The sequence below is a fragment of the Hippoglossus hippoglossus genome, chromosome 17 (assembly GCF_009819705.1).
Source record: "Hippoglossus hippoglossus isolate fHipHip1 chromosome 17, fHipHip1.pri, whole genome shotgun sequence".
Lineage (NCBI taxonomy): Eukaryota > Metazoa > Chordata > Actinopteri > Pleuronectiformes > Pleuronectidae > Hippoglossus > Hippoglossus hippoglossus.
In genome coordinates, this window is record NC_047167.1 from 7533192 (window position 1) to 7605280 (window position 72089).

Genomic DNA, 72089 nt, shown 5'->3' on the forward strand with positions numbered 1-72089 from the left:
CTCTCTCTCTCTCTCTCTCTCTCTCTCTCTCTCATGGAAAGGTCATAAACATTCCCTTTTCAAAGACGTCTCCTTGATCTACTATGGTTTGGATTGTACCTCTTTTGTCCGTGGCTTTGAATAAAAGCATTTGTTAAAGGAATAAATTTAGGTCCAGCTGACAGCAGTTTCTCTGCTATTGGCCTCCACTACTGCCTGTTTTCCCTCATATTGTCTCACCTCTCTGAATTTCTCTCTGTGCCCCCTTATCACCTTGTCCTCCTCTTCAATTTACTAATTTTAGAGGAAAATAAGGTATCTTTTCATCACCCTCTTTTAAAAACACCCTGTCTCCGTGTACCCCTCCTCCTCCACCACCTGTCATCACTCCCTGTAATTTCTTGATTATGGCATACTTTTAATTGGTGTGCAGCTGTTTCCTTGACATGACAAAAATGGCAGTTCCATCACTACATTTTTGTCTCATTTGCAATTAGGTTTCTTTTTAAAAAGGCTGTTTGAACATCCACAAATGGGTTTTGGATGCCGCAGAGGAGACTGTCACCACACTACCACTGTCACTAAAAACTAAGTGAAAGAGCCTCTCTGGCTATTTGTCTGTCAAAAATGAGTAGTGAGAAGTGTAATCATACAGCATAATGGAGTCCTGCACTTTACACGTACACATGTTCTGTACAACATGTCCAGGTAGCGGTAGTCCATCGTGGCAGTTCCCAGAAATCCAATTACATCCCTGAGTGGATGTCGGCAGGGGGACGATGCACACAATGTACCAATATAAGTCGTTCACATGCATGTCTCATTATGTAGAATAATGGAACATGCTCGACATATATGATTACATCTTGTACATTTTAAGGTCTTTTTAGGAGATTCAATTCAGTATAAGGTTAATATCATGTGTTTCAAGGAGTAGGTTTGGACAGCATGTATTGAAATAAGGTAATTAATAGTTAGATAATAGTAGTAAAGGTTAGATAATGCTATAATAACCTACAGGCACACAGAGACATTGGACAAAGGGCTATCATTAACCCTGAGCACAATGATTAATTGGTTGGAGGTCCATTATTTTGTCCTCACTCTCAATGGCAAAACACGCCACCTCCCTGTCTGGCTCCGCTACCCAAGTGGGCTTATGTAAGTCGCCAATAGCATGTCCTTTCCTTACACATCATTAATCAGTCGATCTGAGGACTGCACACATGCACTGTATTGTTGAAGAACCAGAGAGAAGAACAAGGGAAGCGTGAAGAGGAACAATGGAACTTTATGTTATCAATGTCTGCGGTACTTTGTTCTTAAAGTAATGCATGTTTTTATATAAGCAATGGTTTAAATGACCCGGTAATGTCAAAGTGTTCAATTCAAATTCACATTTCCCACGACAAAGACGCTCCTCACAAAACTGCAATGAGGGGAAATAAAAAATCTGTTCATAATAATAATTAAAAAACAGTGTTCATAGTGCTGCTTCAATTGTGACATGCAGCTTAGTACTAAAAAAGTCAGATTACTTTTGTGGCTTTTGGGGTCTTTCAGTAAAAGGAGGCGGTGGGGGGGTTGCAATAACGATCAGCCCATGGACCCAGTTCAATCTTGTTCTTCGTCCTCAGATAAACAACAGCACAGAGTAACTGGCAGCCTGCGGCCAATAATGTCTGTCCCGCCAGATCATCTTGATTATCAGATCTTCTTTTAAAACCATATCTGACAGATATCCAGCAGTGCAGCAGGTGCTGATCACGGAAACAATATTCATAGAATCGCTTCCTCTTTAGCAATCTGTGTTCAAAGTAAAAGCACACCATTCATTTTATTGCTGTAATGCTTTACATTGAGCATAACAGAGAAGAAAATAATTCAAATTTATAAGTAAACCACATACGTGAACAGCATTAAAACAAATTAAGTTTAATTTTAGCAAAAACATTGACTGTAAAATCTTGCCTGCAAAAAAAACTTTTAGAATCGTTTGAGGAGGACTCACCTATGATAAGGAATAATTCTGCAGTAGCTCTGGAGCTTTAACGCTTCAGATCATTCCAAACAGGCAGATTTAGAGTGGGCACTACACCAGTAATTTCATTTCAAATTACCTATCGAATAAAAAGAGCGAGGCAAAAGACAAAGAATCTTTTCAAGATGTAGAGACAAAGAATAAAAGAGATCCATGTGTTGTAACACACAGCCATTCCCTTTTCACCCATCTGTCTCTTTTTAGATTCCTTTCTTCTTTCTCCTCTCCGACCTCTGAAAAGTCTCTCCGGTGTATCTTCCTCTCCCCAATCATCCTGTCATCATCCGTCTCTCTCTGCTCCGCAGCTAGCCGAACATCTGCACCTGCTCTGTAGCTCTGAGCTTAAGTTTATTTTCAAAACAAAAAAGGAGATGGCGAGTAAGGAAAAGAAACAGTCCTGGAGAAAAATAAACAAATCATCCTTTACAAAAAAAAGTAAGAAAAACAAAATAGGGATATTGAGATTGTATTCTATAAAGCAAACTGTAGACACAGAAAACAATTAAATAAATATATATATATATATATATATATATATATATATATATATATATATATATATATAGGGTGATTTCTTTCCCAGAAAGCAGGAGGTTCAGTCTTATCTGGTCTTCTGCACTTTCTTGGCAGCTCTCCTGCTCTTGCTTTGTCTCTTTTTCTTCTTTATTTACCCTCTTCTCTTTGGCGAAAACTACAATAATTTCTCCAGGGACTCCTGCGATCCCACTTCTCTAGCATCCTATAGTACAACAACAGGCATTGATAATTTGCCCAGGGACTGAGTAATGATACCCTACGTGCACACATGAACACACCACTAAGATGAATGGAAGGCCTACTGGGTCCCTCACTAGTAAGCAGAAGTTCTTCCAAGTCAAGGAAGACAAGAAAGATGGTGATTGGTGAGGGAGGGAAGGGAGGATTTAAGAATAATGTTGTTTTTTACGACAGAAGGTTCAGCTGCACCCTTCTGCGTTGTTCACTCTTATTCCATAATACAGTTTTATGTTTCATTGACCCGCAGCCTTTTTTTTCTTCAGTAGGATTCCTGCCCTTTCATCAATAATCAAATGGATCTGTGATACGCTCATTTAGCACATTTTTAACACAACAGAAACTATTCATGAACTCTGAACCATAAAGTGTTGCCGCAGGTGATATGACCATACAATATGAAGGTCAATTGATATCTGTGTTGTGAGGATCAATATACAGTCGACACATGCAAGGTCTGGGTTTTATTTTCTCTCCGGGATCAAGGCTTCGCATCGTCGGAACATCGATGATCACAAGTACAAACACAGCCTCATTGATTGGGATCGATCTGTTACATCACACTGAGGCCACGAGGTCCGGTGGAGCCAGAGCCCGACGGCTTCTTACAAATAAAGTTGTTCATGGAGTAACAGTCCACAGAACAGACTGTTGTATGTACACATTTAGGGGAACAATGATCAATGGTTTTCATTACAGTTTAATCCGATTATTCTTTGTTTGAATGACTCATCGTCTAGAGTATGAAACATCTAAAAAAAGACACCAATGGGATATTGACACATTCAAATTCCATGTTGTGTCTGAACTTCAGTTCAAATCCTCAAAATATTGATTTCAGATTGATCAACATTAACATAGAAAAACAGCAAATCCCTTATGGAGAGGCTGAAATGAATAAATGTGTTAGCCTTATTATATCTCAAGAGACAGCTAATTTACATTGGTCATTCAGTCCATTGCTTTGTTTCTCATTCAAATATCTTCTCAAAAAACATTGGATCAAGGATCCTGATTGGCTTCAGCGGATCCTGCTATTCAGCGCCACCAGCTGCTGAAACTGTTCATTTACAAATTGAATTGTCTTGACCTCTATGATGGAGTTGCACCAATTTCGTTTTGGACATTGACGGTTCCCGGACGACAAATCCTATTGAAGTTACTGTTATGGCTGCATGAGTTCCTGTTCTGTGTCCCTGTTTTTCTCATGTCTCTCTGCTAGCTCCACCCTGATTAAACCGATCATTCGTCAATGAGGTGCACTTGGCCAGTGAATGAAGGTTGTTTCAAAAACTCAGGATAAGAAGGGAGGCTTCCAGTTTGGGGACTGCTGGTTCTGCTGGGCCTCAGCCTGGGATTTTAACATTCTGTGTATTGTGTCGTTTGATGTTCATAAATCCCATGGTTTGGGCTGTTTCCATAGTTTCTGTTGTTGATTGGTGTCAGTGGTGATTAGTGATCTTAGATGTTGTATTCGCCCCACAGGGCCACATAATCGTGGGGTGTAACATTATTGATCCATCGACTTTGTTCAGAGTCAAATGTTTTTAAGACAAACTGCCATGAAATTCTATTAAACGTCTCACAAAAAGGATTAATTTCACTTTTCATCTTGCACCATCAGGTCAAATATCTACAAACCGAATGATTCCCATTAGCCTGAGCTGTACTTCGTGTTTAGGGCTAATTGTCAAACGTTAGCATGCTGAGACACAAGAAAATCCACAAGCAGAGCAAGTCCCCAGTCAAATCAATCAACAAACTAATCTCCTGCTAAAATGTTTGTTGATTAATTTCCCAGTGATTGACGACTATATTAATTGACCAGTGATATCAGCACTTTCAACACTATGCATCCGAGTATAACTCATAAAAGCAGCATTATATAAACTGAGTTTTTTGTAATAGGGCCTCGCTGTAGTTTATAACATTCAATGTTAAAGGGACAGAAACACCTTTAAGGTTAATTAATGCAGTCTATGTGCAGTGCATTATATAGCTCATATTTAGCTCATATGCAGTAATTAGCTCTTTTGCATCGGAGCATTGTTTGGAACATGTTTCATTTAATAAAATCTGAATCCAGAATATCTTTTAAAAGCAGCACTAACAAGCTTTTTTCAGACATGAACTCCAGAAAAGGGGGTTCGGACATTTTCAGAGTTTTCCTTTCACAGACGAGTTCACAAAAACAGGAAAATGTGTGGAACATTAAGGTGAGGGGTGACGCCAGGGGACAGCATGAAGGAGGCACGACGTGATCTGCTGTTGAAGTTGCATGATTTTGTTTACAGCACATCAACACTGACGTAATCCCTTATCACCAAAAGCTCTTTCAGAGTTCTTCGTCTTTATCAGCGTCTTCTACGTGTATGGAAACTTTTTTTCATCCCGAGATGTTTATATATTTTTTCAGGTTTGCGTCTGTCATCAACAAACCCACTCACTAGCTGGGAAAGTTCGTGACATTTTCGTGCTCGGACATTTTACTCTGGCAGGAAAAATTCGGGAAAATGTCAGCGGCAACTGACTCAGACAAGTCTTTCACGCAACTACAGAGATTATTAGTGGAACAGACAAAAAAGATTGGTCAACAGAGGAGAAGAGGTAAAAAATAATTAACTCTTTAATAAAAAATACATTTATAAATTCTGCAGCATTTACTTCTCTCAAACTTTTCCATCGACCCAGGAGGAGAGACACAATGAAAACCAGCTGTACAGTAGGCATTTAAAATAAATCACATCCTGGGAAGCAAAACACGAGAGAAATGGCAAAAGAACAGCAAAAACAATACAAGGGACTTTAAAGTAGCAGTTTCTAATGAACATGTTTTTCTTGCAAACAAAGAGCTGAACAGAGTTTTTTTTTTTTTTTTCAAACATCAGGGTCAACACCACAACAGGACAATGTTTCTTTGGGTTGATCCTAACACCACAAGGTTCAGTCCTTCTAATACAACTACAGCAGCTTGGCATAAAGACAAACAACACGTGGACAGAGCGGAGGCAGCCCTCGCTTCCAGTTGTCCTCATGCACTGATTTACAGTCAGCTCTAACGCAAACACAAGCCAGAAGGGAAATGGCTGAACTGAGTGTGGATCAGTGGCGGAATTACCCAGGGAGGAAAACTGAGTCACCAAACACTTGATACTGAAAAACGGTGTGCGTTCAATCGCTAGGATTCATCACGAAAGAGAAGACAGCTCCATGATATTTTCCGGACTGGGTGGCATTGATGGATGGACAGACTGGGAGGTCACAGGTTCTACAGCAGCCTTATTGCACACAGGAGAAAGCTCTGACTGTATAAATCAGTCCTGTACATCCTTTATAAATACCTCCTTTAGCTTTTTTTTGTTTTATTTTGTTTTGTTTTTTGAGCCTCTTAGTTCACTCATGCAGAAAAACGGGCTGGTTGTGGCTCCACAGAAGCTTTTTTCAGCGGCTGCCCGAACGTTTCTGCCCAAACAGATTGTGCTCAGACGTGTCACATACTGTTTATGTTTTTTGAGGCCATACAGAGGGGTTAGTGGGTTTGGAGCGAAGCCAGGGCCATAGACATGTATATGGTAATTACATGGATGGGCACCAGTTGGCAAAGATGGTTCTTTGTTGCGAAAGAGAGAAGCACCATAGGGATCATGTGTGATGACCAAACATTGTCTCAGTATTGCCGATATAAAAGTGAATTTTAGAGGTTAAAGCTTATTAAATGCCTTTTATTGCCTTTTCTTTCACCAGTCTTCAAATAAAAAGTTTATATGATATAAACAGCAGCACAGGCCCAAAGGTATCTATATTGAGTTTTAAAGTGTTCATTGCTCGACTGTGACAATACACAGGCAGAATGTATCACGTCCGGCAGTGAGTTCAGCCAGAGCTGAGGTGTCCTGGAAGTTTTGAATAATTGCCCCTGAAGCTCCTGACCAAAATATCACAGTTGTGGTTTTAAGTGATGATTATGGAACAGGATCTGTGCCTTGGGCTAAATTTCTCTACGTTGATGTTATTGGCTGCCAACGTAGTCTGGAAACATGCAGAAAATGCAGAACTGGCAGGAGTATTCAGCTGAGGAATAAGGAAAGACTGTATCTGGGGTCTGTGACTATGTTGCAATGGTCATAGATCAGACACCGGTTGCACAAAGATATTCTAGACTAGTTTAACTGTAAGACTAGTCCTAAAGAGGAATTTCTGGATTTTTTTTAACCTGGGCCCTATGTTTGTTAATGTAGATGGGTAAATGAATGGTACTTAAAACATTTGGAATCAGTCCAGTAGATTGTCAAGGCGGCAGTGACGACAATATAATCTTATGGGGCAACTGTGACAGTCCATGAAATGTCTCTAAAAGTGATTTCTCACCAAAAATACTTTTTTAAGGGGTTGATCTACTGGACTGATTCAAAAAGTTTTTGTAAGTAGGATTCATTTATACACCCATAGGTCCCAGAATACAAAATACTGGAATTGCCCTTTAATTTAGCATTTAGATTTATGTATTTTTATTGGTAAAAAAAACAAAACAGCTATTAAACCCTCAAGCTTACTTAAAACTAAGAGCCATGTTTCCATGGTAACAGTCAGTGACAACTGCTGACCAGTAGCACTGACACACAAAGAAAAAAATGGCTCATAATTGTTTATTTTAAACAACAATGGTTTGGAGCTGCTCATGAAGAGGAAATAATTTTTGCAGACCACAATTACCATGATGGAAATATAAAGCAGAGATGTCCTCAGTTGTTGTCACTGACCCAAGGCATCTTCCTCAAATCTGGCAGACAGGTTACTAGAGGCACTGGCATCAAGAAATCCCCAAACCACAGCAGCTCAGCTACAAGTCTGCACAGTGACCAGCTTTTATTCTATTGAAGTTTTTTTTGTGTTGTTACATTCTTCGCTGTATTACTGGGAAAATGTCCTTGAAACATTTATGGCAGAGTGAATGGAGTCAGGCGATTTGACTGATTTGCTCTTGTGATTGAGTTTTTTAAAAAGCCTTAATTTGCCCTGAATTCTCAGACTATGACTCACATGTTAGATATTCAGGACCTAGGCAGCTTTGTGCAGAAGATGAATTTAGTTGAAGTCTGACAAGTGCTTTAATTTGTGCAAAATTTTTTCTTTCTGATGACACACTTCTTTATAACAGGCAAAATTATTTCCTGCCAGTCAAATATTGATTTGTTGGGCACAGAGTTTGTGGAAGTCTATGATTTATTTGTCACTGCTCTTGAAACCCTTGCCTCAGATGGTGATGCAGATTCCTCAGCTGCAAAGCAGGCTGTTCATTCTTATAGACCCGACTGTACATTCACTGCACAAGCTTTAGTTGAGACAGTGATCGGTAAATATGATCCCAGTTTTCAGTCGAACTCTCCAAGCTCTTGACAATTAGAAAGTGCTTATGTGTATATTGTGCTCTTCATCTCATGGTGGCCTCTACAGCTTCACTCCCAACCTGACTCTCTGCACTTGGCCATCAGTGTACGAGCCGCAGTGATGATTGACAGTTGGGTAGCACACAGAAGTGTTTGAGTGACACATTTCAGGCCAATTCTGTTTTGCCTTTAAAAACCTTTAAAAAACGCTGGGTGCCGTTAGACAACTTCTTAAGTGCAACAATGACGGATTTTTCAGAACAAGGTTTAAAATATGTCCCAAATTCTTCTTTGCTGCCCCACGAGTTACTTTCCTGTCTCCATGGTCAGTCTGAATGAACCATAATGAATTTGTGATAGTTCGGTGATAAGTCAAATAACAGTCGTCTGATTGGAGGTGTCAAACAGAAAGAAGTCGAATCACCTCCTCTGATGATGTTTTACTGAGGATGAAATTCCAATCAGAGCTCAGCAGCTTGAGATTTCTGTCACCGTCTGCAAATAGAAATAAGATTTAGATTAGATTGAGAACATAGTGAGATGAAACGCTGAATCCTCCTCAATTAACTTGAAAGATATTTACATTTATTTGCCAGACCGACGTCTTGAGGGAACTTTGAGGCTTTTAAGCTGAGCTACACATTAGAAGTATTTAAATAATTTCAGTAATATATACTTTTCTGTAGAACAAGACAGAAAACTTTCTCTAACAGCCAACTACTGTATGAGCCTCAGCCTCATTGACTGCATTAACGTGCACTCGTATCCCGGTTATATGACCTCTGAAAAAAGCCAACATGCAATGTATGAAAACACCACCTAAGTCAATAGGTCAAACTTACATACAAACCACATACGTGAACAGTAATAACGCAAATTAGTTTTTTGAAAACCATTGGCAAAAAAATCTGTGAAAAAAAAATAAAGAATCTAGTTGATCAAGAACATACAACAGCCTCATTGCAGATAAACAAGGTAGGATGAACACAACGTTTTCTAACTTTACTCTGAACCATAGACTGTTTATTAAAACCTCTTTTAAGCATGCCCTGATTTCAGTATCCTGGATGAACCCTTATCCCGCTTTTGACAAAACCTATTTATTAGCTGGAGCACTCTGTAAGTAACCAGGATACTGGTGCATGTATACATCTTATCCTGGTTTCTGACTTGTGCCGACGGATGCTCATAATGTTTTTTCCTACGGTCTTATGAACAGTTAAACTGTGACACACAGCCTGTAAAAGAATTCCCTACGTGTACGGAAATTGTCTCTCCATTCTGTGTCACTGAACTCCTGAAAACCAAATCCCACCAGTAATGGCTGCATACATCCACTGAGCTCTGGTTCTGTGCCGTCGCAGTGACAGCATGCCACCAACCAAAGTGGGCGACATGTTGAAAATTGACGGTAGGATGTGTTGTCACTTCCTCTTTTGAGATTTGTTTTCATAAAGCACAACCTTTGTTTTGTTTCTGCAATCCTATATATCAAGCTGAATTACAGAGCTTTTAGTTTTTAAAGATGTGAACTGGGGTCTGAAGATTGTGCCGATAGCGTAACAGACCTCTGAAATAGCCAACATGTAGTGAATGAAACAATAACCAATTTCTCATTGAAGATTAACCAAGCAGGACGAGCACAACATTTAGAAAAACAATACAAAGTGACAGTATAAACTGTTTGAGGAGGACTCACTAATGACAAGGATTAACAGGAAGCAGCTCCAGAGCATCAACACAAGCCAAACAAACAGCCTGTTCCAAACAGGCAGGTTTAGAACCGGCACTGCCCTTGTGATCAAAACCAGGATAAGCCTCATAACCGGAACACTAGTGCACATGTACACAAAGTCATTGTCACACTGCTGCTGTTTGCTGTTAACTTCTTAATAAACCAGTTAGTAATAATATAGTTTGTAGGAGGAAAAATATCCAACAGTTAACTCACCAAGCATTTCCTCTCACAACGACAGACAAAAAGCCACAGATGCAAGATTAAATATCTGGATCAAGTTTGAAATGTAGATTAGAGGCTCTGGTTGTTGTATTATGTGATAACGCATAATTAATAATAAAGGGGACAGATGGATAGTTACTGCTTGGCACTAATGGGAGAGTGTGGCCCATTAAAAGTTATAGATTCTATGTGGGAAGCTGTGACCCGTAAAACTTCAATAAGACAGTGCAGTACCTCTGCCTTGTGGATCCATAGTTATCTAACATCTGCGTGCTGGCCACTTCCAGGTTCCAGTCCCACGTCTCCAGCAGCTTCAGACACTCGGACCTGCTCCCCAGACCTAAACAGAACAGCTGCTCCACCTGTAGAGACACACAAACATACATCAGTCGTACAAAGAAGGCTGGAGTGAGGGAGGGAGCAAGACGGAGAAGGGTCACAGCATAGGTTACTGCATGGGCTGGAACAACAGACGTCATCTCTTTTACTCCCTCATATGAGTGTTATTGCTGCAGTAAGCACATTGTGAACTTGTTTCAGTCTTTATAGACGTTAAATGTCTTTGTTCAAACTTCCGTTGCATAGATTGAGACCTCTGCAAAGCATTCCCTCGTGCTCACTCCGCGACTTCCCTCCCCCACCGTGGCCCCAGCGGCAGCCGGTTAAGACGGTGCTGGGGTCTGCTGTCGACACATCAGTGAGTCCATATGCGTTTTATTTATAGCCGGCTCATTGCAGCAGTAATGACCTGATTGTCCCTTAAGGATCGACAAAGGTTGCTGCTATTATACCCTGATGTGAAGTAAATATTGCATTAGGCAACTGTGAATGACCACTTGTTTGCACTTATATCATGCGCAAAAAAAAAAGTTATTATAGAAAAGGACTTGAGGCCGGACCGGAGAAGCAGGGAAATTGACCTCTGAGGTCTCTTCTGCAGCACAGCAGCGTTACCATTGGGACTCTGGTTCTCTTTTAATAACCACACAGCTGCAATATCACCATCCACTTCACGGGATCTTTATTTTGAAGGACCAGTTACTTTTGAAGGATCTGTGCACAACTGTAGCATGGAGAATTGGCAAACGTTTCACACCAAATGGTGGATTGTTGATAAATCATTATTTATTCTTTATTAATTATTCTTGAAATCGTCCTAGCTGTACCTTTAGCGGCTGAACGTTTTGCATTGTACCAATATGCAGGAAACATGGTTTTCTTAGGGCTTGGCAATAAATCAAAATCAATAATTATTGCAATATCATTTTACTAGCAATATAGTAGTAGCAGTATATATTGATAGCATGCTAATAGATTGTGTAAGCAACGTGAGGAGGTATAATACGTAACTAATCTACCTTAGACCTGTAAAATGTTTTGCTGTTTATCAAGTGCAAAAATCTATTATCGACTGAAATGAACATTTTTATCTTGATATCATTTTTTTGTTATAGCAGTGACTGAAATAACAAGATTGTGAATACAAGAGGCTGAAATTCGTGGCTGGGCTCAGATAGGCTGAGGAGTTCAGACTGATCTGCAGGGAGCTCAGAATAGAACCTCGGAGGTTTGCCAGGCACATCCAACCGGGACGAGAACCCGGGGTGGACCTAAAACTCCTGGAGGGATTGATCCCATCTGGCCTGGGAATGCCTCAGCACCCCCCAAGAAGAGCTGGAAAGTGTGGCTGGGGAGAGGGATGTCTAGGATACGCTACTTGGTCAGCTCCATGACAGGAGCCCGAACAGGCCGGAAGACACCGAGTGCATGGATGTCATTTTTGGTTCAGTAAATGGCTGCAGTAGTACATGCACTTTTTTAAAGTCCTCACCTTTAGGTAATGCACAGCTTTCTGGACGTTCCAGTTGTGGTTCTGCAGGGCGGCTTGGCACTCCTCTATCGTGACACCATGAACTGCCTCCTGCACCTAAATCACACAACAGTGCTGTAAGTCTGAGCATCATCCAACAACACCTAACTGAACATTCCCCTGCCTCCTCTTCCTCACTCCTGTTGATAGTACACCACTGTGTCCTTTTCTCATGATGAAATCCCCAGTATCAACTTGACTTTTAATAGTTCACAGACACAAATAATAATTTTTGGCTGTATTCAGAGCTCCTGTTTACTTTTAGCTTCACCTGAAAAAGCTGATGATAAAAATTCAAGTGCTGAGATTCAAGCATCATTCACAAGGCTTTTTTCACTAAATGAATTAGAATTGTCTGGGCTCTTCTGATTACGTTTATATAAATCCACCTTAAACTGTTTCTGATTTCCACAATGTCACCAACCGTGAGCATGATGGGAATTTCACAAATTCTGTAGACAAATGTTTATTCTTTTTATTTGATCAGTATTTTTTTGTTACTGTGTGACATCAGCTCCTGTTTCTTCTTTTATTGTTTGAACTAACAGCCACTGAATTTCAACTGCACATCTATATCTTGCATTGAACTCCTCTGAAGTACAATTTATATATAATCCCACATTCCCACTGCAGCCACAGATCTCAGTATCCACTACGGCTGATCAATGTGGAGCCTTCGGTGGTTCGCAGTGATTCTGACTCCAGTTCAATCTGGTTCAATCGCTGTCAGAATCAATTGGTCGGCAAAAAGAACCTAACTGGTCCCTCGTCCTTCGAATACAATTCTCAGCTAAATGAATTCATCTCCAGAGAACAATGACATATTATAAATCATGTAAACGAGTTATGAGAAGTTAAGACATTTTTATACTTTGACCTTGTGACGGGAATGGATAAACGTGTTTGTATGCAACCAAGTTTTGAACTCAACAGATATTCAAATAAAACTTTTAACCACTTTAATTTAATTCAAACTCATTGGCTTTTGTAAGTTCAGCTTCAAATTGAAAGTTGGCTCTAATAATGATGTGAAGTTGAATAGGGAAGTAATATGATCAATAAGAAGAGATATGAGTAATTAAACACTATTAATGTGTGGGCCGGCAATTTCCACAACTTCTCTCAGTTAAGAGACACCCACACACACCCACACACACCCACACCCCCACACCCACCCACACACCCACCCACACACACACCCCCACCCACACACACACACACACAATGGACGACCAAGCAAGATTATCTTCTGTTGCCCCCTTGTGTTCAGTGTATGAACAAATGCAATATGTTGTGCACCATTACATACATGTATACAGTACATGTTTTTTGTTTTGTTTTTGTCAAGATAAATTTAAATACCAAACCCTAAATCAAATACACACTGACTGAGATACATTACATCTTAAATTTAAAGGTTTATTACTTCACACACCAATTCTACTGAGTAACATCACTGGTATTTCATCTTATAGCTGTGTGATAATGACCTTATTACAAATTTACTCATAACTAATGACCCTGTCTTTTAGCCATCGGGGTCACTGCAGTGGACGTTTATTCAAGACACGTTTTCTTGTATGTGCCCGGGCTTTGATTTTGCAGTTGCACTTTAGCCATAACTATACTTATGTGAGTAACATGAGTCTTTATAGGTATTAGAGCTCCAGACATGTTGAGCTGATGTACAAGGCTGTAAAACTTATGAGACTCTACTGCTGAATTACATATGAAAAAGTGAGTAAGAGGAGCCGTGGATAATATTTTTCTAAAATTTTTCGGAGAAAATGTTACTTGAAGAAATATACAGTTAAACAGGGGGAGATAAGGAGCTGCTGAGGAACTAAGAGTGAGTGGGGGGGGGGGGGGGGGGGGGGGGGTCAGGAGGGAGGAGCAGAGGAGAGAGGCTGAGGGTCGAGGCTCAAAGTTTCTGACTTGCATCGCACAGTTTTAGTATTATTAGTAAATTAAAATCTATGGACACAGTTTAAAAGCATAAAAAATACATATTGCATAGTTTTGATGTAATATATTTATGTTTTGATTGTTTTTTCGCACATGATTTAAAGCATAAAATTATAGATGTGCTTCATGAGGTTGCAAAAGAAAATCCAAACCACTGTCACCTTACCATTTTGACCCTGTCAGCTGAGTTCGCTCCTCCATCTGTCCTGGTACAGGAAGCAGTGATGGCTGGTGCTGTCAACCCTTCCGAGCAGACGCGAGGGAGACTAAGTGATGTCCTCATCCCTGACCGTGGTCCACCCAGACTGCTGTTATTGTTGGAGGAGAAATTAGCCTTCAGCTCACCCAGCTGGACAAGGCCCTGTCCCTGGGCATGTCCCTGGACAGTCTGGTTGCTGACCACCATGGGTCTGACGGTGGCAGTGTTGGCTTGCCGTAAATGCCTTTCCTCCATCCCACTAGCAGGAAGGCTCTCTGCCTCCCTGAAGAAGCGATCGTAACGGTCGAGGTATGGCGGCCTCTCTGGCAGAAGGTAATAGTGGGTGTTACTCACTTTACATCCATCACGTAAAATGGGGAGGATGCAGGGGCCCTTACTGGCAGAGTCCTTCCCCTGCGCCTGGATCACTTTGGGTGCAGCATATTTAGGATCTGAGGCGAAGCTGTGTGTGGTAGGCATGAGTTTACCTGGAGAGGTGGAGAGGTAGGAGCCATAGGCATGTGTGGGGGGGCAGGATGTAAGGGGAACCTGCATGGTGGTGGGGCTGACGGAGTAGATTCTCTGCTGGGGGGAGCCCACTAACAGGCCCATGGGGCTGGGAGTCCTGGAGCCCGGCAGAGACAAAGGGTCCCTTGGAGGGATCTGAGGTGGTCGGTTCTGATCCGGGCCTGAAACGTCCTCTGTGGCATCTGCGAGAGTTGGGGAAAGAGAAAGATCTCTTGACCAGCGAGCAGATGTGTAGTCACCCCTTTTTATGGGGCGAGGTGGGATGGGGACACGAGGGGGGATTTGGGGTTTGTCTTCACCGGAGGGAAAGACACTCTGCTCTTTTCCCTCCTGGGTCAGAGAAGTGTGGGGAAACAACGCTGATGTCTGGGATGGCGAGCTCGACCGGGCAGCGCTTCCTTTCGGTACGTTGAGCCTCCTCATGCACTCCTGCTGGAGTTCTTGGAAGATGTCTGCCGACTGGGAGAAAGATGTGGACAGGCCCTGGCTCTGCTTGCTGGGGAGGAAGAGGTTGTCCTCCAGGCCCGGTCTGTCTGGACCCCAGGAGACGGGAGCATCAACCTGCCACTTCTGTCCAGAGGAGGGAGCCACGTCAGCCTCATCTGGGTTGAGAACATCGCTCTGCTCTTCTTCAAGCTGCTGCTCTGAGCTGTTGATGGAGCTCACCTGAGTGAGGAAAGAAATGTCTCACTATTACTTTGGCTGCTTTCAGACATGCACTGAACTAGATGATCCCCTAAAATTATCAGGAGGGGCTGTATGTAAGAACACTTAAGTCAGAGTCAGTTGCTTCAGACATTGTCCGGAGTTTCTCCCGCCCCCTAGTAAAAACTCTAGATAATGTCCGAATGAGCCCATGTGAGAATACAGCAGGATTCACCACAGTATTTAACGTGAGCGAGAGGGCGTGTTGATGATGTTTCTAACAGGTGAAGGACACAAAACTGAAAGAAAACAAAAAAGAATACGAATATCTCAGGATAAAAATGGCGCCATACACATACAAGACGGCGACCACGAGCTTCAAGAGTGTTTGGTAATACGGGCCGATGCCAGGGTTGACGTGGTGTAAACAGAACCATGTGATCTCTACAGAATTTATACGCTACGTCCTGCCTCTGCAGGCTGCAGCACCTCTAACCTGAACACTCTAAAGATTTGTGTTGTTGTGATCGCGTCTGACCAGAGGATCTCGTGATGCGTTCTTCAGGTGTGAAAGACAAACTACGGAGAATGTCCGAACCCCATTGTGCAGAAATTATCTGGAGTTCATGTCTGAAAACAGCTTATGTAAACATCGGCTTCAGTACAGTCCACTGTAGAAATAAATTGATAACAAAAGGAGATAAACATTTCCATTGAATTTTGGCATAGTGTCAAAGATGCTGTATCACCTCCTACCGTACCTCCATATCATCTTCATCTTGGGTTACATCGTCATAGGCTGGGGGTGGAGGTAAAGGTCGTGCATCCCAGTCCACTACTGGTGTAGGGTGAAGGGGGCGGGGTAACGATCTGGACGGACTCTGAGGAGGAGTGCGGTCCATGATGTTCTCAGCTTCCAAAGCCAGCTCCGCCAGAGAGGGGATCTGAACTTCTACCACAGGGGAGGGGGAGGGAGAGGACGGGGGGAACTCCTCCCCAAAGTCAATGAGGGACACTTCACCGTTGGGGTTGTAGCCTGAGCCCGGACTACGGCTAATCCCCTGTTTGGAAGCAGAGACCCACGCAGCAGGTTTAATTTTTAAGCTTTTGACGGAACCAGTCTTCCGAAGTGATAATCTTTTTAGTCCTGCAGAGGTCAAATCCTCGTCCTCATTTACGAGATCGTAGCAAGGCTCTGCAGACACAAAACAAACAACACTTTTATTAATTTATGGAAAAGTTTTAGAAAGACACTGACGTTCTCCAAGTTCACTTCACTCCACAAAACACACTCCAACAAAGACTGGGACACTGCAAGGACAGCAAGACACTGCACAGCTGTTAGAGGGACACCAAGGGTGGATGGATGAAGAAAGATGTGAGGAAATAAATAAAAAAAGAAGAAAATCACTGCAAACTCAGGCCGAAGATAGACAACATCTATGGGATGTACCTTTGAGTAGTGGAGCTAGGAGGGAACAGAGAGGGCAGGAGCAATGGGTGAGGAGCTGCTGAGAGAGACCAGACTTACTCTTGATTAACACGGCTGGTTGAGGAGGCCGGGGAGGAGGCTCCTCTGTAGAAATACAAACAGAAACCGCCGCCGCAAAAAGCAGAGACAGAGAAGAAGAAAATATGACAGGAGCGAATATTAAAAGATTAGAAGAAAAAGCAGGAAGCAAATGTCAGATACGAAAAGCTTTTCAAGCAAACGTTAGACACAAGCTGCTTTAGTGTCGTTCTTCTGAAGCAAGATCTACACTACTCCAACTTTTATTTGTATTAGTTATAATATTTAATATATTTTTTATTATTCAATATATAAATTGTATCATTATCCATCACATTATCCTTAGTTTTTAATGCTATCCTTTAGAAGTGGACTAACAATAAGCAACATTAAAGATATGTTTATATTCATTAATATTTATTTAGATCAGTAACATCTAGTTAAAACAGGTCTATATTTAAAATTTTAATGTTTTTTCTAGTAGAATGAGAAAATATACCAAATGACTAAATAGACCTTGAAATTAAGGTCAGTGCAACAGCACATATTCAGGTCTTACTTAACTTTATTGTAATAACATCAGTATAAAGAGCTGTCACTTTTTCATTGAAATTCGAACATTCATTTGAATGTGGGGGGGAAACTTCATATTCGACCTGTAATGACCCTGATGACAGTCTAAAAGCACATCAGACCGTCTGAAGAAGTTTATCTCTTGATCCAGCAGAGGGCGGTAACAGTCAGCTTGACCAACTGCAGGCCCTGTTGACCTATAAGCCAGTAATGTTACCATGTCTTGCTACGAAAAATGGAGAACTCCAGCAAGCAAAGCCGTCCTTGGTGGACAATCATGACACCAAAGCCTCTGAGAAGCGGTCGTGGAAGTATGTTCTACAGTGTAGACATCAGAGGAACGAACATACGTGAACTGTGAGTTCAATTGTTACCTTTCCCGCCCAAGTGAGGCAGCGGAGGAGGCAACATGGACGAGCGGCGCCACATCTAGTGTTCATCCTGATCCGACTTGAGTATTTGAATATATTCGAACAAATTGCGTGTCATGGCAAATTCGTGTAAGCTTGATTTATAGGAAAAGTGACAGCCCTGAGGAACTCCAAAGTCCAAACTTAACAATTTGATCCTATGTTAGTGGATACTCGAAGCTCTTAAAGAATACATATTCTACAGGGTTTGTCACTAATTATGATCGGGATTGTGGCGTAGTTTTTATTAACAGCCCTTCTACTCACTTTTAGCTCGTCCTGGAAGCTGTGTGGGCTGAGTCCCACTGAGATCTAAACTCAGGACGTCAGGAGGATCCAGGGGGTTCCCGAGGTACAAACTGCAGGGAGGAGAGCAACACACTTCATTACTGTTAATCACAATATAGAGAAGCTGTCTAACCTGGGCGTCATTATGCTGCAATAAGCTGGTAAAATAATATCTCACTTCCATCTAGTGGTTAGAGTTTATTACTGCTACAAACCAGCAAAAACTAAAGACCATCATGTTCCAATGAGGGGTTATAATTATAACATTACACATACTTATGTACTAATTAGGTAATGATGACACAACAGAACCACCTCTCCGGGTGGCTTTTACAAAACACTAAAAATGCATAATAAACAAGAAGATTGTTCTCACTCATCGATCCTGTCAGGGAAGCCCCAGCAGCGGCTAGGGTTGCTGTCTCCGTGTCCAGTGTGGATGAAGCTGTTCTTGAGTGGCCTGCTGATATCATGAGCCGACAAACCCGCCACTGATGTCACCACATTTCTGGGGAACGGCCCCAGCTGAAGTGTGCGCTTGTTTTGACCTCGCCACCAGTAGTTCTCCGCCCTGAAGGACAGTGGGGATGAGACAGGACGGACCACACGTTATGACACAGAGTCAAGCGTCTCTGGGTCAATGTCTGCATCGCGTTATCCTACTCAATCTAATAAGCAGCGTGAAAATTACACAACATGGCCTTTAGATTTACGGGAATTCAAAAACGTATTAATGAGGTATGTAAGTGCAAATATCTTTAAGGTTTAGTGAAGACTGACTTTATGTGAAAACAGTTCTTTATTCAAAACTGTATGTATTAGTAGTAAGGCTGGGAATTAACTTATACGGCTAAACTTTATTTATCCTCACCTTCCCTCTATGATGGTGATGACATCATTGAGCTGGATCTGTAGTTTGTCAGGTTCTTCAAAGTCCTGAAGAGAACACATGTCTGTGGGCATGCTCTGAAACACACACACAGAGGAAACATTTACAAGTTGGGCCTATGGTAAAGTGCCTCTCAGTTATTTTCAACTTTTTTCATTTTCTACTGAAACAGTCCACTAGCTGGCGCTAAAAGCCCACAAAAGCAATAGATTGCTGATGGGGGGCCCAGGCTAATGCCAATCTGGTGTCCTTTGTTTAGTTGGTTTGGATGAAAATTAGGAATCCTTAACAGTAAAAAACAATAAGAGTAACAAGTTAAAGAAATACCTCAAGCAGGAACTCTCTCAGGGCGACAAACGTTGGTCTGTCATCTGGTTTCTGTGCCCAGCACTGCAGCATGACGTTATAGATATCCTGCGGACAGTCCTCTGGCTTTGGGAGGCGTTCACATTCTTTATCAATTTTGTGCAGAATCTAAAATTTAAAAAAATATCACCACAAAAGAGAAAAAAAAGACAACGAAAAAGGGACAATTTAAGTGAAAAAATTGGACTAGTTTTGTGCGTCTGTCTTATAATTCATCTGGTTTGTGTTTATGAATTTGCTGTATATATGACGTCTACCTGGCTCCCATTGAGACCCAGCCAAGGCTCCTGGCCGTGTGTGAACATCTCCCAGAGGCTGACACCGAACATCCACGTATCTGTAGCATGGGAGAACGTTCTGGTCTTCAGACTCTCGGGGGCGCACCTGGAAAACAAGAATCAAATGACATGAACCAGTTATCTACAGTACAAGTGGGATATAAGGGATAAAAAAAGGGATTTAAAAGGATGTATTGTTTTGAAACGTAACAAATATTACATATCTATAAAAATGAAATCAATAGGCACATTTCTAGATTTCATGAAAGACTTGTCGTCTGACTGCCAGAGACAAATTATAAGCTGAGCGAGCTTTGTTTTATGAGACAGCAGCGGGAGGGGAATGCAGCTTTGACTCGATTCTCTGTGAAAATGTGAGTTATTTATACACCCTGTCCTGTAAAACACTCATATTCAAATCTGGATAATTTCAAAGTACATCTTTTGTTATTGTGTGTTGACTTCAGTCCACCCACCATGCAAAGGGGACCTTGCGATGATCCTGCATGACATAGTGCTCATGGTTGCTAGGCAGCGCCCTCATCAGGCCAAAGTCACCGATCTTCACTTTGTGAGCCGAGGCCAACAGAATATTCCTGGAGAAACACGTTCAAATATTTAACATATAAAACTTTTAACAAAGACAGTGAGTGTTGGTGGGGAATTAAGCTGAAACGATTTTTGATCAATCAAATGTTAAGTTTTGGTTAAAGCTCAATAGCACAAGTCTTAACAGTTGTCTCAGCTCTCCATACAAAATAACAACAACCAAGAATGATTGAAAGCTTAAACTGCCTGTTGAGAAAAGAGAAAAACAATTCAGATTTGATTCAACTTGACCAAAAAGAGGTCAAAGCACAACATCGTTCCAGAAATTGACCAAGAAACATGTGGTCAATGTGTAGTTACATTTAAAATATGATCCCACCATATAAAGCCCATTTGTTGTCCCAATCTGAACAAGGCCACACTCAGGAGCTACTGTGGATTTTCACTGTAGGCCACATATAAATATTGAATCTGTGAGGAAAATAACTCTCAGGGTATAAAACTAGCGGGACTTTAATGGTCAGGAATTTTCTCACGGGTTGAAAAATTAGTGTTTGGTATTCTTTAACAACTATGTGAAATCATTACTATTTTCTCACAGCTTTAACTGGGAAAATTACTAATTTTTACCAGCCATTAAGCATCGGAATAGTTTCAACACTTGAAGTGTGAAAATGACTAATTTAGGAGAGACCATTAACTTAGACCACCCAGTACAGGCAGCCAACAACTGACTCATTTTACTTGTGTGCCAGGTCTCCCTGTAATGGCCTGTAAATTACTGGGTGGAGGAGAAGGAGAAGTAATATAAATGATTTAACATACCAGTGACAAAATGTCCTAAAAAAGAAGAATGTTTAAATCACATAAATACACGTTAAAACTTTTTTTGAGCTCCTGAAACCTTGGTCCAAATTCGAAATGTGCCCCTCACCTGGCTGCCAAGTCCCTGTGTATGAAGCGCCTCTGCTCCAGGTAGGCCATGCCACAGGCCACCTGTACAGCGTACTGACACAGAGTGTGGATCAACACTGGACCCTGGGGACGGACACCTCGCAGACGCTCCAGCAGTGAACCCAGAGGAGCCAGCTCCGTCACCTACACAGCATGGAGGGAGATAAAGAGAGGGTGCGTGAAAAGAGGAGAGTGGCAATCAATAGTAGAAAATACAAATAAATAGTTAAAAGAACAGGGGATAGAGGATACAGATGAGAAAAGAAAGAGTGCGATTTGAAGAAGTGAAAAGAGGATGAAGAGATGTTGGTGGAATAAAAGGAATTGAAAGAAACGTTGGCAATAGGTGCTGGTAACACGGTCCAAAAACGAATGAAATAAATGAATAATTTAACTACAAAGTAACAAAGGGTTGAAAACAATAAGGGCAAAATATCAGCCTTTATTTCAGCCCACCATCCTCCCATCTCCAGTCATGACAAAAGCCTTGAGAGGCCTGACCTGGGTCAGATCGACTTTAAGGTCATAAAGCTGAGAGAGGGCCTGAGAGTTAGTGTGGGTGTAAGTGAGAGCACAGGGACGCCAAGAAAAAGCAACTAATCCAGTGAATGAAGTCCACGTGTGCATATACTGTAGCTGTGTCTCAAATCGGGGGACCGCATCCTTCGGAGGCTGCATTTGAAAACTGATTGTGTCTCAGCTGCTCAACTAGACTGTCCCAATTTGAAAGCTCTTTCAAATGCGGCCAACAATTCCGTCGGCTGCATCCTTCGTCGGCTTTGTAGACTCGGTCCTGCGAAGGACGTGGCCCCTGATTTGAGACAGAACTTGTGTTTGTCTGACTCTGTACATTCCTCCCTGTGTGCATGAGTTTTCTGTGTGTCCACTGTACCATCTTCATTGGGTGTGTGAGCACCACACCGTAGAGGCGAATGAGGTTCTGGTGGTCCAGGGAGTGCATGGCGTTGACCTCGCAGATGAAATCCTCCAGAGCGTCGGGCTGGCTGAGCACGTCTGTCTTCAGACACTTCACAGCTACATTCAGCTGGAAAGACAGTCAAACCATTTCACATGACAGCTTCAAATTCATTCACAGGGGCAGGGTATTGTTTTCACCCCTGTCTGTCTGTTTGTATCGTTAAGAAACTGTGGGAGAAAAAATACTAGAATAGAAAGGCATGAGGCAGGGAGCGTAACGTATAAATTCTGCTGCGAAGATCATGTGTTTTTGTTTACAGCACTTTAACACCACCCTCATCAGCAACTGCTCTGGAAACCTACTGCCTTTTTGTAGTGTCTTCTATATGTATGGCATCTATTCTTCATCCTGAGTTATTTGTATTCTATTTCTTTTTCTTTAAAGTTTTTACGTCCGTCATGTGTTAGAAATGTCATCAGCTGTGCATCCTCCAGAGAATCTCCTGTTGTATTCTCATATGTGCTCATTCTGACATTTTTACAAGGGGACTGAGAGGAGAAACTCCAGAGACTATCTGGAGCCTCTCACTCGGACATTTACATTGTCACATACAGCCTGCATGCATGAAAAGCAGCTTTAGATTCTCACCAGCTTCCCTGCAGGTGTCAGCCACTCTCCTCTCTTCACGACGCCAAAGGAGCCGTCCCCAAGCTTCTCAAACAAAGTCAAGTCCTTCTCGGGGATGAGACAGGTCAGAGCTTGCTGCTGCCCATCAAGAGGACCACCACCAGGCTGTGTGGCCAGGACTCCCTCCCCCAGGCCCAGTGGAGGCGTGTGGGACAACTTTCGGAAGGAGGAGGCCGGCTGACCCTGCTGGGGGATGTCTCCTCCGTCTGGGCGCTTTCCGCTAAACACCTAGAGAGGAACAGAAGAAGAAACTAAACATACTGACAAATAGTTCGGTGTGTATAGAGGAAGTATAGTGAAATTGTAACAAATATGTGAAAAAGCCAAACATTGCAGTGAAAGAATAGAGAAACATTTGTGTTTCGCAACCGCTCTAGAGGTTGAAAAGACCGAGAACTTCCACATTTGTGTTTTATCTTATACTGAGATTATATCTGCGCGGCCACTTTGTGCTCAGGAGACACTGGACTGGAGAGTGTGGGTGGACAGAAAGAGACGACACCAGACACTCGTTTATGGTTCTTAACTTTAACAGCTGCTCTTTTCCATTTCTATAAGCTTAAAAGAATATTTTTCACTTTCTCCGTCTCTTTCATCTGCCCCCCCCCCCCCCCCCCCCCTGCCCCGCATTCCTCTCCCACACATAGGATTGACCCATGTAGGCCTGCAGGGGTCAACACTATTTGGAAGTTTCTTGCATTATCAGCACTGATAAAATGTTATGTTCTGCAGGAAAGAGGACATTTATGGTGGAACTAGAACTACTGAAGCCTGAGCCAGACAGTAACCGTCTCAATGTGGCTCACTTTGGTTTGGGCCTCTTCATACCGACAGAGTCACTAAGTTCACTGTAGCTGCTGAAACTCCGAAAATGACGATCTCAATTCACCCTTAGCGTAAACATTGAGCCTTATCCTCCTCCATGCATCCTCCTCTGCTGCATTTGGACACTTGGTGAATGTGCAGCGTGAGGAGCTCATGTTATGGGGCAGCGTCCACTGTCACATAAGAAGTGATGCACAGGCTCTATCTGGGCCTGAGGACACATGGAGCAACCTCTTGTCCTCCATACTATAAACACAGCCCTTACTCTTACCATACAGCTGCTCTCAGATATGCACAGAACTACATAATCGTCTCCTGACTTTCTCCAGAGTTTCTCCTGCCAACCAGGTAAAAAAATCCAGATAATTTCCAAATGTCTGAATGAGCCCATGTAAGGAAAACAGCAGGGGATCCCCTGGAGGATTCACTGGGAGCGAGTGGGCGTGTTGATGATGTGTCTAAGATGAGACTAAGATGCGTTCACATGTGAAAGGCAAACCCTGGAGAAAGTCCGGACCCATTTTCCAGAGTTAATTGTCTGAATATGGCTCATGAAAAAGAACTGGGTGTGGGTTGAATAATAAGCGTAAAACACACATGGTTGAGTGCTTTCAAAAATAACTAGAGGCTATGCAGTCAGTCGTAATGTATAAGTATCAAAACACGCCCTCATCATTTAGGGGGAGAGACATTTCTTGACTCTTGGCTTCAGCGCGGACGACACAGCAGGAATGACTGAGCCGGTAGGAAGTGCTCATTAGGAGGCACTATTAGATTTAGCGAATGTTTCTGTGTGCTGGCATACGTGTGTTTGTATGAGTCCTTAAGCGCTTTCAAATCCTAAATGTGAACCTGCACAATGTGTGTGCTGTGCAGAGCCAAGAAGGGAAAGCTTTGTTTAGGGGCCCTAAATAAGACTGTTTACTAAAATAGGAATGCACATAGGAATTCTGCTGATACCAGATAGTAGCAGACAAAGCTAAATTTGCACATCATCATAATTCCTGCCAATAAATAACATGAAGCGTGTCAGAAATGAAATAACTCTCTCTTCCTTAGAGGTGAAGGTGCTTTATTGCATGCTTTATTTCATTTAAAGCATGAATGAATGAAAGACATGTCAATTCTTGATTGGCTCAGGAACAATGGCCAGTATTCAGAAATGGCATCATCAGTGAAAAAGAGGTGTCAATGAATGACTAGTGGCGAACATATTTGACTGGCCAGATATAAACAGTAGCGAGGGGTGTGTGGTTTCACATTCACACTGGACCAGACATGACATAATGCTACAGACCTTTTTTAAAAACACCACCAGCATCTCTCTGGTCACTGTGTGGTGAGTGGGTTTCAAATAGGAGGCTCGGAATTCTCTCTCTCTCACACACACACACACACACACACACAGACACACACACACACACACACACACACAGGGAGACAGAGCAGGCTGAGGAAGCAGATTACTCCAGCTGAAGATGGTGCCAGACGCAGAAACAGACAGGTGTAATTATAGATGGCAAGCACCGTCCATTGGGCACCAGGACATCCACTATGAACAGCCAACACACACACACACACACACACACACACACACACACACACACACACACACACACACACACACACACACACACACACACACACACACACACACACACACACACACACACACACACACACACACACACACACACACACGTTTGTGTGTAGGTACATCAGATCCGTCTCACTGGGAACCTTTACCCAAGTTTTCTGTGTTTATGTGAAGAAGTAGTGCTGCGTGGTTCTGTCTCTTTAAGGGAGAGACTTTATGCATCCTGAGAACATTTCTGTGAATGCAGCCTGCTGCGAATCTGTGTCACCGGCTCTTGTGACTTGACTCGTGTGTTCATGCGTTTGTCTGCGTCTGAATGTGGACGTGCTCCTCTTCATGTGAAGGGTCAAGCCGTGTTGTACTCTTGGGGGAATGTTCCCTACAGACACACACACACACACATCTGTGAGGGACAGATGTGTTTTTTCTTTAGAAAAAAAAGCAGCAAGAAACAACAAGAACTCTCTTTGGTCTCCTCCCCCAAGTTGTTGCCTGTGTCTTGTCCTAAAATGATCCAGTAAAGCGAGAACCGTATACTGGTCACTACTGTTGTCCCGGGCTGACCAGTCTCACTCCACCTCCAGCAACAAATGTTGTTGCTTGAAATGCATTTCACAGTTTAACACAGCAGTAGTATAAAGTGCTGCTGAAACAGACATACTGTATGTCATTTTCTATACTTTTGTCCCCATTAAACAACTGATGATGGCAAAATTAGCTCAGCAAGAATTTGCAAAATGTGATTATATCATATATAGAGGTGTAGATGGTCTTAAGTTATTATGCACTAGTTTCAATGACCACTTAAAGCAGCCATTTACCCATTCGCACAAACACATTCATACAGTTACCTCCTGGGCCTCAGCAGCCTCCCACAGACAGACCCAAACTCTGTCACATAATGTCGAGCACACTATATGTACCATAATAAATGTGCTATGTGTGTGTGTGTGTGTGTGTCTATATCTGTCACCTTGCTCATCCAGGACTTGCGCTTGCACATGGCTTTCCTCCTCTTCACAGCTTCCAACAGACGTCTCTGCCCTTTATCAAGAGAGTAACAAAAAAAAAAGATGAATACAGTGATGTCAGTGGTAAATCTCATAAGACACAAGGACTGCAGCTGCTTCTTCTTGTATTGGTCCCACAGGACGACTTCAGTAATATCCCACAATACCATGATTGGAACACTCAAAGGAATGCAATCATAAAGCTGCATAGCTAAGCATCTCTAACTTCCTTTACATCTGCTGGTTGGCAATTTGTCATCAATATAGTTCAGGGGACCTTCAAACATACAAGGGATATTCACCATGTTGTCCTATTTTTAAAAAATGATCTCAACTACACACATGTTAAGTTTTGTGAGTGTATCTTGAACAACTGTAACACTGTTGTGGTGATAACATCTGTGCACAGACATTCAAACACTCAAAACTGCCTCTGTGGTTGTTCCCACTACAGAAGAAGAGGAAGACAATACCAGCCCCATTGTTGCTGTAGTTAAAAAAGAACTGCAAATTATAGGGGTAGAAGAAACGATGGCGAGCGAGGAGTAGAGGGATGTGAGATGTGAGTGAATGTATGAGCAGGAGAAGTGGGTGTAATTAAACTTAAGTGGCTCTGCAGTGGAGGAAGTCCTGAGGGTTCCAGTAACTGGATTAAGAACATTACTGCTGCCATCCTCTTCACAGACAAAAGACTGGTCTCCTATTATTGTACCTAATCACCAGTTGTGACGTTAAAACGATATTAGGGGTATTAGTGATGGAGGATTGGCTTCAGCTCTGCTAAGTGTTTAGTCAAATGACACGCTGCCATTACTGGAGACAAAAGTGGTATTTAAAGCCACATAGTGTAGATGAAGACTTTCCCATTATCTAGTCGTATTAAAGCACAGGGACTATTTGGAAGGACACTTCTAGTGGCTCTGCTGAGACAATGAAACATGAGGCAGAGTTCTACTGCACTGAACTGAATCAGGCATCTGTCAAAGTATTCCTGATGACATGACAGCTGATCAGAGAGGAGACAAATAGTTTGTGGTCCAGATTGTTCAGTAAAGTGAACAGGGAGCAAACACAAAACAAGCCGGGCAGCTAACAGTCTTCAATATTCTTCAGAGCTTCTGATTGAATTGATTTTCACCACTAAATGATATCTGCTTATCTGCCAAAGAGAAACAAGCAAACCACAGTTTAAGAGTAGTACTATGTGGTCGGTGCTCAGGTATGTGAGTGTGTCTGTGAAGCAGAACACAGGCACAACGGTGCTTCAAGCTGAATGTTGCATGGACAGCTAGATGTTATCAGAAATGTGCACCGTGTTCATTCTCTTAGTGTAGAGCAGTTGTGTCTCAATTCAGGGCTGCTTCCTTCACAAGCTGCATTTGAAGCTCCGTCTGAACCGATTGCATTACAGCAGCGCAACTAGACTGTCCCTGGCTCCTTCAAATGCAGCCGACAAAATGCATCCTTCCATCCCAGCGAAACGAAGGCTCCAACAAGTGGATCCGTCAATCAACAATCTTTCCCAGGACTCATTGCGCTTCAGTGAAACCGTTTTTTTGAAAGCGGTAATGGGGCTGGCAAGCGACTAGACGTCTAATGCTTGAGCATCACGCTTCAACTCAACCAACAGCTAATGGTACAGATGTTAAAAAAAAACAAGGGCCATTCAAACTTTCCCTGTGTGGCATTCGTCAGCTCTGTTGCTTTGGCCTTAATGGTTGATGCAACCTGTGAAGGAAACGGTCTCAGTGGGCCAGGTAGGCCGCACCCTCCGATATGACAATATGACATAAAAAAGATATTGATCGCCCCCTGGTGGCTGGCTGCACTGTCCGCATATAAACACACCAAATAATTTCCCTCCCATTTTAGGTAGTTCTTGAGACACTGATGAAATAATTTTCCAGATAATAATTCATGGATCTGGAAGAAATTAGACAGGTACATTAGGGGACTGTTCGGCCCTGGCAGATGTAAGCCATTCAAATTCACATTTGGGTTCAGTCTAACATGATGTCGTCTCTTCAGGATCCCAGCAGAAAATACATAAAAACAAAAACACATCCCCTGCAAATGAAGAAACTCTAATATATGTCATTAGAATGACAAAACTTGCACAAATGCACGTGCACACACACACACACACACACACACACACAGTCTCACCAGGTCGACCCATGCCGATCTTCTCCAAGTCTTCGTTCTTCACGTAGTCGAAGTGTGACAGCCGCGTGACGTTAAGGTCATCTCTGATCCGCAGCAGGTATTGCTGCAACTGCACCTCCATCAGCAGCTCCAGCAGCCATTCTGTGCCTTCCTCACACTGCATGCTACTGCCCAGTTTCTGCAAAACACACCCACACACAGAAAACAGGAAACTGAGTTTAAATCATTCAACATTCATTATTCATTGACAGTTTTCTCAATGCTTGTTCCAGCGTCTGCAAAATATGGCCAGAGAGAAAGAAAGGAACAAACAAACCATTCTTTTCTGTAACAAAAAAGAGAAAACTGAGCTCATGGCCATTGTGTGCACGGCAGCAAAAGTTCACAGCACAATGAAATACCTGCTTAGATACTCGGACATTGACATTTGCAGTCCACTATACATAAACACACACACACATACACAGGAGATAGGGTTGCCATCGCATAAACAAGGACACACAAGGCAAGGGGCCAAATATAGCATGAGCTGCATGTCAATGGGCCAACAAACAACTGCACACTAGTTGTGATTAGACAGATCCCGTATCCATGTGGTGATAATACACCACGCAGCCTGTGATTGCATTCAAATGAGGAAAAAGCACAGAAGTTGTATTTTTGGCTTCCTCGCTGCAGATAGTTCACAGACATCACAGTCTCTCTGCAGACAGAGATACATGAGATGAATGATGCACATCTGGTGTCCATATACGTCGGTGAAGACAAACGAGAGGCTCCTAACACTCTGACCACACAATATATATATATACACTACATCCCTCCATACAACACTGAGTCAGACCATCGATCTTCAACGTCAAAACAAAACACCGAGTTTAAAACGTCATCCATCACTGTCTGCTCAATGTAACCAGCTCATTCTTCACAGAACTCTGAGTTTTAGACCCACGATAAGAGCTCATGTACTCGTCCATAACGCCGGCTCATTCTCAACGGGGAAGTGAACCCGTCAACCAACCTAATCAACTCAGAAATGACAAACATTCCTAATCTGTTGAGATTTACTGGGAGACCTTCAGGGTGGATGCTCTGGGGCGTGGGGGTCAGTCCACCGAGTGGTAATTAGACTGTGAATGAGGAACTTCCTGTGTTGGCTGAGGCAAGGTTACATGGTCCAAAGGAAAATGTCAGAGGGGTCACAGCTTCCTCTCTGTCATTTAAACTTTTAATGGGCTTGGTTAGAGGTCACTTCCTATTGCTTAATGGCTGTGACTGTGAGTTAGAGAGGATTTTCTCTCACACATACAAGTACAGACTTAATACTGGGCCATCAAAAATACAGTTTGCATATGAACAACAGACTGAATATGTTTATATGTTTACCATGCTGCTTCAGAATGAGTGGTCCTGTTCTTTCTACATGCAAAAGTCTGACTGTGAGGACAGACTGCCGGGATACCCAATGGTTATGCCAGATGTCTGTATCCTGATACAAATTCAGAGCTAAGCCCATAAAAGTGGGTTAACTGATATCTCTTTAGAAACGTCCACACATGCAGCTTTGACTCTCAGCAGGGTGTTCCGTCCATTTGTTCCGGTTAAAAAAATTCTGTGAACACAGATCATTATTTGATGTAAGCCTGGGCATAAATCCTCCTGACTGTTGACAGCAGAAATGAGCAGAAATAAGAAGTACTCCCACATAGCGAGTAAATAATCGGAGGTAATATAATAACCTGTAAGAGTTCAGCTTTAGGATTAAATGCAGCTGCAGTCATTTGAATCCATCACCATATTCTGCGTTTTGCTGCATCATGCCTGACCCTTACCCTGAGAAAGCTGATACTCCAGTCGTTTGGGCTGGTCCAATATGTGCTAAGCTGTGCCAGAGTCTGGCATGTGGCATGTTTACTGGATCTGTAGTTCATAATTATAGAGTCTAAAGCTCACGTTTTATCCTGATGATTTACACTTATACGTGGAAAAATGTGATTTGTACAAATGTTAAATAGATAAATTAACAAATGTAAAATAAATTTGTTCAAATAATTTTTTTTTTTAAGTACCAAATATTCATCTGTGGGGTGGAAGTCTATCTATGGGGCATGAACTATTACTCCCATTATCCTCCTAAACGCTGCTCCCAGTCTGATCTTCTCTGGCAGTAAACATGTCAGTGTTATTTCACTGGACGGTGCCAAAGACGCAAGTCAGCTTCCTCTTGGGCCTTTTTCCACGACAGTGTCATAACTGGGGGATGAGGGGTAAAACTCTTAGTGCTAAAGCCTTGTATCATATCTCAGTGAACCTGCAAACTCATCTACAAAACTCATTAAGCCAGGATTGCTCTTGTTTGTTTTGAGAAGGGTGCTGCATTGGAAATACAATGTCATACATCCATTTATAGAGGTGCTTAAGATGGAGATGGGCTCTAGCTAAAATATTTCAACCAACTGACACTTTTAGAGGAGAAAAATTGTAAGGTTTGCTTCATGTGTAGATATTGTAATACGCATAACACCTTATTTTGTGTCTTGACCTTTATATTGGATAAGAAGAGGAGGATGCACATTGCGGAGGTGTGAGGTCAGCAAGAGAAATGCTATGTTCAAACCATTAGGTGTGACTTGTTGAATGACTCTGAGTAAATCCCACCAGGGCCAGAAGTTCCAAGTAGGACTTGGCTCTACCGTATCGTGTTATTTCTAGAAGTTGTGGCTTTAAGAGGAACGTGCAATGTTTCAACACAGTTTTTTATAAAAGCAAACATGGAGGCCACAAGTTTAACACAGAGAGGAGGAAGGAGGGATGTAAGAATTTATACGCAGAGAAACAACATGATGTCCCTGCTGAGAAATGCCTCTAGCCTGAAATCATTCCTCATGGTGGTGGAGAAATCCATGCACACACACACTAACAACAAGCCTCCCAGAGGATAGCCTCAGTCCAGCTGGTGAGTACACACACACACACACACACACACACACACACACACACACACACACACACACACACACACACACACACACACACACACACACACACACACACACACACACACACACACACACACACACACACACACACACGCACACACGCACACACGATACAAATGTTGCATTCTAACATCTGGGTGAACCACATGATCCATGTCATATTACCAAAGCATTCAATTCCTGAGCTGACAGGCGCAGCAGACATCAGACTTACTCGATATACGTGAAAGTGTGCCAGGAAGGGGAATGACTTTTTCAGCTTGTCAAAGCGCCGCATCCTGAATTCCTTCGTCTGGATGAGTGTAGGTGCAAAAAAAATGTGGGTGCACGTTTTAAATGGCCAGAGGTGGCTGCTCTTCCGTTAAATCATTACCAGAGCCACGGTCCTCCCACTTTAACGTTCCCAGTCTCTGAGGGAATTCTAAGAAGCGCACACGCTCTCCAGATCTAGACCCGCAGCTCCAAACCCAAGAGGGGGAAGAAAAACTTCCTACGATCCTGTTCGCAAATCTACAACATTCCATGGCGGGGAAATCCTCCTGTAAGCCCCTTCTTTACCTTCAGCTCCCTCAAGAAGGCAAAGAGGCATTCATGAGGCTCTCTGGAGAACTTAAACAGCTCTGTAATATCCAAGAACAGGCTGGAGAGGGATTACAAGCTGCTGTTTGTAGCAGAGAAAACCTCCCAGCTCTGCCCTGTGCCCAGTCCAGCCATGTGTCCTCCTCAGACACCAGTGAGCCAGTCATCCAAACTTGCAGGACTTCACAAATAAGTCACTCCTCCCTCTCTCTCTCTCCTCTCTCTCTCTGTGTCTGCCTCTCTGTCTCTGCGCGTGCAGCTTCTGTCTGTTTGCTTTTCCTTCCTTCCATCTAGCGTGGGGCTAAAAATAGGAAAGACTTCTCCCCAATTTAACAGCTTGCCAGTTGGGCCGGCAGCAGAGACGAGAGAGTGAGGGTCTCTGGTTTCACATTTTGACAAGATGTGTGTCTACGTGCTTTCAGAGAACAATAATACGACTTGTTTACAGCCAGCTTATGTGCTTTCGCTGAATGTGGAGGGCTCTTTTTACTCAGTTGTTGTGTTTCTCCTGCTTCCTCCCATGTACCCCCTCTCTCCCTGCCTCCTCCTGCTCTTCTTTTCCCTGCTCTGCCGTCCTCCCCCCTCCTGCAGGCCCTCCGACGGTCCGTGCAATGCAGAGCAGTGCGTGGTGCAGAGGACAGAGGCTTCATGGTATTCAGGCCGGAGAAGCATTTGATCCAGGGCCAAAGGGTAACATTCAACTGCAGGATGGAGAGCTTGTTTCCTGTGATGCAACGCCCCCAAACACACACACACACACACACACACGCACACGCACACAGGCACACACACACACACACACACACACTCACTCCTGTCCCACTACTGTCTTTCCTTTTCTCTCAGCCTGCTGATCTATAAATTCACCACAGTGATGAAATTTGACCTTTTGTGCTTTTGACTGTCAAAGGAAGCACTAACCGAGTGATACAGCAATCTGGGGATACATATTATAGTATAGAGTTCTAAATATAAAATTAATTTATTGGCAGACTAATTTTTATAAAAAAAATGTTAGTTGTAAGAAATGATTGGCAGATTTAATACACAAACCATCATCTTCTGTATAGTCACACATCCACATCCACTACATCACAGAGACAAACTCCTGATGGCTATGACAAATTTAGAGCTAAAAATGAAAAGCAGTTGTTCTGACCAGGTCACTAACGGCAGTTTACTCCTTCTCTGTCCCTTAACATCTACTCTGTCCCCATTCCCTCACTCCTTTCTCCATCTCTTCTCTCCTTCCTCCCCTGACTCTGGCCAACCCAACGCATTTTCTTCTTTATTTGGTTCTGCCTTTTATTTCCTGCCCCTAATCCTCCAAAAATGTTATCTCTCTCTCTCTCTCTCCCACTCTGCTGACTAAACAAACCCCTAGCTGCTTGTCAGACCCTCAGGAGTTACCAGCCGCCCCTCATCCTGCCTCTCGTCACACATTATTCAGCAGATTTTGGTCTTTTTACTTCACAGGTCTCTGCTCTCGCTGCTTTACTTTTTCCTTTGATAGTCAATCTATCGACTCAGTTTTGGACTTTGACCTTGGCCTTTCCACTTTGGGTAGTTCTCTCTCTATCCCATTCACTGCCTCTCTCCTCTGCTTCTAATTAGGATGTTTTCTGGAACAAGAAAGAGTGGAGATCAGATGGTGGAGTCGTGGAGGGAGAAGAAAGAGAAAACAACAACAATATGGAGGTTATAAAGTGTTTGATTAAAGACAGGAGAGCAGAGCGTTCTGAACATGTGGTGCTTTGATAATGAGTTTGTTGGGGGGGTTGTTTGTATCCATGGAAATCCATTCACAACAAGACGTGCAGGTATCCACTCAAAAAGGAAATAAATGATGTAAAAAGAAAATTAATTAACAGATTCATGATTATCATTGTGTCATATTTGCATGGTGTCGAGTGTCAAACAGTTGCGTCCCCTTTGGCAAAATGCAACACTAGCATGACTAGTCAGGTGAGAGAGTTTTTCAGTTTCTGGTACGTTTTCTACATCGAAAAATGACTCAGCAGGGGGAATAAATGAAAGACAAAGTCCTCTACTGCCAATGGGAAAGGAGTTAATCACTTTTTTTTAGCGGGTTTCACGTTAAAAACCCAATTGACAAAGGGTGTTAGTAGAAATGTGTTTTACTCAAAAGAGTGCAATGCGGTTGATAAAGTAATTATACATGTTTTTAGTTCTTTTGCTATGATCAAACCAAGATTCTTAATCAAGCTTAAAGAAAGGGAGGTGACTTTTAATCACAAACACTGACATGATAACACATGAAGCTACAATGGTTACAAGTCTACAGATAATCTTATTTTTCTTTCACATGTTTCATGAGCAATTCCCCCCCCCCCCCGTGTCTGAAGTGTGAAATCCTTCTGTTGTCGTCTCATTCTCACAGTCACTCAGACCCAAAGCTGATGTCATGCACACACACACACACACACACACACACACACACACACACACACACACACACACACACACACACACACACACACACACACACACACACACACACACACACACACACACACACACACACACACACACACACACACACACACTTTTATGACTATGTGGCTTATTTCCTTGAAGGGGAAAAGGTTGAATAAATTCAACGTCGTTACAATGAAAAATAGTGAACAGATGTTTGTTTAAGTTTAGTTATATAACTCACAATACTATGAAACAGATGACTTAAATAGGACTTTAATAACACACATTCCTTCAAATCAGCAGGAAGAAGCCTGTGACTGATTCTTTGACCGAGTCATTAGTGTGTGTGTGTGTGTGTGTGTGTGTGTGTGTGTGTGTGTGTGTGTGTGTGTGTGTGTGCGTACAGTTATGACCACTTGAACATCACTCCTCACATAATGATGGTGCTCAGGAAAAGGAGGAAACCTGGTGGTGACAGTAGAAGCTGAACTGTGTTTAGTGGAGAATGACACACACTGGATGAAACAGTGCTTTGGTTACTGTACTATCAGATATCTGTGTCAAATCAATGGAAGGAATGTGTCACAGTCAGCTGCCTCCCGACTAAGGAGATTAGACAAATACGATTAATGGTCAGTAAGCCAGCCTGCAGCTCCACCAAGACACCATGAGGTGGCACCAAATGTTATTGTGGGGACTGGTGAGTGATCTAACTCACTGATGTTGCTTCTACTCTAATAGATTTGAAAACGAATCAATTAGTTATTAGCAATGACTGCAAAGCTCAACCTCTACTTTTCACAAGTCTGCGTTTAAACTCACACACTCATTGTAAAAGTCCATCACATGCCCCTTCAGTGTGTATAGGCTGAGTTGTGCTTCCTCAAACCAGTGCGCTGTTCAATATGAACCTTGATTTTAAATATCATTAACTGGGAACAACTGGGGAACTAGCTTCAGCTGATGTTAATGTCATCACTTCCCTTTCGAATAATATGGTCTGGCCTAACCGGTACGAATGTTTCCCCTTTGTCCTCTTTCTTAAGCACACTGAGATGATAGACTGAGTGCACATGCACATACACATCCTGGAATATCTGAGACACCTGCATAAGGAAACTGTGACATGTATCACTTCTGATACAGGTTCCTAATTGATGTCTGCCTCTTCAACGCGACAAGTATTGTAATTACTGTGATCAGCAAAACCAGGACATATGATGGCAAACCTTTCACTTAGTTTCTATTTAGAATTCAAGCCCCTTATTATACTGTTTTCAAATCAAACAATGTACAGCTACCTACCTGTCTGAGCTGCATATTCAGGCACTAACTGAGTGGAGACTAGAAGCGTCTCTGTGTGCAGACGCCTATATTGACAGCCAGAGTGTGAGGCATTTAGGGGACATCTGTAAATTGCAGCTACAGAAATAATGGCTTACAATCTCCCCCTCTCAACAGCAACAGTCTATTTAGACAATGATTTTTTTTTACCATTCAACCGTTACCACAACCACATTCACCTTATGAACCACTGTGACATAAAAAACATATTTGATGAGTAAATACCATATATGATCAGAATGAGACTCAAAGCAGGAGACTGATGTAACATGTAAATGTTCTTGCAGGGCTCCAACACTTTGCCCTGTTAACTGTTGAATATGTTCTTATTTAATTTTAAGTGGGTCGTTTCTCATGGACATTTAAATCAGGGTAAATAGAACTCTTGTATTTCACTGTGGCTCTTGTGCCAGATTTTTAAAGGACCCTCGCACGCTACTGCACGCCTGTCTAGCTGTTTATATCTGGCCTTACACACGCACACACACAGACACACACTGTTGTGACTCACTAGCTGTATTATCATGAATTGACATCATATTAGTAGCTTGCCTGCTAATGAGATTATGAAGAACAAAGCTCTGTGTGAGGTCTACATTATGTCTGAGTGCTGTAACACACTCACATACATGAAGCGGGATTCTGTAACACGATGCTCACTGTACACAGACGCAGGCACGCAGAGGCATGCACTCACTTCAGCTGGATTCACATTGACGTACGATGTTGGGAATTAAGATAGCTTAGTGGATACGGGTAGACGCACTGCCAGAGCATTTCTAAAATAAGTTGCAACCTTTCGGTGGCAAAACATTCATCTGTGGTTTGGTGTTGGATGCCAAAAACTGGAAAAGCAGAGTGAAGTAATAGAAGTGTGATTAATCCCGATTACAACTCTGCAAGCAAAACATCTATACACACCCGCACACACGCTGCCTCTGAGGCCTGCATGCACAGACAGACAGAGCTGCGTCATTTGTGATCTCACAGATAATAACCCTCTGCCAGAGTCTGGTGTTCATGTTTTCCCTAAATCCCTCCACCGTCCACGGCACCACATCACTCACAGAGTAAGGAGGGGGGGTTATGTGAGGGTGGAGGAGAGCTGACTGTAGGAATGAAAGGGGCCCTGGATACAAACAGGCCGCCTCCGGGCCAGAGCTGAGCATGTGTGTCGCCTTTTGTCAACACAGGTTGTTTTGGTGGCTTGACTTAATATGCATAATGCCAGGGACCCGGAACAACCCCCACCAACACTTGCCAGTGTCGTCTGCACCCAGGACACCCAGCCAACCTAAGCCAACCCGCCTCTGATCCCCTAAAGCTGGTTAAAGAGGGGAAAGGAGGGTGTTGGTGGAAAATGTCGGTCAAATGTCACGATTGACCTCCCGCACACAGTCGACAGTATGTGGACCAAAAATCTAGGACAACATGTGCTCCAATAAGATAATGGGGAGTAATTATTCTCACCATATCTTCCGTTTGAAAAAATATATATAGCAGATGCTTAATAATACTTCTGGACTAAACCAATTTTCAGAAAGGGGTTTAACAACAGGGGCAAGGCTCGCTCACTAATCCCCTCATGCTCGACAGGGGGAAAACAGAGCAAAGGTACGTTTGCTTTCATAAGGTATTTTAGTTTGTCACCAGAATAAAACGGACTTCTCTCTATTTTATTTCCTGAGTCTCTAAGGAGATGAAGTGGACGTATGCAGTGTGTGGGTCGTGTGTGTGCGGATGAGAAAACTGCTGTGTTCAGCACAAGGCTGCAGCTGTAGAAAGAGGCTGATCTGATTCAGTAACCAGGACAGCTGCAGCATCCATCGGCTTAACTCCACTGAACTAGCACACAGTCCCTAAACAGCACACAGTCCACATTCAGGACATTATAACTGTTGCACAGATCAACACATTCATCCAGGCCATCAGATTTTCAATACGGGATTAACCCCTGCCCAGCCACGCAGGACTGGAGGCTGTGGCAGTGCACACTGGGTGGGAGGAGGACCGGCTGCGTCAAACACATTTTCCCACCAAAATTATAAAAATCATATATAATTATTGCAAATTTAAGAAACACTTGATATATTATTTTTCTAGATTTTTAAAACGTCTACAGATTGTGACTGAACATACTCATACACAAACATTGCTAGTGCGTGGGACATGTTACACTGTAAAATCCTCATCAACAATCAAACACACATTCTATATAGAATAATGACAAACTTAAGGAAAAAGTGCATAAGACACACCCTAATGCTATGGTAGTTTTTGTTTTTTAATGTAGCCTGGAACCATTAGTATATCATTCTGTCACTATGCAACTAAATAAAGAGTTAAAAAGGCAAAAACATCCTCGTAACAATGGCAGCGCTGGCCACATAAGGCCTCGGCCTGTCAGGGGTGGGAGGGAATGAAATGTCATACGTTGCCTGTCACTGTTTCTATTCTGCAGCACTTCATCAGCGACCTCATCATTTTGTATTTAATAACACAACACACACTGGGGCCTGCCCTGTGTGTGGGTGAGAAGGGCTGTGTATGGTGTCACTGGATTCGGGGTGGTGTTGACATACAAGTGTAAAGTTCTAGTCCTGTGTGACAGATGAATGAGTGATTTATGAATAGAATTACATTCAAACAAACCAGGAGGTCTTTTTTTACAGAGGCATCTGACTTGCAGTGCATTATAGCTCTACGAGTTTCATGTGTCCAAATAAGCCATGGCTGTGGGACAGTAAGCCACCAGGACGCTGAACCTCCATCCTTCCATTATATATATGTTTCTTATCCCAGATGACATTGAGCGAGAGGGGGGGTACACCCTGGACAGGTTGGCATCATATCACAGGGCCAACATATAGAGACAACCGCTCACTCTCACATTCAGACCGATGGACAATTTAGTGTCACCAATTCATTTATCCCTGAATCTGCATGTCTTTGGACTGTGGGAGGAAGCTGGAGTACCCAGAGAAAAGGACACACGGGGAGAACATGCAAAGAAAAGACCCCAGCCGAACCAGCATTCGAACCAGGAACCCTCTTGCTGTGAGATGACAGTGCTTCCCACAATGAAATCATGAAGCAGCGAAATGAAATTTAGCCGATATTACTCTCGTTATTTAAATGAAACATAAAATACTTATTTCAGCCCAATTTTTATAGATAAATATTCCTGAAAATAATACAGTTCCTCCCTGCATGCTTCTTGGTCACATGAGTAAAAGGGACGTCACCAGAAAACGGCTACCTGTGAAAAATAACCTAATGTTTCTTTCTTTGCGGGTAATGAAAGGAACACACACAAATGCTGCACATCCAAATTCACATCTGCACGCACAACAAATATGCATATTTAAAAAAAGAAAAAAAACACTGATTATTATCCTTATTAAAGATCAACTTATGGGAGAGATACACATCGCAGGGAGACGGCCACAATAGAATTCCTAACACCTGCTGAAATGTCTGCTTGCTCTTTATCTGTCAGCCATGTTTGTCTAATGCAGTGTGACAGGACTACTACAGCGTAATCAAGGGAACTGCAGGAGTCTACCTCTTCATCATCGCTGGGCGCGCGTTGGTAGTCGGGCTCTGAGGTGTCCTGCAGCCTCTGGTATTCCGCCGTCTCCCCCATCATGGGGCTCCACCACCCGCCCGGTATTTCCCCGGGGCTACGTGTCCTTAAAGTGCTCAGATAGCCACAGCTCCTATCAGCGGGCAGCCCACGCACTTACTCAGCCAGTCGTTCAGTCAGCCTGCCTCGAGGTCCACACTGTCATTAGGAAGACAAGTACAGGGATCCGCATGTTATTCACAGTTCAGGGTTACGTTATTTCAGATGCTGGACTCCTCCCAATACTCCCACCTTCATTGTCTTCCTCATTTAGGTTGAGTCAGCATATGAAGAAAATGGCCGGACAATGAATTCCTCATTTTCACACAGTGAGTACAGGGCTGTGTTCACCGACTGACCAGGTGATCAGATTTTACATATGACTTCCTGCAGACAACGATTCTTCATGCAGCGGGAACATAATCCTTATCTCAGCATTGATGTGTGCAGGATTCTTCCTCCTCTGTTAAAAAAATTAAATACGATCCGCTTTTTGAAAGAGAAGTACAGTTTCGTGTCAGTGGTTTCAATCTTCAGAGAAAGCTTCAAACGGTGCAAAACGGATCATTTTGCAAAAATAATTTATTGATCGTTATTGTCCCAGAAGGCGAGGAAATCCCTCGTGGGTCCTCGGTGCTGCTGCAGTCAGGATGGAGCGCTGGGATGATGCAGCCGAGGTGTGGCGCTTGAGGGTGACAAATCTGTCAGGCTCTATTTCAGTCGCCCCGTCTGATGCCACGATAATGACCTCTACCCTCAATCGCTCTCTTGCTCTACACCTCGCTCTCCACCTCGCTCATCTCTGTTGTCTCTCTCTCGCCTTAGTGCTGACGCATGCTCCTCATATCTGGCGATGCCCCTCTCTCTCTCCCCCGTTTCTATTTCGGTGCCCCAGGCATCACTCCAACCGGCTCACTCCTCTCACTCCTTGCCAGGAGTGAAATATCACAGCAGCAAAGAGGAGAGATTGTCCAGGAGCTGCTTTTAATATTTTCACCTGTGTTTTTTCATCCTTCCTTTGTGTGCTTCCATTTTTCTCCCACAGATCTTGAGCAGCTGTCCAATCCAACAGGCAGCGCAGCTATGACGATCACGTCTAAAGTCTGAGAGGATTTTTAACGCTGCTTTGTCCTAAATGGACTTCCTGGTTGCTCAGTCGATGCCTAATCCCTCGCTGTTGTTGTTATTGTTTTTCCCCCCTCCTCTCCTCTTTTCAGTCCTTCACCCTCTAACCCGCTTTCCGTAGCCCTCCACTCATTTTATTTTTTCCATTTCAGCCCCTGCTCAATGATTTGGTGAATGATCGCCTCCTCTATTACCGTGGCAACATCAACCAATCCCACCTCCTCCCTGCTCTCCTGTGTCCTGTAGTGACGGCGCTCCAGTCAGCAGTGGTCCTGATAGAAGCAGCCAATGACGGCGATGCAGGCCGACAGGGGAGGAAGGGGGAGGAGAGACGAGGGCCAGAGGCAGGGGAGCCCTAATGAGGAGAGTTAATCTTCCCTCTGAGAGGGAGAAAAACACTGCCATGCTGCTTTGTGTGTGTGTGTGTGTGTGTGTGTGTGTGTGTGTGTGTGTGTGTGTGTGTGTGTGTGTGTGTGTGTGTGTGTGTGTGTGTGTGTGTGTGTGTCAAAAGTACCTCTCCACTATAGGGAGGGTATCCAGGCCATCTGGATCCTTGCTGGGAGGACATCTGGATGGAGGGGAAATAGAATAAAAGAATAATGTGTGTGTGTAAGTGTGCGTGTGCGTGTGTGTTAGTGTGTGTGTGTGTGTCTCTGGGTCTTTCCCAAGCTGTTGTGTGACTACAGCACCATTGCATTCAAAGCACTGATGCCATTGACCAGGGCTTTGTTATATTTAAATGACAGCAGTAGAAAATATCGGTTTAAGTACACGTTGGCTAATGCACCTCTTCTCCATCCATGTCACTCACTCCTTATTCCTCCCTCTTTTCTATCCTTAAAACTTCCTTTCCTCTCTTTCTTGTGATTATCCTCTGTCCTCCACCACCCCTCTTCTCTCCCTCTCTCTCTCTCTCTCTCTGAGTCCACTCTAGTCTTGTCAATGTCCTCAGGCCAGTTATTCGCTGCCCGCTGAGCAACCTTTGCTTTTTTTTTTGCTCTCATTCCTCCGCCTCTCCTCTCCTCTGCCCTGTTGTTGACTCTGCTCGTCTGGAGGCCGGGCTCTCACACATGTGACCCGCACGCAATATCGCATCCTAAAAAATGCAAACATGCACACACATCTCGCTCCCACGTGACAAACAAATAGTCCTAAAAAAATGAAACAAACTGTATGTGTCCCGACACAATACATAACCACACAGAGACTCACATGCATGGGCCCTTCTTCTGCTTTTTTCTCTGCATGTCTTTGGATGTATAGTTTGGGTTTTTTTTGTCTCTGGGGTTTGGCATTGTGCTGCTCCTCCTATTTTGTCGCACAACTCATTTTAGAGTCAGACTGATTTTTCAGTTTTCTGCGGTGTACAGAGTGTAAGTGGAGCAATCAGATGCTCCCAACCGCTCATTGGACAGTCCAATGAATTTCTGGCATGTCAGAAATTTGGGTCGGCCTTCATCAGGCTCTCGCACAGTTGAAGCAGTGTCATGAGTCAATTCCCTAAATCAGCAGCTTTTCCCTCATTGTGTCTGCGTGAAATGGCAAAACGCAGAAGTAGGAAATGTGGTTTATGGCAGGAAGCAATTGCGGAGCAAGAAAAAAAAAGGAGAGAAAGGGGTTTATACAGTGTGGTGTCGCTATAGTGATCAGTTCACAATATAAAAGCCTCGAACATATTTGCTTCCTTTCTCCAAAATAACTCCAATATCTTCCAAGCCTACATCCATATGCTGACGGCTCTTTTTTTGGACGTCTCAGTACACAGAAAGAAACAAGGATCAGCGCAGCATGTTTCTCCCTTCTTAGTATTGTAAGCAAACAAACTTCAACTTCTTTCAAAAAAACACAGGTTGGCAGCTGGAGGAGCCAAGGCAGCACAGGGTGTGAGCAGTCTGGTTGTGTCAGACAATCTGACCGTACAGTGGGAACACATAAATCATGAGTTTTGGCTCGTACAGTGTGAGGTGGAATTTAACAACAGCATTTGTAAAGTCGCACAGTGTATGCCCAGCTTTAGCCAGATTCATCAATGCCTCTTACACCAACCTGTCTACAGTTTATCAATGTATCCCTCCATTTACGTCACCTTATACACTGTCAGAGGAACTCAATTGACAGCCAGTCAATATCACTATCATCATCTCTCTCTATCTCAGCAGTGTCTCCCTCCCTGAGCTATTTGTGGATGCCCATTGTTTCCATCTCTTTGTAAATGATATAATGAATGAAACAAGGACTCATCACACTGAACTGTCAGTATAACATGCTCAGTAACATCCACTCTGCCAATGAGTACTGTCATCCCACATATTACACATGACTGTGTTTGATACACATACAGAGACACTGCAGCTGAGCATCCCGTTCATACTCCCCACGCTGGCATATTAAAAAAAACAACAGATGAAACAACATTGTCCTGTAATAAGATGCCTCTGTGAGCGAGTTCCATTGAGATGAGACGTGACACAGAGCTGCTTTGGACACTTAACATAACATTAATAGGGGGGGACATAATGTGATGTGTTGGCCAATTGAAGCAGTGATGAATGGAAGCAGGGCTGAGCTGTGGTGTCATGTGGGGTCAGTGCTGCTCATCCCCTGATCAAGTTCACACGCTCCCTTACAGACGGCATGGCAGTTCAGGTTAGTAACACAGAACATAAAACTGACCATGTGATAATTATTTCTATAGTCATTTGAACTTTACAAAATGTCAAAAGAAGATTAGTGCCTTTTGTTCCAATTGTTAAATATGTGGACAATACAGTGGACATGTTGCTGACGTAGTGAGATTACAACATGTTGTAAACAGACATAACAAACTAACTCTTGCATACATTAGTGTTTGTACCTTATGTCTCACCTGATGGGAAGTCTGTTTGTACCCAGGTTCTCACATTTACCCTCCATGTTGTACAGTGTGCACAGTGCACACGCATCACACCTCTGACTGTGTTTATTTATTCATACAAATTAATCAGGGAACATCAGAATAAACGCAAACACTAAAGATAGTGTTTGAGTTTTTGCCAGAAATATTGATTTATGTGCTGATGTGTTCATCATTTTGATATTCATCATCATGTTGGATAATTATTGGTAACCCTGAATGTGTTCTCAGTATTTACTACATATGGGCGTCAAAAGGAATGTGCAAAAAAAATCTATTTACAACAGTCAAACAACATTAAATACAATTATATTATATTATTATTTCAAATGACGTAAAATCTTTTAATGCTGTGCTGTCACTAAATTGTATTTCATTAGACTCTAAATTTGCTGTTTTTATGAAGCACTTTTTTTATTGTATTCTTGTTCAAATCTCCTAAAAGAGGAACTTTCCACAGATGCTGATGATTCGGAAAGCGTTTCACAAATTCTCTTCCAGAAACCTGGAAAAAGCTCTTTAATATCTAAATACTGGACTGTGACCTTTGACCCCAGGGGCTTTGTCAGCCATCTTATGTCAGGGGGAAGGTAAAGTCGAGTCTGTTAAAACATGTAAACGCCTTCTTCTTCCCCATGATGGAGAGCATAAAGAAGCAGAGCAGACAGGCTGTGGGTGTAAACGGCTCTATGTTCCCAGCCCAAACACCACAGGCTGTTCTGACCCTCCCTCTAAGAGACCGATCAGAGTCCTTGAAGACTGAACGCACCGACTCCTGGGTCTGTGCCGTCTCTTTACGACTGTTGGTGGGTCGACTCTGGGGGCAGCACTAAGCTTTCGAACAGGAGCTGGATGAAATCCCTGATGTCTGCGACTGATGTGGGGTTCATCGGGTGGAAATATAATCAGGGTAGTAACTAGACAGTGCAGCAGAAGAGGTTATGGTGTACTGTATCTATGATGGCTCTGTGGAAATTATTACGTTTTCTTTGGAACTTTATCATATTGCTGTTATGCTATATGTGATATCTGTATTAACCAGCAGATCGAAAGCTAAAAGCAACATGCTCAGATTGCTGGAGGCCAAATTAATAACTGCAGACTGATATCTAACAATATAATAATACCCATGCTTTGAAAAGTTCTTTTCATTTTATAGATTATGATCGATTAAAATAGACTAAAATGAATAAATATTTTCCATCCTGTCATTATCTATACTGCTTATCATTTTAAGGGTCAAGGGGGAGCTGGAGCCAATCCCAGCTGACAATGGATGAGAGGTAGGATACAGCCTGGAAAGGTTGCCAGGGCCAACACACACACCTACAGTCAATTTACATTCTGCAATTAACCCCCCCAAACAAATAAAACCAACAACAACAAATACACAAATTAAATATTTCAATGACGCAATCACAGGAAGTAAAGATTCAATTATAAGAATACAAAATACAGAACATCTTGGTTTCCAAATAATTTATATCATTTCACACATATCTAATATACTGTACACGTGTATAAAAGATGCACTGTATATATTCATCCAGCTATTCAAAACTGAAATTCAGCACAGTATAGGGAACCTACAAGAGACGAATCAAAAACTGTTTCCATAAAAGATAAATTATTTAAGTTGCTTTTAAACCGATGTCAAAATGTCTATAGTTCATCAACTAACGGACTAATTGAAAGTGAAAATGATGCTCACTTAATGTGGATGAAGCTACAAACACACTGAATTCTACACATAATGCATCATCAATCTTTGGAGATCTAAATCGTTCAGCCTCTATTCTCCCAGTTTGTAATGAGGGATTTTCTCTTATACATCTGTAGTCATCAGGCTCATCGTGGTTGTTTTCTCATTACTGTCGTCACGTGCTTCCGTCCTATAACTGTAACAATAACATGTATGTGTGCAATAAGTGCAGATCCTCTGTGTGGAGTTTATTCACATCCATGTGATCATAGGTTTTCAAAAACTGATGAATTCTTAAACAACTGGACGTCTTTTAAAACCACATCAAGCTGCAGAGACAGTTTACTTCACAACCTCATCACCCTCTCCTCTCCCAGAACTCATAACCCTCTGGTAACAAATCAAGTACCAATCCACCATGTGCACACACTTTGAACACAAAATAGTTTTGTTTTAACAAAGATACAATTCTAATTACAACAGATATTTTTTATATGTTGCTATAGTTAAAATGTATTTTTGCTTTGGGCATGTCACACTAAAAAACCACCAACATGAAGGAAATATTTCTTCTTAAAGGCCACGGCAGCAACACCTACTCACAGTTTCTGGTCAGAGAGCAAATCTTGTTGACTTAGGCGATGACTTCACCTGAGGCTGAAAAACACCACACATGCTCCCAGATGATTCACCACTCCACGATATGAAAAGAGACGTTCACATTGACCAATGACTGAGTCAGTGCTCCTAAGAAAATGTTGACATATATACGTCACCGGCCAGTGAGGAAGCTGATGTAGCTGTGGTCAGGGTGTGGACCGTGGAGAAATGGTACAGTAGCTCCTTCTCCTCTGCTTATATCTGTTTCTCTGTTAGCAGGATTACTAAAAAATACTACAACTATTTTTTTATTTTTTTTTAAAAGGTGGTGGAAGGGTGGGGTATGGGCGAAGTAAGAAAAACAAAGCATGCAATCCTTATAAGAACTGTATAAAACCAGATTTTAACTGCGCACATAAAGATCGGTGCTTTTTACATTAATTACATTGTCCATTTATCTTTGTATTCAAGTGGAATTAACTGCATAAAGAAAAGTGACCCTGCTACATGTGAACTTGCCTTCACGTGGTGTGGGAATTATCAGAATTCCCAGCTATAAGAAAATTGACACAAACTCTCCCTCAAGTCGGATCAACAGCCCAATTGTCTGCGGAAACTTTGGTGGACGAATTGCTGACATCAGCACCTAAAACCGTAATTTTACAGTCAGCTCTTAAATAGTAGCTTTTAATGTATAGTTGTCGAATGTTGCCCTTTTGTCATTTGCCAACTGTTCGACCGTCTCTAACAACTACCTCACACCACTATTTAGCCAGTATGTTTTTAAGGTAAATAAAGGATTTGGATGCCTGTGCGTCACACCTGATCCTTTATCTTTGCTCTTTGTTATCATGAAAATATCCGAAAGATGTGTCATGGTGTTGAAACACTGTAAACAAATTAAAACGACACATTTAGTTTACAGCCGCCATGTTTTTTTTCCCAAAGTCCGACATCAAAGCACATGAGCACATTGGAGTCACCTACACATCTCAGGAAATGGGACCTTCTGAGGAGCACATGTAATATGCAGTGTGTGAGGGATACAGCCTGATATACAGCATGTACGTCATTCTGACTATAGTGTCCAGTGGTCACATTTTCATTAACAACACAATTAGCAGCTTGAAGTTAAAACTGTAAACTAAATGAAAAGGGTGTTGTTGAATGTGGCCCTCAGTCCAGCATGCTCGGTTGGGATCACTCAGAGTTTGGCAAAGAGTCAAACCTCCCACTGATTTCCATTCACTGTTGAACACGCGATATTTCATTCACAGTCGTCAGGAGGAATATTGTCCTCGGCAAATCCACTCTCATCACCCCTGCCCTAGAAAGATTTCCACTTCTCCTCAATCAGAGGGGGACAGGCATGTTCAATAATTGCACTGTGGACAAAGGTGTGTGAGAAATAAAAGAATCAAAGTGTGTTCTTCTGAGAGTATGTGACAGAGAACGAGCGATAGATATACCTCCATGCCATATAATCCTCCGCTCTCATGCCGTCTTTCTAGGAAGAGCTGCAGGGGCACGCGAGTGAGTGATGGCTTTCCCTCGTCCCTGCAGGATAAACAGGTGAGATTTAAGAGGGTGATCTAAAGCCTGTGTGGGCCAAACCAGGCCAGACCAGAACAGGATTAGGGGGCAGGAGGCTTTTCATCTATCTGTGTGTGTGTGTGTGTGTGTGTGTGTGTGTGTGTGTGTGTGTGTGTGTGTGTGTGTGTGTGTGTGTGTGTGTGTGTGTGTGTGTGTGTGTGTGTGCGTGCGTGCGTGCGTGCGTGCGTTGACATTGAACTGACACTGCACATACTAACTCATTCTCACCCTCAGCTCACATGCCAACCCTGTACTGGAATCAGTGTGTGTTACCTTCCATTTAAACTGCATTGCTATCTATAGCCATGTTAATAATAATGCCATATTAATGTTTCAGTGGAATTATGTGGTGATAAAATGAAAAGTTTCTGTGATCACTTAATAGAATTCTGACACCAAACATTAATTGATACATTTTTCCATTTGTTTAATTGATTAATTAATTAGCAAACAATAAAATGATCTTACCAATAAGTGGATAACTATTCTAACCATGTTGTCAACCTGGCTGTGGCTCAGGAGGAGGCAGAGCGGGTCGTCCATTAACTAGAAGGTTGGCAGTTCGAACCCATTCTGTGTGCCAAAGTGTCCTTGGGCAAGATACTGAAGCTCAAATTGCGCCGGACGACTGTGCCAACTTTGCTGTGTGAGAGATAGACAGAGTGCTGCACTGTATGAGCACTGTAAAGAGCTGTGGGTGGTCATCCAGACTAGAAAAGCTCTACATAAATACGGATGATTTATTCAATCATTTGCTTCAAACAGCATCACAACAGACAAACCTGTCAAACACCTTGCAAACTCTTAACTATTTCCCATCTGTAGCACACAAGGGGGACAATTGCATTTCACTAAAAAAGCTCATAGGTTCACAGCCACAGTTCTTAAATGAATTTGTACTTGATTATTGACAGACTGCCTTGATCATTACTCCATCTGACCACATGAGGGCAGCCTGAAGTAATGAGAAGTAAAAGTAACTTAAAAATGTCCATGTTTGTGAGGCAGGTGCAAAGAGACCAGACAGGATTATTAATCATGGATTCAAAACTTAACTTTGCATCTTTAACAGCAACAAGAGCAGCAAAAACACATTTTTAAACTCAACAAATTCAAGGATTTGTCCTGTCGTCATAGTGAGGAAACAATCTGTCAAACAACAGGCCACAAGATAAACAAACGTCTGAAGCAAGCTCCACACAACAATGTGTGTTTGAGATCAGCAGCCGGGGTTGATGGAGTAGAAACCATTGAAACTAAACAGTATGGCACAACATGACTGAAGGCCACAGCTCAAAGTGATGCCAGGTGAGATGTTAATAATTCCCTGTCTGTTGTTTCCAGGCACATAATCTCTTCTATTATTGGAAAAAGCAAACGTGACTCCCTAGGACTGATAATGTCAAGCATGAGTGCATTGTTTTGCGCCGGCTTAATGATTTGTACCTACACACTCGCTTTGCAAAACAGACGTATAAACATAGAAATATCACATCCAGCATCATAATACAAATATTGTACAAGTCAAATTCTGATACAATTACTAATTACATATTCTCATCAAATTGGAGCATTAAAACAAAATCAACTTGCCATTGTAAAAAATCAAGACTTAAAAAGATTTAATTCCTTAAAATAGATAAAGACTTGTTCAGAAGTTCAGGCTCCTTAGTCTGTTCACTTCATCTGCTTGAAAAAGACAAACTTTGACTGAGGTTTTGTCTCTGCATGTAAAAACAAGGACACAGTATGTGTGGGGGCGTGCGAGTATGTGTGTATATGTGTGTGTGGTAGCGTGGCCTCTGCAAGATACACTGAATTATATCATCACTCTGCAAGTGTCAAGTGTCTGGTCAATATGTAAGCTGCTCTTCCGGTCCCCTCTACCCAGGAGTGAGTGACTGAGATAAGAGGGAAAACGACACATTGTACCCTGTGGCCCTCTGTGTGTGTGTGTGTGTGTGTGTGTGTGTGTGTGTGTGTGTGTGTGTGTGAGCGAGAGTGAGAGCGAGAGTGAGAGCAAGAGAGAAATGCACACAGGAAAGCAGTGCAACCATGACACATCTGTCAGTGAGGCTCATCTGCATCGCTACAAAGAAATTCTGGTCTATTGTTACTTTCATATTTTAGTTTATTATAATAATTATATAATAATTGGCTATAATAACAACACTGACTGGGGCAAGAAGCATGAGTTTAGCGTCCTAAAGAAAATTCAATTCAATTTAACTGAGAGTAAAAGTAGCTCAAGGGAACAGGACAGCATAGATCAACTTCCAGTTGATCTAACCCTGTCAGAGTGTCAGTGTAAAACAAATATTTGTTAAGAGTTCATTTTTCTCAGCTTTTAAGTACACAACGTGCTTGAACAGGGAACATTTTTTAATATTCATATTTTCAATATCACAATATTTTCCATATTCATGTGGATATTCAAGGGTGTGTGGCTTTGCTCAAAGCTATGGAGTTGACAGTAAACTAACCGCTCTTTGTTAATCCCAACCCATTTAGAAAAATCCTTGATCCACGATTGACAGTATACAGTAGAAGTATTGGCAGCACACGATGATACACAAAGTCTGGACTAGCTTCTGTTTACAAGGCTAATCACAGGTATATAGTGGTCACTACTCTGCATAACAAACGCATTGGGAGCTCCAGTCTGTGCTCGTGAGTTACCAGTGGGACAAGGTGATCTATTACAGGGTCACTGAATCTGGAAACCTAATGCGTTAACAAACCAGCCCTCATACACCCGGGAGCGAACAGTCTGCAGGAGGTGGTGGTAATGCAAGACATGTGTTTGTTTGCAGGTAAAGAGCCCAAGAAAGTAGTAAAAAGAAAAACAGCAGCTAAAGGTGACAGGAGAGAAGAAGACAGTGAGGTGTGTGACAACTGGTCTGATGGAGGCGTAAGCAGTCTGGAGCAATGGGGGTGAGTATAGTGTGACAGCCGGATGTAAGTTCAGGGTTAAAATAACACACACACACACACACACACACACACACACACACACACACACACACACACACACACACACACACACACACACACACACACACACACACACACACACACACACACACACACACACACACACACACGCACACGCACGCTCCCAGAGGCTCCCTTTCCTCCTCGTTCTCCTCTGTCAGTCCAGCCCCCCCCCCCCCCTCCCAGGCCCTCCAAGCATTTAGAGACACTCTCCACAAAAAGCACAGTCACTGGTCACTGCTGCTATTCTGGGAGCTTCCCAACTCCCTTTTAGTCACTTCTGCTCCATCCTCATACTTTCTCTGTCCAACTTTCTCCCCCCAAACATCACTGTTTATCTAAACTCTGTGGAACAAGTAACTCAATCATGCTGGGAGCATGAAGTATACTTTGTTTAGTTCAAAATGTTTAACTAAGCTGTTTAATCATTATTGCAAAAATATTTACGTCTCAAATCTTCAATGTTGTATTCGTATGTTTCGTTGCCTGTGATTCACTATGGTGCATTTGCTCTCTCATGCTGCATGCAATCAAATGTTGCATAATCTCTGTCGTCAGCATTTTTAATCTTGTTCATAATTTTACTTTTACATAATTCACAAATCAAGTTGAATAAGTATAAACAAGTAAAAGACAGTGGTATTAGAATATACCAGAGGCACCAAATTTGGGCTTGACAGTCTTTTTGTCATGCCCCTGGACCCCCCTAGCTTTGTTTTAAAAATATGCCTGTAGATGTTTGTATTGAGAATGAAGGTATTTCCTCACTGCTTTTACGTTTGAGTGCCCCGTGTTTTTCTGTTCTATGCACTTCAGGATTCTGGCTTTTTACTGGTAAGCACCACCAGGCCTGAGAAACAAATCAAGAGGAAACACTGCTCGAGTACATATTTGAGTGAATAGACTTTTCTTCACACTAAATGTTTCAATCCGACCTTTGTTTTCAGTTGTGCCTATTCTGACCTGATCGTGAAAGCACTGTGTGATAAGCATCTTTAAAACTCCTCCTGCTCCAATTATAGAACCGTTTACGGAGCTAAACGCTGATGGTCGGCCGCTGATAAACAAACAACCTGCCTGGTAGCAACACCTGTTCATTTAGATGGTGTCTCACAAAACAAAAGCATATATAAACTGTCGGTGAGTGCGCCCACGCACACAAAGGCGTGCTCGCACATTTCCTACATTCACAGGCACACATACTGTACTCACTCACTCAGACGGTTCCTCTTGCTTTCTCAGCTCTCAGACACACACTCCATTATCATTTCTCTTTGTAGTGTGGCCTGCAGACACCTGTCAGGGAGTGTCTGGCTTGCCAGCATCCTGTGTGTGGGTCTGTTTGTGTCTGCAGGGGTTCCTGTTGAAGCCTACAGTGTGACTCTCACTTCCTCCTACTCCACCTCATTAGTAAAAAAAATGTGTTGAATGTGTTGTGGGAATAGTAAATAAATAAATCATAACACATCCCTTTTGAATACACACACACACACAAGCCTGATATAGGCTTTTAACCAACATTTTAGTCAACATCCATATTCTGTTTTTAAGTATGTGCAACTATAAAAACAATGTTGTTTTATCCCTTTCCATGGCGCTCTGCCTTTCTGACCTGCACACACACATGTCAAATCAACATGACATCATCCCCGGTGTTTGCTCCTCCACACTTCAAAAGGTGAATAGTTCCCATTCAGACACACTGAGTTGGTCTGTGGCCCTTCCTGCTCTGAGGAAAGCACAGTCGCTGTTTGGCATGACCTCATGTCTGCATAGCTCTCTCTTTACACACACACACACACACACACACACACACACACACACACACACACACACACACACACACACACACACACACACACACACACACACACACACACACACACACACACACACACACACACACACACACACACATAAATGCTTAAACCCAACCTTTACCAAAACACTAAATCCAACTCTCAAGCCTCAAAGAGCAGCACATTATCTACGACATAAGCCCCTATGGTTTGTGTGTATTCAGGTAACGTCGTCACAGGGATATAGAACAATCCAATCCAATCCAACACACACACACACACACACACACACACACACACACACACACACACACACACACACACACACACACACACACACACACACACACACACACACACACACACACACACACACACACACACACTCACACTCTCACACACACACACCATGGCAGCATAGCAAACAGACAGTATGACAGATACACAACCAAGCTCATGTGGGTGTTTAAAGAGTGGGCAGTTTGACAAAAACCCGCACAACACACAGTCACACCCAGCTGCTGTGAACTCACTGTTACAGTGCGGTTGTCTGAAACGCTGAATGTATGTGCATGTACACACACACACACACACACACACACACACACATATACAATACACATTTAACATAATCATCTTGTAATATTTGAGCCATAGAAACCTGCTTCTCTCTCCTGGTCTGAGTCCAGCCTCTGCTCCGATACTGTAGATGCTGCTCTCAGGTTGATGACAGAAGGCCAACCACGAGCAGATGAGACCCAGAGTCCATGGCACTGCAGGATCAGCACACACTTACATGATTTCATCTCCATCCATTGGTCAACACAAACCCAGGTGTGTGCTGCAGGAGAAGCCTGAAACAAACAACAAAACAAACAGAAATGTCGTATTTAAGATTTGAAATTTAGCTACCAGAATTAAAGAAGATCCAAGATCATTTTCTTTCATCCATTAAACACTAAAGGGTTTGCGAAACAATCCTGAAAAAAAAAAAATTGGAAAAGACAAAATAAATAAAGTAGGTTATACTACATTAACATGTACAATGGAGTATTAGGGCCGTATTGAACACAATTTAAATTAATAAAATTGTAGAGATTTCCAGAATAATGTCGTAATATTATGAGAATGAAGTGAAACTTTAACGAGAGAAAAGTCAGAATAAAATTATTTAATGAGAAAGAAAAGTGTAGTATTAGGAGAATAAAGAAGACAAAGAAAACATTTTGGAAATAAGCAGCAAGGAGAACCCAGGCTCGCTTGAGTTCCACTGAATTCATAATCTTGAAGAAAGCCCTTTGAACGATAAGCTCATAGTCGACCACAACCTAACATTTCCTCCTCCATTTCTATGTGATTCTTTCTTCAGAAATGACAGTTTATTGCACAATCTTTTCAAAGATCTGAAACTTGATGGTGCTGATTTGTGAAACTTAAGTACCACTTATGCTCCACCTTGCTCATTATAACCCAAGCGACAGAGGGATCTTCTGATACCCCCCTCTAAAATGACACATGGCCTAAAATAAGGACTTAAATCTCATAAATGTATGACTTTATTTCTTGTAACATTATGACTTTGTTCTCAAAACCTTAGAGGGGGTTTCACTTTAAGTGGCCCATTTTGAGTTTTAAAATAGTTCAACATTCACACATTTTGAGATATCGCACAGAAAAAAAAATTCTCATGAGAAACATAAAGTTCAGTTTAACCTCAACAACTCTTTGTTCAGCTTCCTTCTTATTTCAAGGCAAATGAAACTAAATATCTAGAGCGGCGACGTTCTGCTTCACCACCACCCTCTCAGCAACAGCCTTCCACCCACTCACAAGCACATGACAGAGCGCTGGCAACACCTGAACTAAGTTCACCACAGAGATGAGTAACTCCCCTCTTATAAAAACAACTGCAACACTGAGAAGTTTAAAAATCGTGGTGTCATGATTTTGATATTTTTGATCAATTCATAAATATCTGACAGTAAACATAGTTGAAGAGAACATGAAACTCAGACTCACTGGAACCTGCTGCATCTATAACCCACGTGAAGCTGCCACCGGATGTTAGATGTGAATTAACTTGACATTTTTCCAAACCAGGTCTGGGGGCTGGGGTAAGAATGCCTGAGGCGCCCTAGCTGTGCAGGAGAGGGCAGTATGAATGAATCAATGTGATTCACACAGACACACAGGGACACAGTCCACCCACCACCTAGTAAAGTAGCTGACTGGAGCCTACAGTGTCAGATGAGAAGTTCACAACACGGAGAAAGGCCGAGCTATTCTTCCACCCTGCACACGCTCCACAAACGACTCCTTTGTCTGGGGGATGTAACTGAACAGTGTGACATGACCACGTTGGACAGCAACACGGTAATCATACACAAACTGATGAGCGGTAAACAAATACACCCACTAAACAGTGACAGCTTTTAAGTGTGACAAAAAATCCCCGGGCATGTCATTCATTTATCGACCTGCACCACTCAGAGGCTAAAACCAGTGAGCAACATCTTTTTCTATTGACAACCGTCTGTAACATGAGGGTGACATCACACGACCCCGGTGGATTTGACAGTTTTGTTATGCAACGGTCCACCAGTGGGCAGGACGGGGAGGGGAAGGCAGTCCATGGCTGCAGACCCCACCCTGGCACATAAAGACAAACAAACACCACCCTGTCCCTAGAGAGTGTAAGAAAGGCCAAAAATAAACTGCTGCTCACACAGCGGAGCTCAGAGGCCACTTGAGTAAAACCCTTCAAGATCAGCTCTCATGCTGAAGTGAGTCCAGCGGATCAACACTGACAACAAGAGAGCACTGTTGACTGTCTCTTTATTATAACTGGTGCAGTGCCCATTGTAAACCTGCCTGTTCTGAATGGGCTGTTCTCTCCTTCTGTGTTGATGCTCTAGAGCTACTTCAGAATGATTCCTTGTCATTAGTGAGTCCTCCTCAAGCAGATCTACAATATAATGCCACTTTTTTTATTGTTTGTGTGCTGGACATTGTGTGCAGAGCTTTTTATAAACAGTGGTGGCAGAGCGAAGTTAGAAAACGTCCTACTTGGTTTATCTGCAGTGAAGATTTTACAGTCCATGTTTTTCATAAAATGAAGCTGAATTTCCTTTTCTTTCTAAATAAAAGCTCTGTAATTCAGCTCAGCATTAGGTTTTGCAGCAACAAAACCTACATTGCGCTTTTACTTTGAAGACAAACTGCCAACCAGAAGTGATTCTACGAATGCTGTTGCCATAATGGAGGTCCCTCTGTGTCTGTGTCAGGAATAAATGTTCAAAATGATCTGGCGGTGATTTTGACCCAGTTGCCGACCACTGCTGTCGTTTATCCGAGGACACAGAAGAAGACATGTTCAACTCAGCCCTCAGACTGAAGGCACACGGCCCCGCCCACCTCTGACTGTTACAGAGCACTGACGCCTGTTATTATTACTGAAATTACCAAATTGCAGCACAGCACTTCCCACTTCCCAGAGCAGTTTAAAATAGATGTGCCAAGTAGGAAGTCCATACGATGAATGGTTGTGAGATATGCGTTCCACATGCACTGTCCACAGAAAAGCCTTTCATGCATGCTGCCCTATCAACATGGGACCACTCACAGAGGAAAAGTGTGTATAAGGCAAAATATAACAGAAACATATTAGGTACTTGTGACGATATAGCTTAACCATAGAATGAAAATGAATAGATTCAGTACCAAAACTAATCTAGTTTTAATGAGGTTTATATGGACACTGAATGATATCCAATAATCACGCTATTGTGGAGATGAGGGAGGAACTGACAGGTCAGGACGACTTTATACTCAGCAGGGGACAAAGGAAAGCTGCTCTCAGTGGGTCATGCGATACAGCAGAGGACAGCTACACTTTCTCTACAGGGGAGAAGACAATATGAAGAGGAGAGGGGAGTGAAACACAATCTTCTCTAACAAAAGGACACAGGAAATCCACTTCTCTCCCTGCTGTGTCACACACATTCACACACAAACATTATGTATGAGCAATACAGCAGCAGAGAGAAAGAGGATATTGCACACAGTGTTTAGTGTTTCATTTGGTGCAACACTACTACAGGCTGTAACGTCCTGTTAGAGAACTGGTACTTCCCATATTTAGCGATATTCCTGTCCTGCTAACTGCTCGCTGGGCCTCGGGCCAGTGTTGACAAACAGTTTCCTCTTAAATACATCTTACGCGTCCACCTGTCATCATACAAGTGTTTTAATGCCAACATATGTCGGGTTCCTTTCATCCTCAAAGACCATTTTAATACAATACATCACTCTGAAGAATCACCAGAAGTGATAATCGTATAGATTAGTTACAACTCCCTTATTTCCACTTTTGTGGTATAACATCAGCAAAATATTCTACAGTTGAGTCTGTGGCAAAAAGATGCTCAACAACTTTATTCTCTTTCCAAAACATTTTTGCTTCATGTCTGCCTCAAACAAATAAATCTACCAACATCTGATCTGGGTCATCTTAAAGATAATGGGCACATGAGGCCAGCTGCACCTCAACTGTGTAAGCTGTCATTTTTGTCCCTGTTTTATTCCAGGACAAATCTGTAAATTAAAGCTCCTCAAATAGTATCAAGGGGATGGAATCTGGTCATAGTCTGCACCCAAATAAAATCAGGAATATAATATTATAATAATATATTTTGGTATAGAAATCTAGCCAGTAAATACCAGCTGAAAATAGTGACCCATGAACCCCACCATCACTACCCCGCTGTTTGGTTACGGTTCCATAAAAAACCTGTTAGAGATTTTGGTTATCATTATGCATTAAGGCGATGGTTAGAATAATTTCCGAACCAAAACATCGTCATTTACAGTCAAAGGTTCAATGTTTTACTCAAGCAAACGTTAACAGTAGAGGATATATAAACCCTCATGAGCAATAGACACACTAACAGAGTCTTACTTTACAGGAAGGTGGGAGATGATGCAGTTTCTCAACCAGGATACGGTGTTTCTCAAGAGTGAAATGATCCCACAGAGCCAAGCTGTTCATTTATGTGAGCATTTCCACTTTCACCATAGAACAGCGGGACACACTAACCAGTGGAAGCAAGAATTTGAGAACTACCTCTACAAACACAGAGGGATCCTACTGAAACATTTAGCAGCTACTGCCTATGAAAAGTGAGAAGAAATACCATTCATACTCTTCACTACTGACTGAAATACAACACACAACCCATAATATTAAAGACCAAGATCACACATCCTGGACCATTGGCAGATTTAGCACCTGTTGCATTAGACTCGACACTGAGATAGAAACCAAAAACACATGAGATAACCTGAGCAAAGAGAAGACACCTCAAAAATATGTTGATGCTCGATTAGATTCATTTGTCATTAGGGTTTGAATACAACGTCTTAAGAATCATTGCCAAATTTCTTTTTAATTTATATATCTGCTAATATCAGTATCAGAAATGTTTCTTCCCCGATATCGACCCTAAAGTTACATACTGGTCTCTAATAATAAGACTTTGTTCTCAAATTCAGTCCCATGGAAATCAAGTAGGTTTTTCTACGAAGCAAAGTCAAATTTCTGCCTGTGCCAAAACTCAAGTAATCTTCCGACACAGGTATGGAAATGTTTCAAACACTGTTTTAAACGTTAAAATGAGTCTCTCCAGGGTCATGTTGTACTAATGGACTAGATATTGAGGTGATGACAATTTTTTGTGTCTTTCCTCTGTTAAACGAAACGAGATGAGAGCTGCGGTACCAACATCTTTAAATTTCAAACTCTCAAAAGCACCTTTGCTTTCACGTTTGAACACCACCAGTGCCTGTTACAGCACCAGACCCCAAAGTGTGCTGTGAAACAGAGATCCTGTGGTATGACACCCTAAATGTCTATTGACTGTCGGCTCCAGGCTCATTTGAGATGTATGTTAGATGAGAAATGATGCTTAATATTAACATGAACATTAAAATCAACAAGCAAACAATCACAAAGACCCTGACCCCATGTGGTGTTGCCTGACTTATCCCCAGTCTACTGTACGAGAGTCACCTGGACTTTACACTGTTGGAAGACAGTGGGTCAATTGGATTTTATAGTCAACACTGGAAACATTACAGGTAGTTGCACCAATAAAATGTCATTTATCTGCAAATGGCTTACATAATGCTACACATAAAACTATGAGCATGATAAATAGTGCTGCCATTAAGAAACTTTAAGCATAATGAAAGTGTGAGAGAGAGAGAGAGAGAGAGAGAGAGAGAGAGAGAGAGAGAGAGAGAGAGAGAGAGATTCATATTTAGTCAAACATATTTTCTGTTCTTGGAGATCTGACTTCTTAGATGAGATTTTGTTATACAAGAAGGAGCAAACGTTTAAAATATAAAGCATCACTGCTGCTTGCGGATCTTATTAAACTAATTCAATTTGTTGCAAAAAGTCCCCAGACAAACAAGCGTCCCCGTGATGAGGATCATCCCTCACTACTTATAAGACACACATGTGGTGTATGTATTCATAGTTATTCCCCATCTGTCTCCATTATGGCTTTACTGGTAATGTGTGCTTCAAGGGCTGGGCAATATGGCCAAAAATGATATCAAGATAAAAATGTTCACATCAGTCGAAATCAGTAATATGATACGTCACATTATTATTTATTTTAAGTTGTAAGACTGAGTGAAGTTTGTAGTTTTAAACTCTTCTGTATGAGCAGAGAATGACAAACATTTGCTATAAACAACAAAACATTTTACAAATCTGTGGTGGATCAATTATGTGTTATACCTCCTCACTGTGCGTACACTATGCATTAACATAACAATATATATTAGACCTTTCTTATATTGCTATTGATATTAATTATATAACGATAATGATTAGTAGAGGAGGCGCATGTCAGTTTGTCTGTTAGTTAGCAGGATAACAGAAAAACTACTGGACAGAATACCACAAAATTGATTTTCACCAGGAACTATATGTATTTAGACAGAAATTAACCAAATACAATTTGAAAACTATTTCTAGTGAATGCTCACAGGCATTTACCTGTCAACCAGGAGCGTTGTAGGAGTAAACTATTATTACTATCTAATTAAATTAAGTTTGACATGTTTAAATAGCCTTGTTTTCTCAGGATGCTGGGGGGGGGGGGGGGGGCGACATATTGACGAGCCGCCACTGGCTAGTTTGTTAAAAAAAAATAGACAGGGGCACTTCAGGGGCCAATCCCATTTCAGCTGGGGCCAGTGCCCCCCTGGCACCGCCCCTGCTGGAGTCATCAAGTACAACACCTGAAACCACAGCAGCTCACCATCATGTCCCCGAGGATTCACACCGGATCTCTCCCGCGAATGTCCCCACGCATCAACCCTGAGACACTTCAGGCGTTTTGCCACCTGCAGCCACACACAAGTGCTACACGCCGTCCATCTCAGGTGTGTGCAGCTCGCACCATTAGTACCTGGGGTTGTGTAACTGCAGTGTTTCACAACATAGACAGTGACAGCTCCCACCTGCGGGTTCTGAGAATCCACTGGGTGATAATGACAGAAGCTGGAGCAACTGAAGCCCCCCCCAGTGTTTTGCCTCTTTGTGTGTCAGTGAGTGTCTCTTACCTGTCAGCCTCAGAGATTCCGCCTCAGAGACTCAGCCTCAGAGACTCAGCCTCAGAGACTCAGCCTGTCACTTGCTGTCACCTCCTGTTCCGGTGCGTCTCCGGCTACACGCTCAGCCGCTCGGACATGTCCGACCACGTGAAGGCTCCCGGCGGCCGAGGCATGAGTGAAGCCGGATCAAAGTTAGTTGAATGGTTCACTGTGTCACCAGCCCCGTCCACACACACACTGATCCACACTGATACACAGACAGACACACACACACACACACACACACACACAGTCCGGGTGTGAGTGTGTTCAGGCTGAGTCAGTGCCTTACTGTCTTTGTACGACACAAAGATCGTCTGTGTGTCAGAAGATGGATCACTCCACTGAGGAGGGAAAACACCTGTTCTTTTTTTTGCAAATGTAATCAGTCAGTCAGTCTGTTAGTTAGTTCGTAAATAAGTCAGTCAGTGTAATTACCTCAAACAACCTCCAGTATAGATTATTGTATTCATTCATCTATTTCTAGTTCAATTTCAAAATTACAATACTGTGATGAATCATAGATTGGATATAAAGATGGGGACCTGTCCAGGGTGTACCCCTCCTCTCGCCCCAATGTCAGCTCAGTGTCCAGCCCCCAGGGACCCACAAAGGACAAGCTGTATAGATGATGGATGGATGGATGGATGGATAGATATAAAGATGGACGACAAGTCTCCACTTCCTCCCATTACCCAGGAATTAAGCCAAAATATCCTGGATACGAACATATTTGGATTTGTCAGAGTATGCGCAGTAGCGGTGGATGGAGCCATGGTAGCGAAGTCCCGTCGATACACACGTTCGACCAATCATGAGTCAGTCTTAGCTTTCAATCGTGATGTTTCACCTCGTTTATATAGCATCAAATAACTAATAACTAATCAAACTAATTAATCTGATGAAAAACAAAACTTTCCAGAAAACACTTGAACATACATCAGTGTGATAAGAAAGATTTATTTGACATATACTTTGATTTTTTGTGTACCAAGTGTTTACATGGAGGAGGTGGGATTAATGACCTATACTGCAGCCAGCCACCAGGTGGCAATCAAGACTCTTTGGCTTCACATCTGGGGAGCTGTCATGTCTTCCATTTTTGTATACAGTCTGTTATACAGATGAGAATAAGGTTGAAGCATGAATCTGGTATGATGCATCAAATTGTGACATGTATGTTTAAAGTGTGCAAGGCTCCTGTTGAATAAATACAAGAACTAATATGTTATTTTGATTCAAACAAGAGAATGGGGGAGGGGGCTGTCAAAAATGTATCCCATTCAGAATATATTTGAAATAAAACAGATATCATCCCAAGGTATTACCTAAAAAGGGTAACAGAAGTGACAAATTGCTCGTTTAGAAAATCTTTGCACAGTCTTCTAAGTGGGTAAACCTATTCTTTATTTATTTATCCATTATTGGCCTATAAACTGATACAGTTCAAAATAAAACTAATCCAACTTTGTGTGGATGTGACATCAACCTATTCATATGTACTAACATTACCACTGTCCTCTGTACAACCATCTTCTTAATTAACATCAACACTGTTCACCCTGCAGCAGCTCAGCATAGCTGGTCTGTCGAACTAAAAATATTGTACATTGGGTGTTTTCCGTGGGTCCTCTTATTGTATCTCGTCGGTTTTGAACAGCTTGGTGGTAAAAGCAGCTTGGGCCTGCTGCACCTCCACCGCTGCCTGCCTGGTAAGCTGCGGCTCATCAGCTGAGGACCACTATTCGCAAATGTTTGCCCCCCCGATACCAGAACATATCGTGGTGAAGGGAATGTGAACCGTCTCCCTGACACCTCACACATCCGACCTATACCAGGAGGTCCACAGTCCTGGTACAAGTCTGTGGTCTGCATGTCCTTGTTGCAAGAATCCGGAGCAAAGTGAGTCATCTTTGCTTCTATCACATCTCTGGTACTCATTCAGGGTATCAGCCCACTCTTAAAGGAACATGCCACAATTTTGCAATATTACTACACTGGGTGGCTGCAGCCTCTACTCTGTATAAAGTACTCAGACATATTTAATTCATAAAATTGGCTGCTTTTTGTGGGAGATTATTGTAATTAATGGCCCTTCACAAAACCCTTTGAAGAGTTGTCCCAGGAAAAGGTTTCAGACCATCAGATGACCACCTCAAGTATCAACTCAATATAGTGGGAGCCCGAAATTTAACAAAAGCTAACTTTGAGCCCATCGTGTGGTCAAACAGTGTCACTACAACTATATTCTCTGAATGTTGATGCCTTCATCGCAGCAGCAATCACAATAAAGAGCATTAAGCGTTTATACATCACAAGTAAAAATCGCACACATTTACAGTGTGTTTCAAAGACACAGAAACTGAAAATAAACGCAGTATAATTTAGGCCCATTTGCCCAAACACAATATATATATACTATGGGAGTGATGAAGTTAAGAATTACATTAAATAAGTCATTTGTTTCTTGTCAGAATGAATCATAGTTTGTTTATAAGATTGTTACCCTATTGCTGTTTAATTTTAAATAAAACATTTTTGTAAAGCAAGCAATTATTTAAAGGTCTATTACATATACATCAATAACCTATACTCATGTAAATCTACAAGATGTTTAAGACACAATGTTTAAACCAATAATCAAACCACAGCTCGACAGTTATGACAACTGTTTATTGAAGCAGAATTGTATACAGTGATAGGAAAACAATGCAAATTTAACAAATTTTCAAACACATTCTTATCCAGGTTATCAGAATTAGAACGCTCTCCAAATAAAGACAAATTTTGCAGAACAAAGGCTTCTCATTTTGTTTGTAATTTTTTTGCCAACATAAGAAATGCCCCGCAGATCTGAACCAAAACTGTTTTTCTATAGCGGTGTGACATCAGAAGATTTCCACAATCACACACTTACTGAATAATGCTGACCAGATTTAGCAGGTGAGCTAAAGAAAGAAGGAACCATATCAACTATAACATTCAGTGTAACATTTACATTGATTTCCCTTCCCCAACATTTTCATCCATCATGTAACTTTGTATTTAATCTAAATGTGTTGCATCATAATAGGCATTAACACCAGTAACGTTTGATTCTAGTCAACAGGAAAATAAGAAAATGCAGAAATGTCAAAACTAAACTAAACAAGTCAAAACTCATTGAAGTACTTTGTGTGTAGAAACTGTTGAATAATGAAGCCACCAAAAAATTAAAATAAAAAAGGCACAAGGAAATCTGAACAAACAAATACAGTTAAAGAAAAGAAAAAAACTTTCACAATGACACAATCATTAAGAGCAACTCTCATATCTGCAGAGTGGTCATGTTTTCTTGGTAGTATTGAACCACACGACTGAGCACAGCGGCCCCACACAGGTTTGTGTCAATTAAAGCTGAAGACCTTCCACATCACATCCGTTCACAAAATACAGGTGATTAAAAATGTCAAAAAGCAAAGAAACCAAGAACTGATTAAAGACGTGCAGTTTGCTTGACTTACAGATGGGAAGTATTTTAATAAGCGCTGCTGTTGATGAAAAGTCATCACAATCACTTTGAGCAGAAGCTGAACCCTGCAGTCTGAGAGGAAATAACATTACAGCAAAAATAAGATCAAAAGATGCAGACCACATGTGCATTGTGTAGCAATATATACAAACATTATGGGAAACACTGTTCCCGATAATAAAAAACATCCACCCCTACAGTGAAATATGGAGGGCACTGCCTCCGATAAGGTTGTCAGGACGAGAAGTGTACATGTACCAAAGATCCAGCACTGACGGGAGATCAACAGAGTTGTTTGACCAACCCAGAGTCATTAAGTCTCTGCAAACTGAACAGTTTTGCTGAGAAGAGTCAGATTGTGTCTGTGTGGTCTGTCTGTAACACTTCTGTTAGCAGATGCTGCTTTCGTCATTTCAACAGTACAACTGTCATAATTATGGAAGGCACTGCTCCCGATAACGGTGTCAGGACGAGAAGTGTACATGTGCAACAGACGCAGCACTGACAGGTCGTCCAGAGGCAATATTTGTCACGTGTGACCAAACCAGTGTCGGTTAAGTTCGAAAATCGGACTCTTCTCTACAAACAGTAGTCAGAAAGTTGTCGTTTGCAGTAACGGCCGTCAGTCAACATGAACACTTCTGTTAGCAGATGCTGCTTTTGTCATTTCGACAGTATTACCGTCATAATTATGGAAGACACTGCTCCCGATAAGGTTGACAGCACGAGAAGGGTACATGTACCAAAGATCCAGCACTGACGGTAGATCAGTGAGAAGAGTCAGATTGTGTTTGTGTGCAGTGTGGTCTGTCTGTAACACTTCTGTTAGCAGATGCTGCTTTTGTCATTTCAACAGTACAACTGTCATAATTATGGAAGGCACTGCTCCCGATAACGGTGTCAGGACGAGAAGTGTACATGTACCACAGACGCAGCACTGACCGGTCGTCCAGAGGTAATACTTGTCATGTGTGATTTGTGACCAAACCGGTGTCAGTTATGTTTGAAAATCTGACTCTTCTCTCAAAGGTGTCAGAATGTTGTTGTGTGCAGTACCGGCCGTCAGTCAACATGAACACTTCTGTTAGCAGATGCTGCTTTTGTCATTTCGACAGTATTACTGTCATAATTATGGAAGACACTGCTCCCGATAATTCGTTTTTTTTTTTTTATAAAAGGCAATTAAAAAAAATAGATATATTTATAGTGATCCCTGCCACTGATAAATAAATAACACAATAAATAGACATACGTTTTTTGTTTCAGTGCCATGTGGTTGGAGACCTTCTCCCTTGCTTTTTTTTTATATTTAAAAAAAAGGCAGATTTGCTCTCATATCAGGAGGTGGAACGTATGAATGAGGACTTAGAGGATTAATGCAGCTCGATTGTTGAAAACTGGCAGCAACTGAAGCCGATTGTCCCAAATCTTCTGGATGTGTTCTGTGCGGCGTTTTGACCTCTTACGATGAGCCGAGTAGCAGATTTCAGCACAGTATGAAATAATAGCTACCAACACAAAACAGCTCAGGTTCGAACGAGAGGCCACAGCAGTGGAAAGACCAGCACTTAGGAAATATTATTATGGTAAAGAAATGTAAACTCCGTAGCTTACTGTATTGAACTTTTATGTTTTAAGAACCTCAAAAGCTGGATATCACAGTCATTCATGTGATTATGACCAGGTACTGTGCTGAAAATGCGTCCCTGTCACTACATCTACATGCACCAATGTAAGTAGTACTGCCACATAATTTGGGAATTTAAAAGGAAGCCGTTATTAGCACCAATGTATTGAAGATTGTGGTATTTAAGTACCACATGTTAAAATAAAAAGCTCTCCGCAGTGGGGAAAAAAAAAAAAATTGACCCACTGAACAGTAATGTTAGGGCAGAAGGCTGATATATAAATTCCGTTTGGCTTTATGGAAAAGTAAATGGGAGACGAAGCGGATTATCACTGAAATGTTGAAAATAACGTTACCACGGTGATACTAAAATGGTATCCATTTAGAAACTGCTCCACTTTTATCAATTCCTAAGAATACTCATTTAAAAAGGCTGTGTAACTGATTAGTAACATCGTACTGGTTTTCACACTGCTAGTTGTGAAGAGGGCCAAACCATAAACAAGGGAGGAGGGGGGAAGAATTTTCTTTTAGATCTCTTTTTCCAAGGCCCAGATGTCCCCTGCTAGTGAGATGGCACAGCCCTGAATGGTCCAGGTCGCCAGCGCAAACTGTGTACAAAACAAGTCAGCATCTGCCCCGTGGCTGTCGGTCCTGAGGATGTTGAGGTGGTTGGACAGAGCTGTGAGAGTGTGCGCACCGGAGCCCAGGAGGATGTGGCGGAAAGGTCTGTCTGTGGGAGACACGTAGGGTGACAGGAAGTTCCTTTCCACCTACAGAAACAAGCAGAGAAACACAGGACGATGAGGAAGAGATGTTCAATTGGTTTTTTTTTCCTCAAATCACTGGACTAGTTTGCCTTACTAAGTTAGAGAAAACTAAAGCAGTGAAGCTAAGAAGAATTTTCTTTGCCTCACAGAAACTGACTGAAAGCACCACCCTCTTACTTAGGATAAGCTTCACATACTGCAATGGGGGAGGCTTCTGCTAGTGGGCAATTTTTTTAAAACACATTTTGTTTGAAGAAAAAACTTTATATTTATTCTTGACCGTTCATAGTCTATTGGAATTTATTGTACATCTAATGTGGTACACTGACTTCCATAAATATGTACATTGAAATACAATTTTATGTGGGATTTAAGATAACTTCACCAAATGCAATAATTCTATTAGAATCAAAGCAGAAATGGCAGCTTGACTCCCGCTATGCTCCTTAGCATTCTTGGCAGAGGGCATTTCCAAGCTCTGATGCACGTTGTAGTCATTTTTCATTACAAGTTCACATCTCCACTAGCTGAGTGAGAGCCAGGCGACATGCACAGGCTCAACAGGAAAAGGAAAACTTGTTTAGTAGAGCATGTTGAGTATGAAAACCTGCATTTTACTTAATACTGCATGTGTTGAATCATAAAAATAAAAAAAAACTTGTTCTGAATAGTTCTTACTATTGTGATCAAAAACTTGATCTGAAGCTCAATTCCAAGGCTGTTCTGTAAATAGTTTTCTAATAAACAATATAGCAACTTCTGATCAACAGGTCAGGCTTCCGATTTAAGCCCTGCACACTTTGGGTTTTAGTCAGAGTACGGATAATTTAGTTGGTTGAACAGATAATGGTGTACTCGCTAATTCCATAGTATACAGCATCATGTTTATGAAGAGCTTTTTTGTTTGGAAAGCAGCTATGGCTAATGAGCCCTAAACTATAGCGCTCTTACCGCCATTATGCGGTCATTGAGGATGCGGCACTTCTCAATGTTATCCAGGTCAGTGTTCTTGATGTCGTTTCCCAGTTTCTGCATGGCACGGGTAAAGGAGCCGGCGGCTGACATCAACCACTGTACGGTCAGGGACTTGGGCAACAGCTGGGGCTTCATCTGGAAAAACAAATCACATCCACAATGTTATTAATAATATATCTGTCACTTTGAGCCAAGTTGATCTTGATTTCTTCCAACAACTTGCCCTTAATCCATTAAGATCAGATGTATACACCTTCAGATGTAACATAGGCATGTATACACCTTGCGACGTGTGAATCTCATCCACATTATAATAATCCAGAGTTTGCAGGCTTTTTTTTTACGTTCAAAGGACAATGATTTGCAATGAATCCAAATGTTTAAGCTATCAAATGTTGTATTTTTCTTAAATATCCATCTGCTTCAAAGGCAGAGAAATTAAAGCTTTCTCAAATGTTTGAAATTCGGTCAGCTCTTCAGAAAACCCTCACGGTTTGTGCATTTCTATTCAACGCCTCAGGTCTTAAAAGGATTAAGGGATATTAGTTTGCATGATTATAATAACTGGACACTCACCCTCATAATGTTATTGACTTTCAATTGGATCTGAGACACGTGAAGACGTATACTGTCGCTGTACTCATTCAGGTCCATCTGCAACAGATGATCGTGGACCAGCCTCAGAGCAATTTGACCTGCGAACTGGGCCGCTACTACAGCCAGCTGAGGGACTTGGTTGACGGTGGCGATGTTCAGGTTTTCTTGGGTGTCCAGCATTGTGCCAAAGAACGGGTAGTCCTAAGAGGGAAAATTTACACGGTTGACCTGGGTTATGGATATAGTAAGTATATTTAAGTAGAGAATGACTTACTTTGTCACCAGAGGTGAATCTGAACGAGAGAGAGGGAATGCCAGAAAAGGCAAGGAAGGGATATGCAGCATTATCCATCTGTAGAGGCTCCAAGCTGGAAAACAAATAAAAGAGAAGATTAAGTAGTGGACATCTGCAAACATGGAGTATGACAACTACCATTAACATCCCAGTGTGGATGTGATAAAGGTGAAAAAGATTTTGCTTTCCTGGAGAAAAACTAACACTGAATGGGAATGCTACAGTCTGGTCAGACTTACATATTTTTTTTCAAGTCGCCTTTTGAAAACTGAGAAAAGAGAGTGCCATCTTTGTTTGGAGCCGCCACCTGAGAACCAAACAATTGTTTATGTACATCATCTCAACACTAAAAAAAACTAACATTGAAATATTGATTTATTTTTCTGAACAAAAACTTGCAGGCTGGTGAGATATTTAAATTTGATTCACTCAAAGTCCTCATGCTGAGGGTTTACCTGTTTCAGCATATTCTCAATCAGTTTGTGCATCAAGGGGCTGGCCGCTACTTTAAATCCACTGCGACCTGAAGAAGAACCATTTTATTCAGTCATTCTGAAAATTACATTTACTTTTAATAATTTACACATCCGGCAGAACCTGCAAAGGTTTTCACTTGTGTAAAGTCCAATATTCACTCTTTTAGTCTATACCAACACCCGAGGGAAATGTATGGCTCTTTAGCTGCTAAATGCGCTGCTTTGTTCAGCAGCTAATCACTGACTGTGTCCCTCAGCCCTTTAATATTGAGCGTTTAGTATACAATGGGTGTTTAGAGCTTTCTCACTGCAACAGCTGCTTGCTACAGCCAAAAACGACAGTATAGGCTCAATGAAACTTTACAGTGTAAAGTTGCAGCTGGACGACTCAACGATGAGCTGAAATTATAAAGCTCTGTGGAGATGTAGATTTGAGAAATAATTCTCGATAAGTTTATTTCTTTGAGCAACCACTAAATATCCTCATAATTTTAAATTGTCATTTAGACTGATTTATACTGCTCTTACACAAGTCAATATTAGATATCAGTACCTTAAATACACATTTACATAAATAGAATTGCACTGAGAAGAGTGTATACCTCCCTCTTAAAGTCAATCAAGCTGCACATACTCATAGCTACCAGTCCCACTAGATGTGCCCAATTCTTTCCATCTAGATACATAAATTATTCCCTGGTTAATTGATAAAAACGTATTTAAAAAAGTTAAACAAACCAACACATCTCAGAATGTTAAACATGATTAAAATCTGGATCCTCTCCCGATCCACTAATGGTTCTTCCCTGACCCATACAACATCCCTCCGCTACGTGTTGTGGTATTCCGTCCAGTAATGCTGCTAACTAAGAATACAGATGAAAACAGAGGCCATAGGAAACCTGATGACATGTCCAAGATGTTTCTGACAATGGAGATAAATACCTGTTACGATACCATCCAGGTTGATGTAGGAGCAAGCTTTCATGCCCAGAGTGGACATATAACCCTAAATAAACAAAGAAAAACAAAAGGACAATCACATTCAGTATCATTACTACATAAAAGCTGCTGATCGAGGTCACAGAACTCATGCAATTCTCACCTCCAACCACTCGGTGGCACCAACACTCCCATATTCTCCAGCACTAAAGCTAGCGAACACAATGCTCCTCCTCGGCTTGAATTCATCTGTGAAAGTGGATGACAAATGCATGTTAACAAAAAGAGCATAGCCCTTGCGTAACAAAAAATAATCCATTTTGACTGCAATTCCAAGGAGTAGTTCCTTTAACTCCTCCATTACATACATTAGGCAGGATCTGATCGCAATATTAAGTGCACTTCTCACCATTTCACATAAAATTGAAGATCTGCTGCCACAAGAGACTTACCATTTTTCACCATGTCTGAGATGGAACGGGCCAGCTCAACAAGGACGCTGGTGCCAACGGTCGATGCAGCAAATCCTGGACCCCATGCGTCCCTCTGTGCACCAATGACCACATACCGATCTACATAATAAAACATTTTTTTTTAAAAAAAGGTAAGACTCATCACTTGCATTATTTTCAGTGACCAAACAGTATTTCTTGTTAAGACAACATCTCATTGTACCTGCATCCACGAAGCCTTTGATGACGCCGAAGACGTTATGTATCTTTTTCTCAGCAATAACGTTGTTGACCTCCACAGTAATGCTATCGGTCTCATCTCCTAGTTTGTTGTAGCATGCCCAGTCTCCCGGTGCAACCTGACCCCCCAGCTGCCTGTAGGACGCACACAATAAACTCTGTGAAAGCTACCAGAAAGAATATTAAGAGTGCAATCACATTATTTTAAAGGCACAACATTCATGATGAACTTTTAAGATTTCCATCTCTTTAGGGACAGTGTTTCAGATGGTCCACAGCAGATGTGCACCTTACCTTAGAATATTAGTAGCCATGGCTGGGGTGATGGTCTGAGCCAAGATTTTTGGCAGGCCTGAAGACTTGACAGGGGGGAACTGGGTGTGGTTGAAAGAGGGGAAGCCAGGGGTGTAGGGATCCCCTGAACCCATATGGACCTGTGACAGACAAAAAGAAGTGTCCTTAATCCGTCCTGAGATCTAAATCACTTTTGGAGGTAGTCTGAGTCTTCAGATCACAAGGGGTCAGCACCAAGTACAGAGCTGAATGCACCTAAAGCATTTGGAGCAGGTCTAAGATGCATGTGGCCACTTCACTTTTCACCATATGATTGAAATGCATTCTGGGCCACATATGAAGGAATACCTACTGAGATGATGTCCTCCGACCTGCTACAGTTCACAATTTATCCAAGTATTTTTACTCTTCTCAGTGATTTGTTTTTCAGAAACTCCCACAATCAGTCACCTAATGATATCCATTTCTTTCATAATGGGTAAAATCTCTTCTCATAGCAAAGCTGCACAGAGATCATGGATTCTCCCCATTCTCCTTTTTCTCCAATAAAAACCATGTTGTTGGAATATAAATAATTATTTTCATCTTTTTTCACTGTCTGCATAGACCACTTACTTTATGGGGTCTATGCTAGCAGTGAAAGCAAAGCAGAAAGACGTAAACACCATCTACTTAAGCATTTGTTTATTTATCGCAAGTCATAGCACCATCACAATATTCAACAAAGTTATCGCACGTTTTCCTAACATCCTGCAGCCCTAGAACTCATCCATCAATTTATTGCTCCATGCCACCAGCAATAGTTCAATCCTACATAAGGTATCTTTAAATATATAATTTATTTAATACCGCATGTACACAGGAACAAACTAAATGTCCTCACTCACATGTCCAAAGAGCTGAGTGTTGTCTTCAATACTGTAATCAGTGGGGTCTGCGTAGATTAACACAGCAGATGCATTCATTTTGGCAGCATTGGCTACCTGTAATCAAAAAGAAAAAAGGATCATGGAAACTAACTTCACATATTTCACACCATTTTCATGATAAAATCCAATTATTATTTTACGTTAAAATTCCATACTTTAGAGGGAAAACATGAAGTTCACAATTTACTTCATATTAAAGTAGTTTTTCTTGCTGAAACCACTCACCTTCTCAGCGTAACTGATTTTACCAGCTCTGACCAGCAGGACTTTGCTACTCAGGTCAAGGTTCTTGTTCACCAGCATCTTTAAGTCATCTTCCTGTCCGTAATGTGCATACACAACAGTACCCTGCACCAAACAAAACTAAAAATTAGGGCATTTTTCTTTATTACTACATTTTTTCCTGACTTAATTTAGCTTGTAGCTTACCTTTGCTATTCCATTGGCACTGTAGGACAGGAACCCAGTTGGACGCTCTTCGGTCCCGTTGAAAACAAATCTGTTGGAGCCAGAAGCTGGGGGGTCCTGGACCTTAACAAAGTGCACATCAGTCCAGGGGTGCATTCTGTATTCTGTAAACTTCTTGATCACCGTGTCCCTAAGCACTTCATCACCAAGAGAACCAGCTCGGTGGCTGTCACTGGTAAAACCTCTGCAAAGAGAGGAAACAAATTATTACGATAGAAAACAAAGAAAATATGTGCGAGTGGCCATTTTGTAAAGATACTGCCTCACAAACTGTAGGGATTTAAATTTACCTAAAGGCTGCTTCAAAATTGGATGCACTGAGTTTTTGAGCCAGGAGTTTTTTGACATTGCCCCAGTTCATGAGGGGGGCAGCACCTGTCTCGTAGGGCACAGGAGCAACTTCCTTTAGATAAGGGACTGAGGTGGCTGAAAAGCCGGGAGTCAAGTCCTTCTTACGTTGGACCAGGTAGCCAATCAAGTACCCTAAGTAAGGAAGAACCAAAGACAGTCAATGATAAAGAGAACAAAAGCACAAATTTGTCCACAAAAGTAGACAAAGGGTAGGTTGAGAAAGTCATACTGCGTGTTCTAATGACAAATACAGATTAATATTAATTAGGAAAAGCAGAGGTCCTAAGACTAATCCCTGCTGAACTCCAAATAATTTTAGAGTGATACAATTTTAATGAAAGATCTTCATTCAACAGCCCCTCTTACCAATGATGAAGATGAGGAGGGTTGCAACTGCCATGAAGCAGAGGTGCTTGGGTGAGCGTCTTAACTTTTG

General features: G+C 42.1%; 2 protein-coding genes across 11 annotated transcripts in view; both read right to left on the reverse strand.

The window, feature by feature from the left end:
• Positions 1-5396: 5396 nt before the first annotated feature.
• Positions 5397-59970, reverse strand: tnk2b (tyrosine kinase, non-receptor, 2b). 9 transcript variants are annotated; one of them, XM_034613563.1, is made up of 20 exons: positions 59697-59970; positions 52723-52915; positions 39296-39514; positions 28370-28547; positions 26167-26237; positions 22733-22999; positions 22058-22210; positions 21146-21309; positions 20139-20258; positions 19642-19768; positions 19346-19492; positions 19001-19065; positions 18506-18700; positions 18109-18200; positions 16802-16924; positions 16110-16543; positions 14143-15369; positions 11973-12068; positions 10376-10503; positions 5397-8676 (listed from the first exon to the last, which is right to left on the reverse strand). In XM_034613563.1, exons 3-20 carry the CDS (start codon positions 39377-39379, stop codon positions 8670-8672), a joined length of 3678 nt encoding a protein of 1225 aa, XP_034469454.1. In that variant the 5' UTR covers positions 39380-39514; positions 52723-52915; positions 59697-59970; the 3' UTR covers positions 5397-8669. The 9 variants fall into 9 exon arrangements, with proteins under 9 accessions (XP_034469454.1, XP_034469452.1, XP_034469450.1 ...); XM_034613561.1 differs by having other exon boundaries at positions 19001-19095; positions 22058-22207; positions 59697-59969; XM_034613559.1 differs by having other exon boundaries at positions 19001-19095; positions 59697-59969.
• Positions 59971-64497: 4527 nt separating this feature from the next.
• tfr1a (transferrin receptor 1a) overlaps positions 64498-72089 on the reverse strand; it is a 15655-nt gene continuing 8063 nt past the window's right edge. For both annotated transcript variants that reach the window (XM_034613346.1, XM_034613345.1), the window contains exons 3-18: positions 72020-72089; positions 71593-71785; positions 71264-71486; positions 71060-71182; positions 70793-70888; positions 69906-70045; positions 69595-69746; positions 69372-69491; positions 69083-69168; positions 68923-68986; positions 67957-68024; positions 67741-67808; positions 67481-67574; positions 67186-67407; positions 66586-66744; positions 64498-65637 (exon numbers count right to left, since the gene is read on the reverse strand). The exon at positions 72020-72089 is cut by the window's right edge and continues 168 nt beyond it. In XM_034613346.1, the coding sequence (XP_034469237.1) occupies positions 65395-65637; positions 66586-66744; positions 67186-67407; positions 67481-67574; positions 67741-67808; positions 67957-68024; positions 68923-68986; positions 69083-69168; positions 69372-69491; positions 69595-69746; positions 69906-70045; positions 70793-70888; positions 71060-71182; positions 71264-71486; positions 71593-71785; positions 72020-72089 (2121 nt within the window). In that variant the 3' untranslated portion in view covers positions 64498-65394. The remainder of the gene's footprint in view (positions 65638-66585; positions 66745-67185; positions 67408-67480; positions 67575-67740; positions 67809-67956; positions 68025-68922; positions 68987-69082; positions 69169-69371; positions 69492-69594; positions 69747-69905; positions 70046-70792; positions 70889-71059; positions 71183-71263; positions 71487-71592; positions 71786-72019) is intronic.

Coding starts and splice junctions, on each gene's coding strand:
- tnk2b (XM_034613559.1), bottom strand. CDS start 39,379: ATGATGGGGGAGACGGCGGAATACCAGAGGCTGCAGGACACCTCAGAG. Junction 20,259..21,145: donor CACAGGGACTTGGCAGCCAG/GTGAGGGGCACA, acceptor GTGTTTCTCCAG/GAATATTCTGTTGGCCTCGG. Junction 19,769..20,138: donor CGCAAGGTCCCCTTTGCATG/GTGGGTGGACTG, acceptor CTTGTTTTCCAG/GTGCGCCCCCGAGAGTCTGA.